This window comes from Lupinus angustifolius, unplaced genomic scaffold (assembly GCF_001865875.1).
Source record: "Lupinus angustifolius cultivar Tanjil unplaced genomic scaffold, LupAngTanjil_v1.0 Scaffold_32_45, whole genome shotgun sequence".
NCBI classification, from domain to species: domain Eukaryota; kingdom Viridiplantae; phylum Streptophyta; class Magnoliopsida; order Fabales; family Fabaceae; genus Lupinus; species Lupinus angustifolius.
This window is the reverse complement of record NW_017720690.1, coordinates 4,357-67,217: the sequence shown is the minus strand read 5'-3', so window position 1 is coordinate 67,217 and position 62,861 is coordinate 4,357. Positions and strand designations below refer to the sequence as shown.

The 62,861-nt window shown below is 32.6% G+C and overlaps 4 protein-coding genes and 1 non-coding gene across 5 annotated transcripts; 4 read left to right on the top strand and 1 right to left on the bottom strand.

Annotated features, from left to right (window-relative positions):
- Positions 1 to 19,968: 19,968 nt before the first annotated feature.
- LOC109338628 (pyruvate kinase 1, cytosolic-like) lies at positions 19,969 to 30,354 on the top strand. Its single transcript, XM_019575901.1, has 16 exons — positions 19,969 to 20,152; positions 20,371 to 20,467; positions 20,715 to 20,812; positions 21,119 to 21,274; positions 21,631 to 21,708; positions 21,980 to 22,111; positions 22,247 to 22,327; positions 22,454 to 22,525; positions 22,636 to 22,725; positions 23,479 to 23,623; positions 25,462 to 25,550; positions 27,783 to 27,878; positions 28,051 to 28,118; positions 28,316 to 28,415; positions 29,151 to 29,210; positions 29,905 to 30,354. The coding sequence occupies exons 1-16, from the start codon at positions 20,084 to 20,086 to the stop codon at positions 30,055 to 30,057; spliced, it is 1,584 nt and encodes a 527-aa protein (XP_019431446.1). The 5' UTR covers positions 19,969 to 20,083; the 3' UTR covers positions 30,058 to 30,354.
- Positions 30,355 to 55,348: 24,994 nt separating this feature from the next.
- Positions 55,349 to 55,903, top strand: LOC109338626 (uncharacterized mitochondrial protein AtMg00820-like). Its single transcript, XM_019575900.1, has one exon. It carries the CDS (start codon positions 55,349 to 55,351, stop codon positions 55,901 to 55,903), a length of 555 nt encoding a protein of 184 aa, XP_019431445.1.
- Positions 55,904 to 56,236: 333 nt separating this feature from the next.
- LOC109338625 (uncharacterized mitochondrial protein AtMg00810-like) lies at positions 56,237 to 56,728 on the top strand. The gene has a single exon (XM_019575899.1). It carries the CDS (start codon positions 56,237 to 56,239, stop codon positions 56,726 to 56,728), a length of 492 nt encoding a protein of 163 aa, XP_019431444.1.
- Positions 56,729 to 59,764: 3,036 nt separating this feature from the next.
- Positions 59,765 to 59,837, top strand: TRNAR-UCU. Its single transcript has one exon. It is a non-coding gene; the product is annotated as a tRNA-Arg (tRNA).
- A 709-nt stretch (positions 59,838 to 60,546) lies between these two features.
- On the bottom strand, positions 60,547 to 62,324 carry LOC109338624. The gene has a single exon (XM_019575898.1). It carries the CDS (start codon positions 62,086 to 62,088, stop codon positions 60,598 to 60,600), a length of 1,491 nt encoding a protein of 496 aa, XP_019431443.1. The 5' UTR covers positions 62,089 to 62,324; the 3' UTR covers positions 60,547 to 60,597.
- Between the last annotated feature and the right edge of the window lie 537 nt (positions 62,325 to 62,861).

Sequence of the window (62,861 nt, the reverse complement as noted above, 5' to 3'; positions counted from 1 at the left end):
ATATATGTATTTTAATTAGTAATATAACAAATCAATTATTAGACTCTTTTTATTATTTTGATTAAATTTATCAGAAAAAATATATGTCATATCCTAACTTAGTGTGTTTTTAATTTATGAGTTATTTTCATACAATTATTATTAGCTAAAACATAATCAAATAAATAACATTTAATTATACAATATTTTTGAATACTAAAAATATATTCAAATATTTATACACAATGAACATTAATCTAAAATAAAACATAAGCATTTAAGAGATATGCTAAAAAATCCTTATGACTTTATATGATACTTATAAACGTAATCACAAAAAATATGATGCAAAAATAACTCATTATATTTATTATTTTATATAGATAATATAGAGGTGAGATATTATCCAATAAAATTTGAATTTTATTTATTGAGTTATTTAAGAATCAAATATTTTCTATAATCACACTTTCAACAAATAAATGCTTATACAAACGCATTTATAATTGTTAATATTCTACATATACACTCAAAAATCATTATTAATATTGCACCTATATGAATGAGAAATATAATGTTTCAATACATGATTTATTGATATTATAAAATATATGTATATTATATTTGCATTATACATAAACAAAGAAGCGACCCGTGCAAGTACATGGGTACACGGCTAGTTTTTAAGAAATAATTGCCTTGGTCATTTTCATGCATTACATTTACCAAGATAATTAGAGACACAAATAAATTCAACAGTACTAACAAAGTACAAGCTTACATAATCTGATAATTGTATAACTCAATTCCCTTCATGTTCACCTTTCATGCCTATCTTCATATCAAACAATTTCGTCCAATACTACTCACACCACAGTTACACACAACATTACACAAACTTGTACGTTTAATCAAAGACAATCTAGAAGTGTACAATTTAAAATCTTATTCTCTTTCATGTCAAGTTATGCTAATTAATAAAACATGAATAAAGCTAACATCTTGCTTAACTTAAAAGATTTCAAGGCAAAATATTGAAAAGCTAACATAATTTATTCATGCTTTTGATTTTACATGAGCATGAAAACATAAAATACATCATAAATAAAAACAAAAAAATACAAGAATAATAATAGAAAAAAGAAAATACAAAAATGTAAATAATTCGCAATGGTTTGGAGCAGGTAGCCCGTTGTCAAGATCTTCTCCTAAAATCTCATTCAGATCGATCATTAGCATCCTCTTGGTCAACACTCATTTTTGTCCAGCTTATAAAAGTCCAAAACCTTTTTTTCTCAAAAATAATAAACAAATGATTTTATAAAAAAATATAATAAAATTAGGTTCTGTAAACCTACATCATTTTAAGAAAAGAAAAACAAAATAATAAAATGACTTTATTTTATTTATATTAATTTTTTTCGAAATTATAATATTAAATAAATAAAAATAATTAAAACTATTTTTGTGAATTTTTTATAATTATTTTATAGTTCATTAAGATAATTAAATTAAAGATGCTTGGAATATCTTCTGGAACCTTCAATTTTAATTGCAGAAAATAAAATAAATAAAAAACTAACACAGAGGAGAGTCAATTCAGTTTCGTCAAAATCCCTAAAAATAAGTTATCAGATTTGCAAAAAGAAAAGAACGTGAGAGAGGAAAAGTGTTGAGGAAGACGATCCAACGCAGGATGGAGTATCTTTATTCTCGTGCATAAAATTTTTGCTGCCTCAGAGCCGTTGATTCTACATACCAATTTTGCCTTCACATTGACTCACAAATCATCCAATCACACTTCGAAACGCATCTTAGTCTTGGTGCATCCCGCTGCACCGGATTGCCACACCAATGTGAACGGGGATCACATACGGACAAGGGAACGATTGAATCCATGCCGCCTTCCACTTAGCCAACCAAAACGTGCCACGTGTCCAGGTTGTCCACACACTAACCGCCATTCCCCACTCTCCAGAATCCTATTTCATTGCAATTAGGTATATTTTTTCTTTAGTCTAACCTATTCTTTTGTTTACCAATTCCATATTACAATCATATTATTCAACATGTAAAAATAATTTTTGTTACAAACAGTTTATTAATCATACTGGACAAAAGTTTAAATAACAGTGATGTATATTTACATAATAATTTTTTGAGAATAAGTGATAAATACAAAAATTTAGGAACTCCTTATATGTATCTAATAACCGATAAACTTTTTTATGACTACTTAGCAATTAAATGACAAATATTTTAATATTTGAATAAAAATTGTAAAAATAATAAAAATATCCCGATTGCTTTTTCTATAGTTGATATTACCATTTAAAAATTAATATTATTAAAATATTTATTATAATGTTATAAGTTTTGGTGATTAATCAAAAAATAGAGGGAGGTTGAAGAAAGGCTTCTAGCTCTCATATCATCTTCAAATGGTCATGACATGCTACTTCTTTTCACTCGATTAATCTCTAAACTCAACAAAAAATAATATTATTTTCAATTAAATTATCAATAATAATTAATAATCATTTTTCATAAATAAATACCTAAAAAAATATTTTCACTAAAATAAAATTTTCCAATCACATAGAAAAATGTAGGAAATATCGTCTCTAAAGGTTTCTTTTTTCTCAACTTATCTTTTGGGCGGTCACGCTACGCCACTTTTTTCCTTAATTAAAACAGTCAACCAACAATCACATTGTTAGACACAATAATAAAAATAAATAAAATTTGTCATTTTTAGTAATTAATTAAATAACCAAATAATTCTAAAGTATAAATTAAGCCATATACTTTTCCTACTCTGTAACCGACTCCTGAACCTACATATAAAAAATCCAAAGCCCAATGTAATTGAGCTAAAAGGTTTTTCTATATTGTTTACCATAAAATGTAGTGGTGACTCTAATAAAGTCCTATAGTCGAAAATTGGGGCTCGACACTCCTCAATCCCATGATGTGCCTGACCAGTGAAGTCGATCCCCGTTGGGTATATTGGCATGTCCCTAGGCCAAGCCACATGCTCAACAAATGCAGCGGGATTCTCCAAAGTAAATTCTCTAGTAGAGGATGATCCTTGCAGGCTTAGTGCGATGGTGAATTGATCCATTAGTCCATACATCATTTTTTGTCCACGATGTTGGGTTGCATATTCCTGCATGTCAATCTGGGTGGCGATGGAAGGGAAATGTCGGAGTCTCGAGGCTGGACCTCTGGTGCCCTCCTCCATGTTGATGCAATACTTTTGAATGTAAGAGGTATCCATGGGTGATTTGAGGGTCTTTAGTGGTGGCACTGAAACATTGACCCCTATCCATTAGCATAAAGTAGTGATTAGCCCCCAGGAAGACGGTAACCACATCCTCCTACATCTTATTCATGATGCAATAGGTCAAGTTGGGCTTCATCATTGCGAGGTCGGATGTGTGGGTGACCAGATATATGTTGTTGAGGATGAAGGCGATCCAAATTCAAGTGAGGGTGGGCATATCCTTCCTCATTATCCACCTAGGCACTCCATTTGGATTAGTCTCATAGGATTGGCCAAGCATGCATATGAGCCTGGCCATAGTGTCGTGCGTAGGAGTGCCACCATTATAGTCGGTGGCCTTAATTTGCTAAAAGTTGTCATTCTCATCCTCCATGATGGTGAATGGATTGCCTAGTAGACATTGATGGTGTCTCTATCAAAAGACATATGTCGACCTCTGACCCAGGACATCTTGGTGCTATTGCCCGAAGTTGGGGGGAGTGCATTAGCATAGAACTCCTAGATGATATCCTCTTTGATAAGTTTTAGAGGCGAGGTCAAAATGTGACATTGCCTCATTACGATCTCCCCATGAAGGTATCATATTATTTTGGTTTTAGCTTCACATTCCTTTCACCTAGGATAACCTGTAATGCTCAATCAAGAACTATTGGTAAGTGTCCTGGCTAGGAAATTTGGTCATGTCTATCGCTTGTAAATTGGCTTGATGCACTTCAGCCTTGGCTCTTGAGGTGTTGGCCCTGGACCTCCTTCAGCTTCATTTAGCTTCATTCGCCTTCTAACATATTTCTCTTTGGTATGATATCTTGAATTCAAACAAATGTATTACATATTTAAATTAGCTTAATTTAGAGAAATTCACAATAATAGCAAAGATCAGTAACAATCAGTGTATACTGATGTCACATTCTAAGAAAACAAGATGAGGATATATATATCACTATTCAGTGAATGAGAAAATGCATAATATTAACATTTAATCACATAGAACATGTATTTAAGTCGAACATTACATTCTTGTGAATATGATTTCGAATGAGTTTGAGAATTGTTCATTGTGCACAAAAATCAAAGATTCTAACATATCGGAATGGACAAGTACTAGTTATGGTAGTTCTTAGGTTCAACAACTAAATACTAATTGCTAGAGAAGAAAATTGAAATGGGAAAAGAATGTACCTGAGCAGTGATGCCAGGAGTAGATTAAAATTGCTTAGAATGCTAATAGTGTGTCAAAAATGCTTAAAGATGTGCATTTGCTTCAACGGATCACGAGGATTGCGTTCCCAATTTATAATTTGAATCATGATGATCCCGCTCAAAGCAAACTTTGTGTAATTTATTGGCTACGCCCTGCACAATTGTTGCTGTCAGCTCAAGGCCTTGTTGTTTTCATTGAAGGTTAGGCTTAGTTGTTGCACTGAACGTGAGTGGTCTCATGGCTAGGATTGGGCCTAGTGTGGCACTTCCGTTGAGCGGATATGACTAGGTTGTTTCCCCATCTATGAATTAAGCCCAACCTAGTCCTTGCACCGGGTGTAATAGTGTTCCATCGCCCAACGCCAAGGTGGCGCTTAGCTCAATTTGGATAGAGAGCAAAAGGGTATTAGACCCTAGATTCACCCAACTCAGCAGTTACGTTGGGTGTAATGGTCTTGGCATTAGGCTCAGGATTTTCTCCCAGTGCATGGGATTGTGTAGCCCAACGAAGCCTAGACGCTGGGCATAGATGCGCAGTATTATTTTTGTGATTTCTTACCTCATTTGCTTCTGAAATGGTTCCATAGCATATGTAACTCATCAAAGAACCAGAATACAAATATAAGGGGGAAATAAAATGAAAATAAAAAATAAAATAATAAAATGAATGCGAAAGTAAACGAATGAGTTGTTTTTTATTTAGCGCTTCTTTAGTATTGTTAGCTTGACATTATTATGTGACCTTAATGATAATGAAGTTGGGTCAACCAAAGCAACACAATATTTTACTGCCTATGCCACTTTATTATGGTATTCAACCTTTGCCAACATGAGTTAATAGGGGTACTCTTCTCAATATGGTATTTCTTTTTTTTCTGTTTTTCATTTTTTTATTTTTTATATGCACCACTATTTCATTATTTTTGTTGTGATTGATTTGCATTGCCCTTCATAATTGGGTTCAATGTTGGTATTAAGTATCTTTTGTTGATCATCAGCTAGTTTTTCTCTTGACTAATTTACTTGAAGCTTAATCATTTGCTTGACCAACTGCCCCATTTGAGTGTCCAAATTCTTCGTGGAGGTGTCAATGTTCTTCTAGTTTTCCATAGTCATGTGCATGAACTGGTTTAGGATGTCCTCCAATTTGGAGGTTGTATCTTGATGGTGATATATTATATATTGCAACTCTTCTGTTTGAAGATATAGATAATAGTAAATAGGGTGATCCCCATAGCACACATCACACTGCATCGTATATCGGTGAGGGAGGGGAATCTGGGAGTATTTGTTGAGGAAAACTAACAATTTGTTTGGTGAGTAACTCTAGCAGTTGAGAAAGGATCATGCCTTGGATCAGAAGTACATCATGGATATCCAAGTTCAAAACTCCCTCCATAGAGTAATTATTATTCTCCGAACCCCCCAACATAGTATGATTTAGCATCATATAACTCAGGGTGTACCTTGGACCTTTCCTTGCATAAAAAAAGCACACACAAAAATTTATGTGCAGATCAATTCATATAGAGAGATATAAAAAACAAGAAAAGTAAAACAAAAATTTAAAGATTTAAAATAAGAAAATTTTCTGCAATGCTAAGTATCTACACGCAAGTCCCCGACAATGGCACCATTTTGCTAACCAACAAAATGGTCAATTAAATTACCAAATTAGGTTGTTGCCAACAAGTATAAAGAGTTGTCGAATCCACAATGACTTGCTCAATACTAGAGTTTCAACTAAAATTTGTTATTCTAAGTTGGTTTCAAATTAGGTTGGTTGGTTGGTTTGATTATAGTATTGAAATAAAATTTTATTAAACTAGTGGAATAAAGATGTTGTGATTGACCTTTACGACTCACTATCCATACACACTTGATTGAATAATACTTATTCACTTAGCTGTGATTCTTTCACTACATCGAGACCTCAATGGTACTAAAAGCTAATGTCTTAGTCAATTTAGTTGCTCATGAAATAAAACTATTTGTCTAGAACCTCTACTCATTAGAAGAACTATGATCCATAAAATACACCTCTATGTCTAGTAATTATGCTTGTGAAATTGAGTTTTAATGCAACACCTCAAATGTTTAATCACCAATATAAGTTTTTTAAACTTACTCTTCATCATAGCCATCAATTCTAGGGAAATCCAGTGATTTGAATTAGTGAGTAGAACTAAACTATTAAATGTCCCTAGAATTGATGGTTAGGATGTAGAGTAAGTCTATTGAAGTAAGTTGATCTCCACTCTTGAAATTATCTCCAAAAGTTTGGCACATTAATGTTTTGAAATGATCTTTTCTTGAGAAATGTTTTTTTATATTCCAATCTTTAACTATAATCTCATTTTCGTATCAAAGTTGATTGTTGTAGTTGATTGCAAATTGACTTTTCTAAACAAATGCATTATATAAGGGTAGCAACCAATATTGAAAATGATTGATGTACCTGTTAAGATTAAAGGAGGATTATATGCAATGAACTCTCCAAGTTTATCCACTAAAATTTCACATTGGACAAATCATTTCACTACCTATGACAATGACCAATGGCATAAGAGATTAGCTCACCCTTAGTATGATAAACTTGATGAAATGAGTAGGAATTTTCCCTTTATCCATTCTAATTTTTTCATGAACCTCGTGAAATTTATCACTTAGCTAAGCATAGAAATTGTCATTTGCTACAAGTGTTACTCAATATGCTAATATTTTTATATGATACACGATAACATTTAGGGATTTATATCTATTCCTTCTACCTTAGGACATAGATATTTCTTAACTATTATTGAGGATAATTCTAAAAATACATGGATTTACTTTATGAAAGTAAAATCATAAAGTGCAATGCTTATTCAAACCTTTGTAGATGTGCAATTTGATTCAAAATTAAAGTATTTAAGATCTCATAATGGTCTAGAGTTCAAGATGGATAATATTTATGACTACAATTTTTATACAATAAGAAATTTCACTATTAAAATCTTGTATATGTGTTTGTATGATGTCGTGCCCTTACTTTCGTCTGCACAACTTTCTTAGAGTAATCACTACATTTTATAATCAGAACTGTAGAATAATTTTTTTAACCCAGTGTTTGGATTTTTTATGTTCAGGTTCGAGAATCGATTACGGAGTAGAGAAAGTATTAGCATCCTATCCACCTGTTTTAAACGGTACCCTATACTAAATTATAGGCCTTATTTTATACTTTAAATTTTTTGGTTATTTAATTAATTATTAAAAAGAGACAAAATTTTACTTAGTTTTTTTGTGTACATGACAAGGTGGAACCTTACTCATGCGTATCCCTATGGTCAATAGGAATCAATGCTACATAGTTCTTAGTCGAAATGTGATTATTGGGTGTGCGTTTTAATTAAGAGAAGAAGTGGCGTAGCTCAACCGTCCAAAGGAGGAGTTGACATAAAGAAGCCATGAGTTGTGACTGTCCCTCCATGCTTGATGTGGTTAGCCATTTTTATTTTTAAGGTGAAATATACATGTTGATGTTTATTTATTAGTGAGAAATATTTTTGTTGTTAATTATTATTAATTTAAATAAAAATAGTATTTTTTTTTGTTGATTTTAGGAATTAATCGAATGAATAGAAGTGTCGTAATGCAACCATTCAAAGATGATTTGAAGACGAGAAATGTTTCTATGACCCTCCTCCATCTTTGATTAATCCCCAAAAGTTATAAATGTTTCATAAGCATTTGTAATAATATTCTCATGTGTAAGTATTTTCTAAAAAATAATTTTTATAATGATACTTTTAATTGCAACAAGAAATCCTAGTTATTTTATTGTTAACAATTTTTTATTCAACTATTAAAAGATTTATTATTTAATTGTTAAAAAATTTCGTTAATTATTGATATTTATTTAATTTTTTTTTTATTTCTCTGTAAACATTGTTGCCCAAAACAATAATTATTACGGTACAAATATATTTTTATTTAACAAAACTGAATCAATCAACTTAAATAAATGGGATACAAATTTACCTGGAAAAAGCTTTAAAATGCGTAGAGTAAAGGGTCCAGGGACCAAGGCAATCTGCAACAAGCAACAGTATTTCTATGCATTGGAACTAGTTGACGTGTTGGAGCGTGAATGGATCATGGGTTAATGAGGTGACAGAGGGCCACGCGTACGCCTGCGATTCGCAGGGTGGGAAGGTGCACGTAGATCACGTGTGCGCTCAACAGTACACGACCTGTCGCTCCTATATAGGGTAGGATTCAGTGCGCTAACACGTACATGCACCACAACGTGATTCACTGACTCCTGCGTCCAACCAAATGAAAACAATGATTGCCACATGGCCGACGTGGATTTGTTGGTGCGTGGGTAGCACAGAATTCAACCGTGAACTCGCCTGCAGTGGATTGCCACACTTAATCTCTTCCTCCTTTTTCTTTTTTCCGCACCTTTTCCTAGAATTTTTCTTGTCTTTTTTTAATGCTTTTCTTTAGGTGTTTTAGGAATGGAGACTAGGTTTTCCAAACTATCAAATTTATAAGAAATAATTAACACTAACCTCCCTAAAACCTAGTTAGTAGACTGCTAATCTGATAAAATTTATCCCGTTTTTGGGGATTGTAATCCACTTTAACAATCTGATTTGATTAATATTTTTATTTTATTTTTTTTGAAAAATAATAAAAAGCATAATTCAAAGAATATTTTACTTGACTCTTACTTTTTTAATTTAATTCTAAAAAAAATAAAAAATAGTATTAATTATCTTTTATTTATTTTACAATATAATTTTGAAAAATATAATTTTTTTTTGGAAAATGACATAAGTTTCTAGAATCTATTATTTATTTATTTAATTTAAAAAAATTCAATTGTTTATTTGTTTTTTAGAAACTATTTATTTTGAAAAACAAAATTTTGGGTTTTTTCTAGACCAGATAAAAATAGGTGTTCACAGTTGTCCATCTTTACTTGTTACTTACCTGGTAACACGCAAACAGAGATTTGAGAGATATCATGGTAAGTAGCCAGTAAACAAATGAATATTATTTTGTCTAGACTTAGAAAAAGCCTTTGAGAAAGTCCTAAATTTTGATAAAGTACTTTGAGGCTCTACTAGTGGACAAGATGTTTAATGAGGTAGTTCTTGCGCTTTCTATGATGAACCATAGATTTATTGAGGCAGTTCTTACACTTGCCATGATGTACCAGAGATTTGTTGAGGCAGTATCTGCGCTTGCCATGATGAATCATGGTTTTGTTGAGGCAGTTCTTGTGCTTGCCATGATGAACCAAAAATTTGTTGAGGCAGTTCCCACGCTTACCAGGATGACCCAGTGATTTGTTGAGGCAGTCTCTGCGCTTGCCATGATGAATCATGGTTTTGTTGAAGCAGTTCTTGTGCTTGTCATGATGAACCAAAAATTTGTTGAGGCAGTTCCCACGCTTACCAGGATGACCCAATGATTTGTTGAGGTAGATCTCGTCTCGCGCTTGCCATGATGAACTAGTGAATTGTTGAGGTAGGTCATGCGCTTGCCATTATGAACCAAAGATTTGTTGAGGCAGTTCTCGCGCTTGCCATGATGAACCAGAGATTTGTTGAGGAAATTCCCACGCTTGAAATGATGAACCAAAGATTTGTTGAGGCATTTCTCGCGCTTGCCATGATGAACTAGGGATTTGTTGAGGCTGTTCCCACACTTGTCATGTTGACCCAGGGATTTGTTGAGTCAGTTCCTGCGCTTGCCATGATGAACCGAGGATTTGTTGAGGCAGTTGTCGTGCTTGCCGTGATGAATCGGGGATTTACTGAAGCAGCTCCCGCACTTGTCGTGATGAACTATGGATTTGTTGAGCCAGTTCATGCGCTTTCCGTGATGAACCAGGGATTTGTTGAGGCAGTTCTCACGCTTGCCATGGTAAACCATGAATTTTTTGAGGCAGTTCTTGCGCTTGCCGTGATGAACTAGGGATTTGTTGAAGTAGTTCCCATGCTTGCCATGATTAACCAGGGATTTATTGAGGCAGTTTTCACGCTTGCCATGATGAACCAGAGCTTTGTTGAGGTAGTTCCCATGCTTGCCATTATGAACCAGGGATTTGTTGAGGCAATTTTCATGCTTGCCATGATGAACCAGAGATTTGTTTAGGCAGTTCCCGCGCTTGCAATGATGAATCAAAGATTTGTTGAGGCAGTTCTCACGCTATCCATGATGAACTAGGGACTTGATGAGGCAGTTCTCGTGCTAGCCATGAAGAACTAGGGATTTGTTGAAGAATTTCTCGCGCTTGCCATGATGAACCGGAGATTTGTTGAGGCATATCTTACGCTTGCCATGATGAACCAAAGATTTGTTGAAGCAATTCTCGTGCTTGCTATGAATGGTAATATGTTAGACACATAAGACAGGAGGTCCTAGAAAGTGGGATTTGAAACACTTCAAGTACGGAGTCCTGGAAAGTAGAATTTGAACACTTCAGACATGGAGTCCTGGAAAGTGGGATTTTGAATACTTCACGCACGAGGTCCTAGAAAGTAGGATTTGAAACACTTTGGGCATGGGTTCTAGAAATTATTACTTTGAAACACATGAGGCACGTGGTTCTGGAAAGTATGATTTTGATGCACATTAGGCACGGGATCCTAGAAAGTACGATTTGAAACACTTGAGGCACGAGGTCGTAGAAAGTATTTTTCTGAAACACTTCAGGCATGACGTCCTGGAATGTATGATTTTGATGCACATCAAGCACGAGGTCATAGAGTATTATTTTGAAACACTTCAGGCAAAGGGTAATAGAAAGTAGGACTTTGAAACACATCAGGCATAGGATCCTTGAAAGTATAACTTTGAAACAAATCAGGCGCGAGGTCCCGAAAAGTATGATTATAAAACACTTCAGGCACAAGTTCATAGAAAGTATATTTAAAACACTTCAAGCACAAGGTCCTTGAAGGTAGTATTTTGATACTCTTCAGACATGGGTTCTTGGAAAGTATGATTTTAAAACACCTCAAGCACAGGGTCATGGAAAGTAAGATTTGTGAATGCTCATCGAGGTACATGACCCGACAAGCTTGAATTGTAAATACTTATCGAGGTACAAGACCCAAAAAACATGATTGTAAAATCAATTGTAATGATATGATTATTTGGAATATACGATGAATGAAGTTCATGTTGATGTTTGAGTTATAATGATTACTATATGAATATGATTATGTGTTGATTGGTATGGTGATGATTCAATGTATATATGTCATATATGATATGAATATTATATGTTGGTTTGAATGTACTGGAATGTAAATGTTTTAATGCATCACTCATGGTTTATATTCTTTTTTTTTTAGTGGAACTCATCAACTTTTATGGACTTGACTGGAGCAACCATTGACACATGTTTTTTTTTATTATAATGATAACTTTTCACCCATCAAATTTTGCCCAAGTTTACCTCGATGAGTATTTACATTCAGGCATGGGGCCCTTGAATGTAGTATTTGATGAATGTTAGGCATGGGGTCCTAGAAAGTATGATTTTAAAACACTTCAGGCACAGGGTCTAGGAAAGTAGGATTTTGAATGCTCGTCGAGGTACAGGACCCGAAAATCTTAAATTGTAAATACTCATCAAGGTAGAAGACCCAAAAAGCTGGATTGTAAATGCAATTATAATGATATGATTGTTTGGGGATATATGATGCATGAAGTTCATGTTGATGTTTGAGTTATAATGATTACTATATGAATATGACTACACGTTGATTGGTATGATGATGCTTCAATGTATACATGTCATGTATGATATGAATATTATTTGCTTGTCTGAATGTACTAGAATAGTATAATGCAAATGTTCTAATGTATTACTCATGATTTATATTCTTTTATTGAGTGGAACTCATCAACTTTTATGGACTTGACTGAAACAACCATAGTCACATGTGTTTTTAATTAGTATGATAAATCTTCACCCATTAAAATTTTCCTCAGTTTACCTGGAGGCACTATCCTTTTAAGGTGATCCATAAAATTGCCCAAGTGTCATCTTGAGGAGACTGACTAAACTCATTCATACTGCCCTAGTGTAGGCTAGCTGATAAATGCTTTCTAAAAGGTTGATGTTTTTGTAACAACAAAAACTGTCACAGTGTGCCTTTATTGATCTCTTGTCTTTATCTAGGTGGTTATTGTTCATAAAGTTGTCCCAGTTTGGGTGATTGAGAATGAGTAACATTAAACCTTCACTTTGAGAGTGTTTATTTCATTTTCCCTAATTTTTGTCCAGAATACCTTATGTAGGTACCTGTTGGAAATTCTCCCATTTTATTATGATCTTAAGGCACCTTTGCAGATTTTCGACTTAGAACCACGCTCCTTTCCTAGGTTGCCTATGTGTGTTTTTGACCTAGCACTCTCTTTTTTTACTTTTGATTTTTTTTGCTCCTTTTTTGTTGACTAATTGTTTTTATGAACAACCTCAAATGTGATGGTCTCATTGATAAGAAGTAGAAGACTTGTATAAGTCATTCTTGAAGATAATAACTTAAGATCCTTCCTTTTTTGTTGAGAAATTTTGATTTCTAAATCCATGAGAAGCAACTTCACTACTGGCCCATAATTTGAGTTTTTTGTATCTTTCTGCTAGAAAATAGAATCAACCCAAATATTACTCTAGTTTAATTTGGGCTTCTTGTGAACTTCTACTAGAAAATAGGCTCAACCTAAAATTGCTCCAGTTTTGGACTTTTTGTAACTTCCTATTAGAAAATGGGATCAACCTAAAGAAATATCCCACTGTGAGATAGTGAGAGTCATCATACTATTCAAATTGCTCTAGTAGGCTTGGACTAGAAGACTTTAGATCATGAAGCATCTCAAAACTTTCCTAGTTTGAGAGGACTACAATTTGTTTTTCAGACTCCTTATCTCATGCATAATTCTTTAAAAAGAAATACTAAAACAATGATCATGAAAACTTTGGCAAGTGTTTGGTGCTATAAGTGTGATGGTAAAATTTATTTTGGGTTTGACTTGTGTAGATCTGATGGTGGTGATGATAAAATTTAGTTTGTGTTTAGGCTATGAGTGGTGGTGAGGTTATAATAATATTGAGAAAAAGAACTTTAACTTATGCATTAAAGATAAAATATTTTATAAAAATGTATTCTATCATCGGAAAGATTTGCCTGAAAATATTCATTATTTTGTGTTTCATGTTTGAATCATCCTCCATTTTATTTTTGACTCAAATATCTCATATGTAATGCATGCAGCAATTAGTCTGAGTTCATTTTTATTATATGTTTTTGGATAAATGTAGTTGGTAGGGTTAATAAGGTTGGTTGGGTGACGTATGAGATGGTGAAATTTGTATAATCAATGCATTAGTAAATACTTGTTAAGAAGATATGCACTAGAAAATCAATCTTTATTCATTAAATAAGGATGAGTGTAGGATTAGCAACCTTGACTAGGGTCCTTAATTGATAAGAAGTTTTCAAACTGGTCTCTAGTTAGGCTGAGGCAGGAGGAGATGCCTCATCTTATGTGGACAATTTAGTTCATGTAGTGTGGATCACAAACTGAGAATTCTCCATATTCATTGGATTTCTTCATCTTCAATCATGATTGTTTTCAGTCGAGTCCAATAATAGTATTCTTAAAATCTACCTTCAATTGATGACTGTTCTTAGTGATGGGATCATGAAATGCATGTAGAAAAATGATTTTTGGTGATGCATAATGTGCATGGAGTAAACACTTTTTTTGAATCTATGTTTTATGTATGAAAATGCAACCTTTAACTAAAAAATGATGCATGAAATGCGAGTATGCTAACTTTGAGCTCATAATACATGTTATGCATATGAATATGATTTATTTTGAGATGTATGAATGATGACAAAATGCAATTTTTTGTTTTTGTATGATACATGGGATGCAACTAAGCAATGCATTTTATAAAAATGTATTCTATCATCGGAAAGATTTGCCTGAAAATATTCATTATTTTGTGTTTCATGTTTGAATCATCCTCCATTTTATTTTTGACTCAAATATCTCATATGTAATGCATGCAGCAATTAGTCTGAGTTCATTTTTATTATATGTTTTTGGATAAATGTAGTTGGTAGGGTTAATAAGGTTGGTTGGGTGACGTATGAGATGGTGAAATTTGTATAATCAATGCATTAGTAAATACTTGTTAAGAAGATATGCACTAGAAAATTAATCTTTATTCATTAAATAAGGATGAGTGTAGGATTAGCAACCTTGACTAGGGTCCTTAATTGATAAGAAGTTTTCAAACTGGTCTCTAGTTAGGCTGAGGCAGGAGGAGATGCCTCATCTTATGTGGACAATTTAGTTCATGTAGTGTGGATCACAAACTGAGAATTCTCCATATTCATTGGATTTCTTCATCTTCAATCATGATTGTTTTCAGTCGAGTCCAATAATAGTATTCTTAAAATCTACCTTCAATTGATGACTGTTCTTAGTGATGGGATCATGAAATGCATGTAGAAAAATGATTTTTGGTGATGCATAATGTGCATGGAGTAAACACTTTTTTTGAATCTATGTTTTATGTATGAAAATGCAACCTTTAACTAAAAAATGATGCATGAAATGCGAGTATGCTAACTTTGAGCTCATAATACATGTTATGCATATGAATATGATTTATTTTGAGATGTATGAATGATGACAAAATGCAATTTTTTGTTTTTGTATGATACATGGGATGCAACTAAGCAATGCATTTGATTTTCTTTGTTTTTTGGTACATGTGACACTTAGAAAAATGCAATTTATTATGCATGAAGATTATGATATATGAGAAGATGCATGAATTCATTTTCTTTATGATAATGAATGAGGATATTAATAATAGTTAATGAAATGATATAGTGGATTAGAATGCATGATATAATAATGCATGAAATGTAATGTTTAAATGACTTATTTTTATTCTCATTTTTTATGAATCCATGAATAAGTGGCATATATATGAATGATGTGTTTATTATCTTTTTAAGGGGATGTATACATGAAGGAATGAATACATAATAATTTTTAATGCATGAATGAGTGCATAATGAATTATTATTTTTCCTTTTTAATGCATGAATAAATGCATAATTGAATGAATGAATTTGTCTTTTTGAATGCGTGAATGAATGAATAACTAAATAATGGGTAATTTTTTCTTTCTGAATGCATGAATTAATGTACGAGTAATATAATTTTCTTTTTTAATGAATGTATGAAGAAAGAAGTCCATGATGTATTTTTATTTTATTTTCATTTTAAATGCATGAATGAGCAATGTGAGAATAAATGTTTACATGATTTATATGCATGAGTGAATAAATGTTTGAATTATATATTTTTCTATTTCTGTGCATGCACGAAGGAGGAATTTTTAATGATATGTTTTTTTAGTTAATATATGCATGGATGAAATGTTTACAAATGCAAAATGCATGACCTTTAGGATAATAGACCATATCTCGGGGGTGATTTAGCCATCATCACCACATATGAAGTGTCACAATGAATTCATACTTGTCATATATTTCACACTAACCTAGGGTAAAGGTAAGTTATCCAGGTTTTTCTATGATGACCCTTTTTGGGGAATAAGAATTCTCCTCAAGAATGACTATACAAATGCATATGTTTCAAGATGAGATCTCACACCATTTGGTCTTTAAGTGATATTTTGTTTTTTATTTATTTGGAGGGACAACAATCTTAACTTCTGCAATACCTAAGGAACAACATCCTTGGTAGAGTTCTAAGGTATAGCGAATACCTTAACAAGCTCTAGACTCCCCATAAGGTGCTCATATTACAATTCTCCAAAAGAAACAAGAGCCAAGCTCGAGCATCTACCTCACAATAGTTGGTAACAATATGAGTGGTTCACATCACCAACACCAAAAATGACTAAGGCCATAACCAACGATGCTAGTATCCCTGCTATCCAAAAATATATCACTAATACACAGGTGTAGAGCATGTGTATGCTTACTGCTAAAGATTTGTGTACTATACTTTATTGCGAAACATATAACATAAAAACAAATATCATATCACAAGTTATAATAATAAATAAACAATTATTTAGTCATAATAATAATAATTACTCTATGCGTTTTTGTACTTTATTTGTTATAAAAATTAGATAACCAAATAATTAAACAGTATAGTTAGTCATGCAATTAGTGATTATGGTCATGACTCTCTTTAAAAAAGTCTTCAGCAGAGTCATCAACTGTTGCGCCCCAATTTTTGGCTGCACGACTTTCCTAGAGTCGACACTACATTTTATGGTCAAAAATGAAGAAAGAACTTTTAGTCCAATTACATTGGACTTTGGATTTTTGATATCTAGGTTCGAGAGTCAGTTATAGAGTAGGAAATGTATTAATCCGTCTGTTTTAAATGGTACCCTCACTAAATTATATGGCTTATTTTATACTTTAAAATTATTTGGTTATTTAATTAATTATTAAAAGGGGACAATTTTTTTTTTTTTTGTGTCTGATAAAGTGAGACCTTGCTTGGCCTTCAAGTAAAGAATATGCAAGTTTCTTGATGAGTTGACCAAGTTTTCTTCATGGCTAGGTTTTTGACCTGCTTGGCCGCCCAGCTCACACCTGGTCCACACCCAACTGCTTGGTTCAAGCTGAAGCAACCTTTGTTCCATGTTTTTTGAGTTGATTTTAGTTGGTTCTTGGCACTTTTGACATGATTTCTTCAAGTCTTAGTAAGCATTTGAGTTTATGTTTTGCTTTGCATACCTAGCTTAGGTTTCTTCATGGTGAAGAAAGGTACATTTCTTCAAGCCTAAGTCATCTTTTTGGTGACAAGCTTAACACACAACATGTCGTACTTAGCTTGTTTCTTTTGAGCATTTCCTTTTGGACTTTTGGCTTGTGATTTGGCACGAATTCTTGGCTTTCTTTTGAAATAATTAATTTCCCAAAAAATTCAAGGGAAACTTGGACAGGAGGTGATAAAAAAATATTTTATTCAAACACACAAAATTTACTTAAAAAGTATTGAATTAAGTTGAATTTCATATTTTTGCGTAGGGATAAGTGCCATGAAAAGTATATGAAAATTAGGTATTCTAGTTTTTTTATGGTTTTATAAAATCAAATAATTATATTTACCTATTTATAAATATTACAATAATTTTTCAACTTTGTAAAATTATTAACTTTTAATCGTGAATAACAATTTTTTTAGATGTTTCATAAACTAATTTTATCTCCTTTGAATATTTGAATTTTCATCAACGATCATAAAATCATTAATTAGTGATAGTTTCTGTTTAATTATTTGAATTTTAAAAAATATTTAATAAGGCATTTTAATTTAGTTTAATAAGCATTGTAGAAATGTTATCAAACCGTTTGAAATTTTTCAAAGCTTTCTATTGTAAATAACACAACAATAACACAAAAGGTCAACCAAAACACACACCAAGAAAAAATTGTTTAGAGTAACAAAGGGAAAAACCAAAAAACGTTATTGGTCGCATGATGCCAATCCTCTTGTCCATTTCTTTCACACCCTTTGGCATCGAGATTCGCTCTCATCATTAGCCGTCAGACATGGAACTACAAGTTTCCATGCGTAGCAAGTCTCGTATTCAATGATGCATCATTTTTTGTGTGCTATAGTTTCCTTGGACAAATCTATGAATGATGTGTGTTGCCTCCCTTTACAACTTGACATTGAAGTTCTTTAGCGAGTCACCGATCGAATAGTGATTCATTGTAAAGACGCTCTGCCTTATGTGTGTGTGAAGGATTTAATGGTCTACTCGCTCCACTCACATAGACCTGCAACCTCACTTTTTGTGTGCGTTATCTCTGAACCATTCCCTTTTCTTTCTACTCAATTATACTGACATTAGCCTTTTGCAGTCTGAGCCACTAACGAAAGACGGATATATGGTAGGATAATCCCATGTATGATTTCCATTCTTCTTTATTTTTTAATTTTATTTTTACATTTCCTTTCTTTCATAAATATGTAAATAAATAGTGGTAATTAATAATTATAAAAAAGTAAAAGTTAGATAAATAATAAATAAATATTTTTTAATAAAAAATAGTTGACTATCATAATCTATTTAGATAAATATTTTAATAATAATTATTTAATAGTTTTTAATGCCTATATCATACTTGAGGATTGATCTATTAAAATATATTAAAAACCTTTTAATAAGTTAAATGGTAATGATATATCACTTCTATTCCTTAAATTTATTTAGTTTTAATATTTAAAAAATAAAATAAGTTGTTGATTGAAATAATAATAAAGTTATTTTTAGCAAATAATAATATAAAAAAATGTAAACACAAATATTATGTTAACAGACGTTTTTAAAGTATACAAAATATGAAAATAATAATTATATTAAGGAGGGAGGAAATTCGTTATATTAATCTCTTTCCATCTGCTTATCATTTGAAGAGCTACAATACATCACTTCTCTTTACTAAAACGATAAAAAATCACTTCAACCAATTATACAGTTTTCTATTTAGAATTTCGTTGTCTTTATTTCACCAATGCACATAAAAATACATAAGAGCAAAATAAAATTTTCCAACCCACAAATATAATAGAAAAATATATCTTTTGTCCTATATAAACAACTAAATAACTAAAAGAAGTAATGAAACAAGTTTGTGATATAAAATAATTCATGTAATTAGTAAGCGTATCATCTTAGTATAAACGAACGAGTTGCTAATACATTCTCCAACTCGTAATCAACTCTCGAAACTAGATCTCTAACTTAAAGACTAGTGCATTCTAAATTGAACATGAACATGTTTTTCAACATTTTAACTATAGAAACACGATGGGAACTCCAAAATTTTGGAAGATGATATAATTACATTCTATCTCTTCCTAAGTCATATAATCAACAATCCATTGTGGAGTGGGTTCTAAAAAGATGTATTTGATTTAACATCTAAAAACAAAATTTTCTTTATATAAATTACGGAACATGTTTTATAAAACTTTTTCTTGTAAATTCTTTTGTCATAAGTTTCCTGTAAATTCTTTTGTCATAAGTTTCTTGTAAATTCTTTTGTCATAAGTTACATTGATATTATGCTTTTTAATTTAATTGTTTATTATCCATTAAAACCTAGGAAAAAGTATGAGATTAACAAGTTGACTTCACAAAAAAATTTGCAGTTGAATATGATGATATTGATGGAAAAATCATATCATACTTTTCGAAAAAGTAAAAAAAAAAAAGTCGATTTAAAACAAAAGAAATCAAAATCAAGGACAAAAATATTAACTAAACGTTGGGTATTTGATATGTGAATGCGCAATAAAATATCTTGAGACCTAATGATGCCCTTAAAATAAAAGTAGAAAAGCTTGCAAAGCAAGATATTATACTATTTAATTATATTAGCATTATACTCTTGAGCGGTTATTTAAATATATTCAAACGCAGCATTCTTCATTCGGTCTCTTCGAACCAGCGCCGTTGTTCCAACTCATTTCTCCTCTCCTTTGATTCTTCGTGGAATTCATTTTCACCGATAACCAAACATGCCTACCGGTCACTTGCTTCTCGAAGAACCCATTCGGATGGCCTCCATCCTTGAGCCATCCAAAGCCGTTAGTCTCTTCCTCTTTATTTTTTTTTTATTTTCAATCCATTGACCCATCTCATGTTTTCTGATACCTTCTCAGCACAATGAATGTTGGTTCCGAGTTTCAAATCCTGGAAACAGTCTATTGCTTGCAGACTTAAGGCTATACTTATCTACCGTCTAGACCCCACTAAGTGGGAGCGCTCGGGTGCCTTTTATTTATCGTTTTTTTATTTTGTGCAGAGCTTTTTTTCTGCAATGACTAAGATCGTTGGTACGTTGGGTCCAAAATCACGATCTGTTGAGGTTATTTCTGGTTGTCTTCAGGCTGGGATGTCTGGTAATTTTCACTTTCCCTTTATTTATTCATTGTTATTATTATTCTATTTTGTCCATAAACATGATTTATGATGGAGCATGATTTGATGTATATAGCCTACGCCACCTAGTGAGAGAAAGACCTAGTTGTTGTTGTATTATTCTTTTATTTGTTTTTGTTTTTAATCTCTGACTTATTGAAGCTTGTACTGTGAGAAACTCAATTCTAATCTGATGTATATGGGGTTCGTGTTTATTGTATTATGTAGTGGCTCGTTTTGATTTTTCATGGTGTGACCCGGATTATCACCAAGAGACTTTGGAGAATTTGAAAACTGCTGTTAAGAATACCAAGAAGCTCTGTGCAGTGAGTATTTATATTTTTTCGATATTTTATTTTTTAGGAAAGGAATTGCTTTGGCTTGATTAATTGTGTTTATCTTGATTTCAGAAAGAATGACTATTGGGATTTAAAATGTTTTTGAGAAGGAAAACTTTCTTTCAACACTTGAATTCAAACACCATCATATTATAAATGTACTGGTTTCGATTTTAGTTGTACGAATAATGGAGCTATATTAAAAATAAGTAAAAGCCACATAACATAAAAATGTTCCATTCTCCGATTTCTGCATTTCAGAGCTGATGTTTGTTAATTGATTGCTTTTGCTAGGTTATGCTGGACACGGTAGGTGCGGAGATGCAGGTTGTAAACAAAAGTGAGACAACGATCACGCTTCAGGAGGATGGTGAGGTTGTTCTAACACCTGACCAGGGACATGAAGCTACTCCAGAGATATTGCCTATCAATTTTGATGGACTGGCCCAGGTACATTGATATTTCCTACCTCCCATTATATATTTACACTGTTTCTGCGGAACATTAACCTGGGTGATTTCTTTTATCAACTTTTTACACTTCTGTCACTTATGGAACACATGCTGAGTGTCAATTGTAGTTTTTTCTCTGGTTGCGAGGCTTGAATTAGCTATAAATTCTACCAATTTGTGCAATTTAACCCATACTAATGGTGTTTGAAACAGAAAACTGGAATGTTTAGTTGATTCTGATGTAAAAAAATTCTCTTTTGTGATTTGAAATATCTTTATATGCCATTTTGCTCGAGTTGTAATTCATTTGTTGATTTGATACTTAATGTTTATGTTTATTCTTATTGTTTACAGTCAGTGAAGAAGGGAGATACTATCTTTATTGGTCAATATCTGTTCACAGGAAGTGAAACTACTTCTGTATGGCTAGAGGTAATACTTGTTTAGCCTGGACTGCAAAATTGATCCCACTAGATCCCTTTTTATCTTATTATTTTGTGTTCTTCAATATCATTACGAGTTTGAAAATTTTCTTACCTGCATCAATCATTTGTTTGTTTTGAGGCCATACCGAGGTTTCCTTCCTGTAAATGGAAGTTAAATTTTATTGAATTGATTTTCCAAAAACTTAGTAAGGCCCCTGGCATAACCTGGAACATTTAAAATTCCACATGCATGATGAGTTCTAACCTGAGGTGTGCAGGTATCTGATGTCAAAGGGAATGATGTTGTTTGTACTATAAAGAATTCAGCAACATTGTCTGGGTCATTGTTCACATTACACGCCTCTCAAGTTCACATTGATTTGCCTACCCTTACTGAGAAAGACAAGGAGGTAGCTTCTGTTTTTGAGTTGAATGTTTTAATGATCTACTTATCACCACACATGTAGTGTTTGGTGGGGCCTAGAAAATAGGTCGTTAAAATTTGGGGTAATTTTCTTTTTTATTTTATTGACCTATTTATACAGGTTATAAGCACCTGGGGTGTTAAAAACAAGATTGATTTTTTGTCATTGTCATACACCCGACATGCTGAAGATGTTCGCGAGGTAATTTGAATTCCAAATCCTTTAGTTGGGTTTGTCGTCTGAAATTCATATTTGGTAATTTAAATTTAAAATTCTATTCACGTTTAAGGTTTTCGATTAACAGGCCTTTATATGTTTATAATGCAGGCACGCAAATTCCTTTCTAAGTTAGGTGATCTCAGCCAGACTCAAATTTTTGCTAAGATTGAAAATGTTGAGGTGAGTTGCATATCTTCATAATGTACTTTGAAAACTTCATTTCAGTAAATTATATGCTTATTAGTTAACATTGACTCAATTATATACAATACAAATATGTTGTTTCTTAGGGATTGACCCATTTTGATGAGATCCTAGAAGAAGCTGATGGTATTATCCTTTCCCGTGGGAATTTGGGAATTGATCTTCCACCAGAGAAGGTAAGCTTCCTTGTTGAAATTCATTTCATAGTTTGAAGTACTAGTACTTGTTTGTGTGTAGCTGTGTGTTTGTGACTTTGCAGGCATATTGAAAATGTATTTGATGCTTGAGTATTAAACACTATGAAGTTTTGCCACTCTTTGAATATATTGAAACAAATAAATGTTTCCACATGTTTAACAGATTCAAATGGTGGAAAAAATGTTTTTTTTTTCAAGTTTCCTTTGATTTTGATATAATATGCACGACTCAAGTTGTTTTTGTCTACAACATTTGTGTGTTGTTGGACTGAACAAATGTGCACAACCCTTTACCTTACAGGAACTTACTATTATTAGTAATTATATGACTGAGACAGGGGTCACCCTCCTAGACCAGAGATATGCCTTGCAGTCTCATAAAAATAAATTATTTTTGAAAAGTAACTATTCTCTATATTTTGAAAAATGATTTGCATTTTGATCTATAAAATATCATCTTCTGCATACTGTGAAAATTATGGAAGACACTAGTTTGTCGTAGTTAACACACTGAATGCTAACGAACGAATGGAAGTTTATGCATACTCCCCATACACACAGATTGTTCTTGACAAATGCTGCATATTTTTTTAGTGGAAACGGATGTTCATTGGTTGAACTGAATCAGCTTAATAGATTGCTATCTATGTCACTGCCCCTATGGCAATCATATGTTTAAGACTGACTCTTGCTTAGATGTTAATACAAATCAACTTTAACTTGCTTTTGTAGGTATTTTTATTTCAAAAATCTGCCCTTCACAAGTGTAATATGGCTGGGAAACCTGCCGTACTCACCCGTGTTGTGGATAGTATGACTGACAACTTGAGGCCAACTCGTGCTGAAGCAACCGATGTTGCCAATGCTGTTTTAGATGGTACGTCACAGGTTATATGATGCTGCTTGTTAGGTTGTTGACTAAGTTGTCTGGTTGATTTGCATTGCATGTTCAGATATTCTCCTGTAACATTTGATAGTTGACCATCATTCATGAAAAGACATTTGAGAATTATTTATCTTCTCTTAGATTTGGGTGCTTTTAACTACAATGATATCTTCTTTCTTTCTTCTGTTAGTGCTTGACGTTGTCTCTTTTAACATTGGTTTGCTTTTATTAGATAATCACCGATAGAAAATTTCCGAACTAGTAATATTGGTTTCCTTGCTAATTGGTTATGAAAGATAGTTGGGAAATGTTATGTTTCACTTTTCTTTTTCATATTTAGGGTTATTTTAGTGATCAACTTTTTTTTAGGTTGTGTTTGGAAACAATTAATAAAAGGACATGATTTGATTTGAATTGGTGTTACGATTTGGAAATTTTGAATTTAGTATGATTGAAGCATCGTCATAGATAGAATTCACTCACTCTCTACGAACTAGTAATATTGGTTTTCCGAACTAGTAATATTGGTTTTCCGAACTAGTAATATTGGTTTCCTTGCTAATTGGTTATGAAAGATAGTTGGGAAATGTTATGTTTCACTTTTCTTTTTCATATTTAGGGTTTTTTAGTGATCTACTTTTCTTTAGGTTGTGTTTGGAAACAATTAATAAAAGGACATGATTTGATTTGAATTGGTGTTACGATTTAGAAATTTTGAATTTAGTATGATTGAAGCATCGTCCTAGATAGAATTCACTCACTCTCTACGAACTGTGACCTGATTCACGCGTACTGTTTCATGGTATATTTGCGAATTGGGTCTCTGCAATTCTCGACTTGGTTCACTGAAATTAGAGAACCCAGCCATGGATGCTTCAGGTGGTCCAAACACCAAAGTTGGTCCTTGTTTATGGTAGATAGGCATCTGTGTTCTATTTGTTGATTTCAGATGGGGAATGAAAAGCTGCCACAATTAAATCTGTTTTAGGGTTTTTTTTAGAGGAGTTGAAGAAGAAAGGACGTGATCATATTTGATTTGAATTGGTGTTTCAAACTTATTAGAAAAATTGGATTTGAATTGATTTGTAAACTACTTTTCTATATTTGGAACTCATCAAAATTTAATTATATTCTTTTCTTAATAATGAAATATTATTTTACATTATCTTTACAAAATGTAGTTAGTTAGGATAAAATAGTCTATCTATGTTAAAACAAATCAAACCCTATCCAATTTGATGGACTTTCTAATTCCAAAAGGATGAAATCCTTTGATTTTAGATATGAAATGACTTCCTATTTTTTTAATATTCCATTTTTTACATTCCAAAGACACTTATGATTGCATATTATTAGAGTAAGTGCTTGGCATGGATGTATACTATGTATAAGTCTATTATAAATTCGATACAATTAGAGCTGAGTGCAGTGTGTTGATGCCTCTGCTGAGTCAGCAGAGGAGATTTGGAATCTGTTACATCATGCCAGCTCATGTTTCTTTATATAACTACCCAGCCCCTCTTGTAAGATTCATTCTGTTAAATCAATAAAATTCAGTTTCTGATTCTAGCTCCAGTTTTCTCCAGTTCTCTCTATATATTCTAGTTTTTCTTACACCTATTCAGCATGCTTGCAACTGTTCTGTTGCTATTTATTAGTGTGCTAATGCTACCTATTACCATTTGGTAGATGATTAATAAGGACTTTCTCTACCCTTAGATTTAGGCCCTTGTCCTTGCTTTTTTAATTCTTTTATACATGCTTATCCAGTGTTATTTAGTTAGAATCATTCAATAGATATGATTGTTGAAATGTTAACAAATGTGCAGGAAGTGATGCAATACTTCTGGGAGCCGAGACTTTACGTGGGTTGTACCCTGTTGAGACCATTTATACAGTTGGCAGAATTTGTTCAGAGGTACATTCTTTTCATAATTCAATATTTTTGTTCAATATGTTGGATTTGTTCTGATTTTTTTATTCAAGTTTGATGGAGCATTCCTGATCAAAATATTCTTTCTATGTTCAAACTATTACTATGAGCGCTCTGTTTCGTAAATGAATCTGGGGTTGATTTCTTCTAGTGTTGAAGTTGGTAGCTGTCTACTCTGGTTTTGTGAACATTTTAATTTTATAATTGTTTTGATAGGGGGAATTTTTGGGTTATATACACCATCTTGCTTTAATAATGGCCAATGTCACATGTATTACTGAATATCTTCCTTTAGTTATCAATGTTATGTGGATTTGCCACTCCATGATTATTTATCCCTAACGTCAGAGGATTTGATTCAGATCTACCACATGAAAAAAACTGGCATCATGCCAGTATTTGGATTTTGGAGATGAACCAGTTGAAAATGATGTGACCTGGGCTTTGGATTCAACTCCTGCTGGGTCTAACATTAAGCGCTTTTATATCCAGTTTTTTCACTATAATACGTACAAGCCAAGTAATTAGATTATGATTTGCAATCTTAATCATGAGATCCAATATGATTTGGCAAGCCACCAATTATATGTTGAATTGCAGAATGCTTTGAATCATGTGAACAACACATGATTCAGCGTGATTCCCAATGAATCTGTGTCACCAATATGAATTGCACAATTCTGCATTTCAGTGGTATTCTCTGTTTTGCTTTGTTTTCCTGCCAATTCTCATCAGAGAATTTGGAAGGACAAACGAACCAAAGAGTTGACTTACCAGTATCGAAACCCAGCTTCCATGCAGAGGCAGTCACTTTTTAGTTTTTCTGGTGCAATGTTCTTGCAGTCACTTTGTTTCGTTCTTCTGTAGAGTGTTCATATAGTCTCTCTGTTAAGGCTAAGAAGAATGGGGAGTTGATAGACCCGCTGAATCTGAGAAGGGTCAGTTGCTTGACCCATGCCCAAAGAAGCTAACTACTTGGAAAGTGTACTCTAGGAGAAGGAATATCCCTGCTGCCAGCATGGTAGTTAGTTAGATAATCATTATTCTGTTAGAGAGGGTCTGGCTATATACGGAGAGAGGAATGAGAGGGCACACAATTTGTGAGACTCTGAGTGAGGTCAGGATTCTCGTTGCTAGGGAATCTCTGTAATAGGAGCTTAGTCTCTGGTGAGATGTACTCAGCATTTTGCTCTGTGTCAATTAGTAATATCCTGTTCCTTTTTGTTTGGTGCTCTGTCAGGAGTCATTTTTTAGGTATTGAATCATTTAAGTTAAGGTTTTGTTCACATGCTTCTGCATTGTGCAATTTCACCATTCTCAACATGATTCTTGATTTGACAACCACGCATGCAAGTTTTATGCCTTAAGATACTAATGTTCCAGAGTCCATGTAACTAGATTATGATACTATTGTCTTAGTGACCTGACAACTATGATGCAAATTTTATGCCTGAAGACTATTAATCGAGTCCATGTAACTAGATTATGATACTATGGTCTGAATGACCTGATTTCAAACAACCAGTGGTTAATTGTCTTTCTTTTACCAAATTCCTTCATTTTTCATGATAAACTTGCAGGGGTAAGAACGCGACAAATGTGCTTCCCAGACCCCACTAGGTGGGACTCTCGTGCACTAGGCCACCCTATTCCTTAGGGTATTTAGCACAATATTCTACTGTAGTTTTGACTGTAGTTAGTGGTTTCTCTTTAGCTTGGTAATTAGTCCTTGATCAGCTCCTATGCTTGGTGCGCTTACAGTAAAAATATGATGGACTCTAGCGTGGTAATTAGTCTTTGATCACCTTCTGTACTTGGTGCGCTCACACTAAAAACATGATGGACTCTTTGTAAACAATACATACAATTTATATCAAACACTCTATTTATAGCATCAGAATCTACTAATTGCATGTTCTTATACGAATTAAATGATCTATTTGTATTTAGTATTTAATCTTAATATGAAACAGGAAACTATGTTATTCCCAGTTTCGCTTTTCTTACATTTCATCTTTATATATATACGTTCCTTTTTCTCATTTTTGCTTGGTTCTATCTTATGGTGGTTTATCTCAATGTGACATGTGTTCTGCAAATCATTTATTGGGAATTCCTTTTAATCATCAAATATTCTCCTATTTAAAATGTCACTAATAGTTGTCTCATAATTGTTGGCTGATATCTCTGCCTTCAATTTCATGTGCTTGTTTGTAGGCTGAGAAAGTTTTCAATCAAGAGCATTATTTTAAGAAGACAGTCAAATTTGTTGGAGAACCCATGTCCCACATGGAATCTATTGCATCCTCTGCGGTAATTGCATTGAGAATGTTCCTCTTTACTTTTTTAGTTAGTAGTTTATTGTGTACATGCCTTTCTATTGAGAAAAAATAGTTATGTTTATTGCTTTTCTTTGTCATTTTGGTGGTTGATGTTATTTAATTTTTGAAAGAAGGCTCTTAAATAAAATTCTTTACTTGTTCAGGTACGAGCAGCTGTTAAGGTGAAAGCCTCTATTATAATTTGTTTCACTTCATCTGGAAGGGCTGCAAGGTACTTAAGAATAATTAGACATGAACAGTCATATGTAGTATCTTGGAAAATGAACTTGCTAGTTACTCATACTCTTAATTGGGTTAGATTTTTTATAACAGCATCATGCTTCAATAAATACCCATTTCTAATTTTTCTATTCTTCATCTTTACTTATTAATGGAAAACTTTCTAAACATTTTATATGTACTTCTTAGATTGATAGCAAAGTATAGGCCAACTATGCCTGTTCTCTCGGTTGTGATCCCCCGACTCAAGACAAATCAACTAAAGTGGAGCTTTACTGGAGCTTTTGAGGTTGAATACTGATTTCTGATAAGCTGCTACTAACTCATTTGTGTGGAAACTAATTTACATCTTGTCATTAATATACTACTCTCTAATAATTGTTTGGTTCATAATATTAATCAGAATAAAATCAATTTTTGCTGTTTAAGATTCTCAGCTTGCTGTAATTATTCTATCCTGTGTAATGTAAACAAACACAGTAATAGGAGCCTCCTATCTGGATGTTATTCTCCAGATAGAGGAATTTAAGGTAGAAATCTGCCACATGGCAGATTTGTATGAATAGTTATTTAGGAGTAGCGGTTGTGCATTTTTCGGGGCAGTTATTTTGTTTTTTCGTTTTTAACGTATTGTGTGATGGTAGATCAGACAGGCATTAGGCATGTATTTGGTAGTTTTCTTGTCAGAGATATTCTCTGTAGGAGTTCTTTGAACTATGCAAGTAATTGCTTTATTGCGTGTGTAATAGAAGACCTTGGTCTCTGGGATAGCAAGTCTGTTGTAGTCTAATGTGTAATTTCAGTGTTTATCACAATAAAAGTTATTCATTCAATCTGGTTTTCTATCACACATCTATTAATTGTGGAGTTTTTAAAGATGCTGCTACTTTGCTTGGATATGGACAGTCATTTTATTTAATGATTAGGAAATTGTATTTACTAGGATGTATTGTTGTATTGCTTATATTGGTTCATCTTGTTAACTAAAGTACCAAACTAAGAAGAAATTCAATTTGTGGTACAGGCAAAGCAATCACTCATCGTAAGAGGTCTCTTTCCCATGCTTGCTGATCCTCGACATCCAGTAAGTTATTTTTATCGAGTACTATTCAGTTATTATTGTTTCTTGAGTTGATAGCCATTTTCTGTTGAGATTGTTCTTTTGGGTGGAGAGGTTAGATGCTGAATATAGATCAAGGTGAGATGTTGGACAAGGGGTTGTTACTTGCTGACAGTTTCAATGCTTATTCTGGCTCTAGTGGTCATTTTACCCCCTCTAGGTAGATCTGGACCAAACCCTAGTCCAACTAGGTGGGTTGGCTACATGGACCGAATGATGCCATAATGCTCTATAATATGTCATGTCCACTGAATATCTAAATCTCAGTTTGGAGACCATGTGAATTTTTTAAAATAAAACTTGTTTATGATCAGCGTCACAATTAGCTCTCATGTAAACTGTGATTACTTTCTTGAAACATAACCTTCATTTGCATGACGGGTATATTGTTGGGAAAGGCTCATCTAAAGTGATTTTGTTTATAAATCGAGCAAGTAAGGATCTATCAATATCAAACATTAAAGGAAAATGCATCATGATTTTAACCCACTAAATAAATGATTTTCGGGTGGTTAAACCCTTGCTCACTTTAGAGGAGCCTAGTACATATTACAGATGCTTTATGTACATATTATAGTTCTCTATTTATTATGATTCATAATGTATTGCATGCTACAATACAAGCTAGACGTTGATCTCATTCTCTTTTTGCCTGCAGGCTGAGTCAACAAGTGCAACACACGATTCTATTCTCAAGGTTGCCCTTGATCATGGAAAAGCATTGGGAATTATCAAGTCTCACGACCGAGTAGTTGTTTGCCAGAAACTTGGTGATTCTGCCGTGGTTAAGATTATTGAGCTTGAAGATTAAAATGTGTTCATCAAACTACAGTTTAGTTAGGTGTTATTTTTTTGGGTTCCCAAAGTGTTTGAAAGCACCCTAATTCTGCTACAAGCTGAGGTTATCTCTGCTTGGTTTTGATAGCTAATTTATATTGTGTATGAGAAAATTATAGTGTTCACTAGTGGATGTCAAAACATAAAATCAAAAGGAGTGCTAATTTTCTTGTTTTAATATTCATACAAGGACAAAATGTTTATTGATACAATTTTCAAATTATTGATGCTGGTATGGCATACTTTACATATGGTCTATATGGTCATGAACTAGCAGTGTATGCTTTTTTTTTGGTTAGAAAATGAGCAGAGTATGTTTGATGACAATGTCGCATGGGTATTAAAATGATTTACTGTGATTTAACTCTTCGATGAAATTCTAGGAATAGGGAATGTTTGAGAGTTATGAGGGAAAGGGAAGAAGAGGTATCAAAGGGGAAGGAAGAGAGGGGGAAAGGAAGATAATCATCAATGATATATAATTATATTATTTTACTAAAAATATTTATGTATTTTTACACTTTGTCTCTAAAAAAGCTGAAATTGGGAAAACTTTAAAAATATATCCAAAAGGTTTTAGAGGGTTTGAGAATAGGGATGACAACGGGTACGGGCGGGCACGGGTAGTAGCTACCCGCTACCTGTACGGGTACCCACTGCGGGTTTTTTGTGGGTATTTCTGTGTACCTATGGGTAAAATGGGTACCCGCAGGCTTTCCATATTTTCATTGAATTTCTAATTTCCTATTTCTATTATGTTTTAGATGAGATAAAATTTATTTGTTTTTGTGTATTTTGAATGAATAGTTGGCAAAAATGCTAAATCTAATGAAATTTTCTGTTTTGGTGGTTTGCAATTCTCATTTACTTAACAAAAAACATATGTTTTTCTTTGTAAGACATGTGTGTTTTTACACATGAAATAATATTTGTAGTGTATTTCAACACCAAATTAAAAAGATGTAAACAATGTAAAAAGATATAAACAAAGTAAAAGGAAAAGATGTAAACAAAGTAAAAGGAAAAGATATAAACAAAGTAAAAGGAAAATATGTACATAGTGTAATGAAGGTTATGATAGTATATTTTTTATTTTAATTAAAAATAATATAGTAATCATATACAAAACGGGTACCCGCAGGTACGGGTACCATAATACCCATACCCACCCGTATGTACTACGGTATTTTTAAAAACCTATTTTTAAAACCCACGGGTACCCGTTTGTGACACGTACCCGTGCCCGTACGGGTTTTACCCGCGGGTACAGGTTTTTTTGCCATCCCTATTTGAGAAACCCTCTAAAACTTTTCCTCTTGCTTCGTCCAACTTCTAAACAACAGGATAATTTTTAAAGTCTTCCATTCCTTTTCCTCCCAAAATCACATTCTCACCTTGTGCTTCGTTCAAAATCACATTCTTTCTCTTCTCCCATCTGCTTCTCGCTACATGATAACTTGATTCCCTTGAGGGTTAATTCAAATGGTCTATATATTTAGCTGTTCTCCCAAATCCAATGCTATAGAATGAATATTGGATTTTAGCCTTCTATACTAGACAGCATTATCATAGATATAAACTCAGAATATATATTTAATCTATTTGAGAGAATTAAGGTTTAAGAAATTTTCCCAAAACCTATGAATAAACAAGTAATTGTTAATAGATGGATATTTAGAAATAGAGTAAATTACACTGATACCCCCTGAGTTTCAGTGAAATTACACAAATCACCCTTCATTTTTTACACATACACAAACCTCCCATAGTTTTTATACTTTCACTCATCACCCTTACATGATAAATAAATGTAATCTTTTAAACAAAAAATGTGATAAATGCAATTAAGTTAAACAAAACATGATATATTGTGACGAAAAATCCAAATAATATACAAATCAATATATATTTGTTATTTTTGGTTACAAAATGCATCAACAATTCTAAAGAAATATTGTTTAAATCGCTCTTATACTATATCGTAACGAACAAAAAATAATAAAGAAGTGTCGACTCATATATTATTTGGACTTGTCTCCACAATATACCATGTTTTGTTTAACTTAATTGCATTTATCACATTTTTTGTTCAAAAAATTACACTTATTTGTCATGCAGGGGTGGTCAGTGTAATGAAAGTATAAAAATTAGAGAATGTCTGTGTATGTATAGAAAAGTGAGAGGTGATTTGTGTAATTTCACTAAAAGTAAGGGGTATCAATATAATTAACTCTTAGAAATATGTTACATGAAATAGAATTCATCAGAAATAAGACTTTATTAGTAGCTCAAGTATATAATCAAGAGGAAGATATAGAATTTGATGAAACTTGGGCTTTCTGATGTTAAACTTGAAGCTATTACATTAATAGCTTATATATTCTCTAAATTTTTAATTATATGAAATTGATGTCAACAGTGCAATTTTAAATAGTTATATAAATGATGAGAAGTATGTTTAACGATCTCCAAGTTTTGAAGATTATGAAAACTCTTCTAATATTTATGACTTGAAACAAGCATTTGTTATGATATATTGAATAAATTCTGATGTAAAAAAGGATTTGAAAAGGGAAAGATTGACCATCTTTATAAATCAATTCAAGTACTACGAAGATCTGTTCAAAAGGTTTGACATGAGTGAGTGCAAAGCAATAGGCGCACCTGTGGGGCACAACTTTTGTGACTCAAACAACAACTACGTGACTATGAATTAGATCTTAGTTGCATATGACAACACTAGTACTATTAATCTAATTAAGAATTTAGTAACGCATTTCAAAACTACATACATCATTTCCTTAAGGGATCATGTGCTCATGAAAGACATACACCTAAAATTTGTTGATAGTCATGTTGAACTTGCTGATATATTCATAAAACTCTAACCAAGAGAATCATTTTATATGATTAGAAGAGAACTAGATATATAGGAAGAAAATAACTTATGAGCATTCATTTTCTATATTTTATTTCTTTTCACTCACAATCTCTAAAAATCTCTAAGATCTTCACGGTTTTGAGTCAAATCTTCTTCCAAATTTCATATGCTTATCGTTATCCTCATTTCTATTTGAATAATTTCCTCATTCCCTTCTCAAATTGAAAATCCCTGTATCCAAAATCCTAAGATTTCAAAAATTGATTCTTCCTATAGAACTAAGAAAGTTCGTACAAAGAACCCAAACATTCGCCAGTATGAGCAACAAGAGGTTGACCTACTTGATTTATCTCGGATGCTTGCAAATGATCAACAGAGGAAGGTTTCATTGAACATTTTCTGGGAAAACAAGTCATTACTCATAAGTATGGTACTACTATTCCATCTTTTGAGCTTGCCCTTTTTAAGTTCCCACAACTACTGGAGTACCAAAATATTACTGATTTTAGTATTGATTGTGGTGATTACAACTCATAATTGGTTATGGTCTTTGAAACTTATTTTGTAAGGCACAATAAGCTTTATTCATTTGTTAAAGGGATAGAAATTGCCTTAGATTTAGCTACATTTGGAAATTGTTGCTTAGAAATAGTTCTATTACTCGAAGTCTAGAATATTAGAGGAATAAATTGTGACTAAGAAACAAAGGGTTGTAGCATAGTCTTCTAAGAGTAGGGATATGCTTTATGTTGGAAACTTGAACATAAATTACCATCTTTCATGCATTACTTACTTAGTTATGTAATAATTCCAAAACTCTCAAGTCATTTTAAGATAAATGACTTGGAATTACAATTAATGTACACTTTGAAGAATCTGAAGTTCGTCGACTGGTCAAATATTATCATGAATCATATGAACCATCTTAGGGAAAAGCATAGCCCTCTATCTTACTTATACATGACTAATCACTAATATTCTACATAACTTTTGTGAGATTAAATTGGAATTACATTCCCATAATTATAAGAGTGAGTTTTATTGGATGTAATGCACAAAAAGAGTTTTGTTCCAGATCCAATGACCGTAATGAGTTGGGTTTGGGCAATGAGGTACCTAGAACTGCAAATAATTGAGACCCAGATTGAGACCCACTATTGGATGGGTCTATATCTCTGCAATGAGATACCCAGATGTGTGGGTACCCAAACCCGTTATTTCTTCCTAAATATGTATATATAATAACATAATTGTTATATCATATTAAGCATAATTGTAATATTATATTGTTAATTCATAATTGTAATGTTATATGGTTTTGGGTAATAGTTGTACTTTTTTATATTTTGCTTTACAAATTTCCTTGTGGAAAATGGTTGTTGTTAACTTATGACTGTCATTTATGTGAAGAATGAAGATTCTACCAGCCCAAAGAGCCCAAAGATTCAACCAATTGAAGAGTAGATCGAAAATGATTGATTTAGGAAACTTTCCTTTTTGGCATTTTTTGAAATTCTGTTATTAGTTTCGTTTCTTTATTTAGTAAGTCTGTTTTTATGTTGATAGTTTTTCTCAACTTGTATCTTGCTTTTCTTTGTTTTTCTCTTGTATAAATATAGTGTAGGCTTAGGTGTGTTGTATCAATAAAAAGCATCATTTAATAAAGTTCAAGTTTCTTTCTCTTCTTAGTTTGCCTTTTGTATCTAGTTTAATTGTTCACTGTTTCTTCTTCTTTCTTCTTCTTCTTTTGCTATACCATTGGGAAACTTTTTTTCACATGGTATCAGAGCAAAAGAAGAAGAAGAAACAGTGAACAATTAAACTAGATACAAAAGGCAAACTAAGAAGAGAAAGAAACTTGAACTTTATTAAATGATCTAATTCTATCAAGACAAATAGTAGGCATCCTATAGATAAAAACCTTAGCTACCACAACCTGTCTCTAAGTCATAAGAAATTCTCTATGCCCATATCCATTGACCAAACACCCACCTCTTTCACTGATGCCATTAAACACCCTGCTTGGAGAGAAGCCATTCACAGTGAACTTGAAACTTTAAATAGAAACAATACTTGGACCTTGTCTCATCTGCCTAATGACAAAAAGGCAATAGGGTGCAAATGAGTTTTCAAAATCAAACATCATGCTGATGGATCTATAGAGAGATTCAAGGCTAGGCTTGTAGCAAAGGGATTCAATCAAACTGAGGGTGTTGACTACAAAGACACCTTTAGTCCAGTAGTCAAAATGACAACAATTAGGGTGCTTCTTTGTTTGGCAGCTATACATAAGTGGCATTTGCATCAGCTTGGCATCAATACAGCTTTCTTACATGGTGACTTAAAAGAGATTGTGTACATGAAGGCTCCACCAGGTCTCATTGTCTCTGATCCAAGCCTGGTATGCAAACTGCAGAAATCCATTTATGGCTTGAAGCAAACTAGCAGACAATGGCATGAGAAGCTCACCACTACTCTCCTAAAACTTGGTTATGTGAAATATTTTTCTGACCACTCTCTCTTTACCAAAGGCATCAAAGATAATTTTACTACAATTTTAGTTTATGTTGATGATTTAATTGTAACAGGAAACAACTTGCAGGAAATAATTGAAACCAAATCCATCTTACACAACACTTTCAGCATTAAGGATCTTGGCAGTTTAAAGTTTTTCCTTGGCATGGAGGTTGTTAGATCTAATCAAGGTATTGCCCTCTATCAAAGAAAGTATACTTTAGACTTATTAGAACAAACTAGTCTCCTGGTTTCCAAACCTGCAAGTATACCTATAGAATACAACTCCAATCTTCATTCTAAATCAGGTACACCACTCAAAGATATAACTAGTTATAGAAGATTATTAGGAAAATTGCTATACTTGACTCACACTAGACCTGATATATCTTTTGTTGTTAGTTCATTAAGTCAATTTCTTGATTCACCTACTAATCTTCATTACAAAGTTGCTACTAGAGTGCTTAGATATCTAAAGAGGACACTAGGACAAGGCATTTTCTTTTCTTCAAATAACACAACAACCATACAAGGTTACTCTAATTCAGATTGGGCCAAATGCATTGACACAAGAAGATCAATTACTGGTTGGTGCTTCTTTTTGGGCAATGCTTTGGTTTCTTGGAAGAGCAAGAAACAGAACACTGTTTCAAGATCTTCCTCAGAAGCTGAATACAGAGCACTTGCCATGGCTGCTTGTGAAGCTCAATGGTTATTATTCCTCTTTAGAGATCTTGGCATAGCTCATTCCAAACCTGTTAGCATCTTTTGTGACAATAACTCAGCCTTACACATAGCTGCAAATCCTATTTTCCATGAAAGAACAAAACACATTGATGTGGATTGTCATGTTGTTAGAGAAAGAGTTCTTAACAACACCATACATCTTCTTCCCATCCATACTTATCTTCAATTGGCTGACATCTTTACTAAATCATTATCTCCATCTCCATTCCTCAAGAATCTTACCAAACTTGGCATCATCGATATTCATGCGCCTAGTTTGAGGGGATCTGTGAAGAATGAAGATTCTACCACCCCAAAGAGCCCAAAGATTCAACCAATTGAAGAGTGGATCGAAAATGATTGATTTAGGAAACTTTCCTTTTTGGCATTTTTTGAAATTCTGTTATTAGTTTCGTTTCTTTATTTAGTAAGTCTGTTTTTCTGTTGATAGTTTTTCTCAACTTGTATCTTGCTTTTCTTTGTTTTTCTCTTGTATAAATATAATGTAGGCTTAAGTGTGTTGTATCAATAAAAAGCATCATTTAATAAAGTTCAAGTTTCTTTCTCTTCTTAGTTTGCCTTTTGTATCTAGTTTAATTGTTCACTGTTTCTTCTTCTTCTTCTTCTTCTTCTTTTGCTATACCATTGGGAAACTTTTTTTCATAATTTAAGTTGTATGTTTTCCCATATTATGTATGCCTTGAGTATTATTGTTTTTTCTTCTTTTTGGTAATGTCAAAAGGAGGAGAAAGATGTATTCTTGTATTCACTTTTTATTTCATAGCATTGGAGAGTTAAAATGTTAAAGAAATGAAGATATATACAAGATAGGGGGTAAACCAGAGTAAACCCATATGAAACTCATTGTTAAAGATGTGTTTTGCCATCATCAAAAGGGAAGAAATTGCGAAAAATATGCTCTCATTGACTTTGGCTAGGTTATGATGAAGATACCAAAGTCAATAAAGAAGAAAACAATTGAAGGTGTGGTAGATTGAAAATGACAAGATATAAATAAGATTTTATTGCTTTCTAGTTTAAGGAGTTACTTTGATAGTTCATTATACTTTTGATATCACATAAGGCTCATCAAATTGTTTTATGAAGTTTAAAGAGGTAGAAAACGTTAACAAGGATTCTGAAAATGAGTTTTTAGAAAATCAAGTAATAGATTACTAGAAACAGAATAACATGTTACTTAGAACACTGTAATATGTTACTTGGAATTGACTAATGAGTTATCTGACTAGACAACAAGGTCCAATAACCGATTACTAAAGTGAGTAATCAATTACTTCATGGATAGTAAAGTCCACTAACCGATTACCACATTTGAGTAATTAATTACTTATTGTTGGGAATGCATTTTCAAATTTGAAACTCGACTCATACGTACCCAAACGTACCAGTATGATTCCTAATGTTTCATACCTAATGGAATTGATATTGGAACCCTTATAAACTCTACATATACACTCCTATGTTTATGAAACGTTTTGCAAATCTATCACTAGTTTTTCATGAAAATCTCAAGGGAAATTATGCACTTTTCATATTTTCTGAAAAACAACGGCCTATTTTGATATTAACTTTAAAGCGTTTTTGAAAAGGATTCCAACATTATTAGATTGGGTGTACAACCCTTAGTCATTCATAAAATCTTCTTCTACTCTATCAAATTAAACAATAACTATATGTTTTGTGAGTGATTATGTATGTGCCTTCTCTTTGGAATTGAGTGTTCTAAAATAGAGGTTGGTGTAAGGCTTACAAGAACACCAATTATATAGTGAAAAATCCATTGAACTAGAAAAAGGGAACTCGATATAGCTTTCAGTTAAATCAATATATATCTTGGTGTAAATCTCTATATCCTTATCTCTTTTAACTTTCTATAACTATTGTGCTACAAGATTATGCTTCCGTTGAAAATTCTGATTTGTCATTTAAAAGGGACATTATTATTGCAAACTTAATTACTATCTTTTATGTTGTTATCTAGTGTTTACATAGGCTTATTTGAAAAAGATGCTAACCACATGCATTCTTATTTGTTATGATTATCTTTATATTTTTATTTTTTCAAAGAAATACATAAAAATGATTTGATTTTGTAGTACAACCTCATTTTTTTTTGTTCATTTTTAATTTTTAATTAATTGTTTAATTAATGTAACAGACGGATAATCTCTTCATATTTAAACAAGAGTATCCTATATGGTTTTATTATTTTTTTGAAGAGATTAATATTAATAAACCTCCCCTTTTCAGACGGTCCGTTACAATTTTATTTTATTATTATTTTATATTCATTTTCATTTAATTTATTTTAAGAAAATGAACAATTATTTTTGGTTGGACAAGATAAGATATTAAGAAACTTTAATCTAACGTTCTAGACTTCCCCATTCATATTCGTATAGTTTTGGTATTATAGAATTTAAATTTTATGCCTACATATATCCCTTCAATTATTGGTAAACAAAGTCCATGTAGTTGTTTGGAAGACATATCTCCTATAAAAATTCACAAAAGATAGGTTAATAGTAACAGTAAATAACACCTTCAAATGAATAAGTTTAAAAAGAATAAAATATCTTCTTATATTATGAGATAATTTATCTCCTTAAAATTACTTATTGTTTGATGTGCGTTTTATTTTTCTTTTCTTTTTATATAATATATTTATAATGAAAACTTCTAGAGGGAACGGAAATAAAACACATATTAAACAATAAATGGATATAAGGAAATACTTTATTGTCAAAGTTTAGAACATGAAAGTTTAAATTAAATGAAATACTCATTTTACTATATAACTCCTACAAAAATATCCAGAAATTCCTTCTTCTATTCTATGTTTAGAAAATGTGGATTTTATTGGAAGAAACATAAACTTATGGTAGATTGGAATCTCTTATTATAATTATCGTGTCTTATTCAATGCCAAAAGTAAAGACTATTTCCCTAACTTCATAATATAAGATGATAAAAAGAAAAATGATCCTCATCATTACAAAATCTGTGCACATAAATATAATCATTAAAATATATGCTCTCATTTCTATGCCTTAAAAGAAATTTATGACTATTTTATGGCTCTCTTTAATGGGATTTTATGTCACTTTTATGGCTTTGTTTCCAAGCATCCAATGCTTCATATCCAAGATACCAAGACTTTGCTTGCCTATAAAAGGACACATATAGAGAGCTTCAAAATCATCTTCACAACACACAACATCTCTTTCATTTACACATATATTGTGAGTGCATTCTTGGTGAGAATTCTTGTTCCATTTGAGAGAGTATTTGTGAGAAAAAATATTGTCATTTGTCCTCATCATTATAAGAGGATTTCTTGTACTCTTCTTTTTTACATAGTGGAATTTTGCTCTTGATCGCCCGTGGTTTTTTTCCTCTCACACTGAGGATTTTTTCCACATTAAATCTTGTGTGTTATTTTCTTTATCCTTTACTTGCTTCTCTTTTGTTCTCAATTGATTCAATCCTGTGCTTCCGCATTGTGCTCTAACCTTAACAAGTGGAATCAGAGCTCTTACTAAATTGAGAATTTCAAAATGTCTGCAAAATTTGACATTGAGAAGTTTGATGGCAAAATTAGCTTTTCTATTTGGCGAGTCCAAATGAGGGCCGTTCTTATCCAGAGCGGATTAAAGAAAGCTTTAGATGGGAAGTCAAAGAAACCAGTTTCCATGACCGATGATCAATGGGACGAGTTGGATGAAAAGGCGCTTTCAACAATTCAACTTTGTTTGTCGAAGGAGGTTCTTCGTGAGGTTGCCAATGAAGAAACCGCTGCGGCTTTGTGGCTGAAGTTAGAAACTTTATACATGACCAAGAGCCTCGCAAACAAGCTTCGTCTCAAAGAACGGTTATACACCATTCGTATGGTTGAAGGTACTCCTATTCAAACTCATCTTGATGAGTTTAATTCTATTATTATGGATATGCAAAATATTGATATTAATATTGAAGATGAAGACAAAGCTGTTTTGTTGGTTGTCTCTTTACCTTCTACCTATAAGCACTTCAAAGAAATCATGTTGTATGGAAATAATGATACCTTATCCTTTGAAGATGTTAAATCTAATTTATTGTCCAAAGAAAAATTTGATCTTGAAGTTAATTCTGTGGACAAGGGTGAGGGCTTAAGTGTTCGAGGTAGAACTCAAGAAAAAGGGAGTACCAATTATAAAAAGTTCAGATCCAAATCCAGAGGTCGCAAATCCAACAAAACTTGTCGCTATTGCAAGAAACCGGGGCATGACATTCCTGATTGTTTTATCTTAAAGAAAAAACAAGAAAAACAAGATAAGGGAAAATTTCAACAATCCTCTGAAGCTGCTAATATTGAAGCCAATTCTGACGGTGATATTCTTTTATCTGTTGTCTCTTATAATAATAGGAGTAAAACAGAATGGATTCTTGATTCTGGATGTACTTTTCATATGTGTCCTTATAAGGACTTATTCACCACTTTTGAACATGTTGACAGTGGTGTTGTTTTGATGGGCAATGATACCCAATGCAAAGTTGCAGGAATAGGTACTATTCAGATCAAGGCTCATGACGGTGTTGTCAGAACCTTGGCTAATGTCCGCTATATTCCAGATTTGAAGCGGAACTTAATTTCTCTTGGCACCCTAGAGTCTCTCGGGTGTAGGTATTCAGCTGAAGGTGGAGTTCTAAAGGTATTGAAAGGTGCTATGGTATTATTGAAAGCTAACCGGATTGGTAGTTTATATGTCTTGCAAGGTTCTGTTGTGACAGGTTCAACAGCTGTATCTTCTTCAATGCATGATAATGACATTACCAAATTATGGCACATGCGCCTGGGCCATATGAGTGAAAAAGGTATGCACCTTCTAAGCAAACAAGGTCATCTTGGTAAACATGGCATTGGTAAATTGGATTTTTGTAAACATTGTGTTTTTGGGAAACAGAAAAAGGTTAGTTTCTCCACTGCAACTCACCGTACCAAAGGTATTCTTGATTATATTCATTCTGACCTTTGGGGGCCTTCTAAATTTCCTTCTCATGGAGGATGTCGCTATATGATGACCATCATTGATGATTTTTCTCGCAAAGTTTGGGTTTATTTTCTGCAGCATAAAAATGAGACTTTCTCCACTTTCAAGAAGTGGAAAACTCTTGTTGAAACCCAGACAGGGAAGAAAGTGAAGAAGCTTAGAACAGACAATGGATTAGAGTTCTGCAATGGTGATTTTAATGAGTTCTGCACAAAAAATGGTATTGCTAGACACAAAACTATTCCAAGAAATCCTCAACAAAATGGTGTTGCAGAACGGATGAACAGGACTCTACTTGAGAGAGTTCGTTGTATGCTCTCAAATGCTGGGTTATGGCATCGGCGTGAATTTTGGGCTGAAGCAGCATCTACTGCTTGTTACCTGGTTAATCGTTCTCCACATTCAGCACTTGATTTCAAAATCCCAGAAGAAATTTGGTCAGGTAATCCTGTTGATTATTCTAACTTAAGAATCTTTGGATGTCCTGCTTATGCACATGTTAATGATGGTAAATTAGCTCCAAGAGCTGTTGAGTGCATATTTCTTGGTTATGCATCTGAGTCTAAAGGATATCGCTTATGGTATTCTGATGCAAAGTCACGGAAATTAATTCTTAGCAGAGATGTGACTTTTAATGAGGATGCATTTTTATCTTCTGGAAAACAATCTATTGTGTCTTCTTCTACTAGTACAGGTAATCTACAGGGTACTAGCGAGAAGGTGGAGTTGATAGTGAAACCTACAGTTCCTAATGTTGATGTTCCATCTTCCTCTACAAATCAATCTAGCATTGATGATCATTATGTTGATTGTGATGACAGTACAACTTCTCCTATTCATCAGCAAGAAGATGATTATTGTATTGCTCGAGACAGAACCAGAAGACTAATTAAAAGGCCAGCTAGATACACTGATGGTGATAATTTAATTGCTTATGCATTGTCAGTTGCACAAGAGGTAAATGATGATGTTAAACCTGTTTCTACTCCACTTGCTGCCCATTTCAAGTTATCTTTAGATCTTTGTCCACATACAGAGGAAGAGATGAAGCGTATGTCACATATTCCTTATGCTAGTGCAGTTGGTAGTCTTATGTATGCTATGGTGTGCACTAGACCTGATTTAGCATATGCTGTTAGCATGGTAAGTCGATATATGCATAATCCTGGAAAGGATCATTGGAGTGCTGTAAAATGGATTTTTCGGTATCTAAAAGGTACTTCTGGTATTGGCTTGGTATTTGACAGAAACAAGGCTACAACTGATGACGTTGTAGGTTATGTTGATTCGGATTATGGTGGTGATATTGACAGAAGGAGGTCTCTTTCTGGTTACATCTTTACTCTCTGTAATAGTGCTATTAGCTGGAAAGCTACTCTTCAGTCCATTGCTGCATTGTCTACGACTGAAGCAGAATATATTTCAGCAACGGAGGGTGTGAAGGAGGCTATTTGGCTCCGAGGTTTGGTAAATGAACTTGGTCTAATACAGGGTGTTCTTACAGTGTTTTGTGATAGTCAAAGTGCTATTCATTTGACCAGGAATAATCGTTATCATGACAAGACCAAACACATTGATATAAAACGTCACTTTATCCGAGATATTGTTGCTATTGGTGAAATTATGGTGGAAAAGATTCACACATCAGAGAATCCAGCAGATATACTTACCAAGCCACTTCCGAATACCAAGTTCCAACTTTGCTTGGACTTGGTTGGTCTCTACAGCACTTGAGTGCCCTTCGGGGCATTATTTGGCGATGAGCAACTTATCAAATTCGAGCCAATATTGTTAGATGCCTCTCATTTCTATGCCTTAAAAGAATTTATGACTATTTTATGGCTCTCTTTAATGGCTTTTATGTCACTTTTATGGCTTTGTTTTCAAGCATCCAATGCTTCATATCCAAGATACCAAGACTTTGCTTGCCTATAAAAGGACACATATAGAGAGCTTCAAAATCATCTTCACAACACACAACATCTCTTTCATTTACACATATATTGTGAGTGCATTCTTGGTGAGAATTCTTGTTCCATTTGAGAGAGTATTTGTGAGAAAAAATATTGTCATTTGTCCTCATCATTATAAGAGGATTTCTTGTACTCTTCTTTTTTACATAGTGGAATTTTGCTCTTGATCGCCCGTGGTTTTTTTCCTCTCACACTGAGGGGTTTTTCCACGTTAAATCTTGTGTGTTATTTTCTTTATCCTTTACTTGCTTCTCTTTTGTTCTCAATTGATTCAATCCTGTGCTTCCGCATTGTGCTCTAACCTTCTTTATCGTCAAAGTTTAGAACATGAAAGTTTAAATTAAATTAAATACTCATTTTACTATATAACTCCTACAAAAATATCCAGAAATTCCTTCTTCTATTCTATGTTTAGAAAATGTGGATTTTATTGGAAGAAACATAAACTTATGGTAGATTGGAATCTCTTATTATAATTATCGTGTCTTATTCAATGCCAAAAGTAAAGACTATTTCCCTAACTTTATAATATAAGATGATAAAAAGAAAAATGATCCTCATCATTTAAAAAATCTGTGCACATAAATATAATCATTAAAATATATGAAAATATTTTATAATATCTGAAATTATATTATAGAAAATATCAGTACAGTACATAAATATAAAAATAATATTTCATATTATCATTACTTTATTTTTGATTAGTTTAGAGTATCCAAGAATATCATTTAGATTAAGATGACTTTAAATTTACATTATTTTTTATGATTTGTCTCCTTAAATAATTTAAAGTTTAATATTAATACAATTTTCAACAAAACATAATGGTTAAATCAAGATAAATTTTTAAACATAAAAGGTAGGTTGAGTTCTTCTGTTTGTACATCTGATAACAAAAAAGAATCTTCTTCTACCGAAGATTTAAGATATTACTTTTTCATCTATATTTAAAGGTAAAAGTATTATCTCATTATATCTAAATAATAAAAATGTTAGATTATATTATTTTTTCATATTATTTTAGATGTAAATGTCTCCCCCCGTATGAATCCTAAGTCCTCCATACCATGGTTCTTATCCCAAGAAGACTTAAGTGAATTAAAAAATATCTAAGGATATGAATAATGCAAAACAATGTTATTAATATAATACTAGTCGTTAAATTGGTTAAGGTATTGATATAACGATATAGTAGTTCAATTAGTAGTTCATTAATTAAATCACATATTAGTGAAATTATATATACATGTATTTTATTCTAACATTAATGTTGAAAATTAATAAAGAAAACAATAAATATTTTTATTTATACCATTTATTATAATAAAAATATATCACTTTTCATTGGATGGTAAACCATGTTTTAAAAGTATAAAAAATATAAGTTGTGTGTTTGGCCCTCCATAGTTCATATTAACATTTCAGTAAAAATAAGTCATTTTCATTAAAAAAATAAATAAAATTGGTTAGTATGATCGAGATAGTTCAACTGAAAATTGGCTAATTTTGACTAATATGATTACATAGCCGGTAGAATTGTTATACTGTATTAATATCAGGACCAATTCATCAATTTACCAGTTGAATCGACTAGTACGAACAAGTTTTAGTAACAATGAAACAAAGACTCGAGAATCCTAGCCTGACCAAACCTCTACTTGAGAAATCAATATCATGCAGCTCAATTAAGCGTGCCACACTTATCTTAAGCCTGGTACGCTTAATTAAAAATAGTAATAGAGAATTGGATGCTAAAGGGAATTATTATGAGTGGTGCGCTACAAACTCCTCAACGCTTGAATTATGGACTTGTGATAAGAGATGACTCAATTTGATGAACATGGGGCCAAAGATATTAAACACAGTGACTCTTTCATATTTCATAATTGAATGTGTATATACCAACAAATGAAAACATTATGAGACTGAAATGTTAAATTGGAATATGGTGAAGCAGTAATTATATATGAGTATTAAATCTATGCACCGACAATGTAAAAATATATACAGTCAATGCATCATCTACTATTCATTTGGATTACTTTTTTTAAGTCAATGATAATTGAAAATGAATGATAAATAATATAATAACAACATAAAAAAACTCTTAAACTGTCAGTATATTCATATTTTCCTCATTATATAGAAGTGTTTTAAATTATTGCATTCCACAATCACAACTCTCCGATAAATATTGAAACTACATTGACTACATTTAGAGTGATTTAAGAAGACTTATTGAGAGAAAACAGTAACGACTAAAATATCAACTTCGTTTTTACAGCTCTGCTCTCATCATAGTGGTGACTAATAGTGACCATGAGGCGAGTAAAGCTTGAACATTGTCAGACTTTAACCATTTTTAAATAAAGTCTTCACAATATTATTAATATATAACTTTTTAAATAAAATCTTCCCAATATTAAATATAATGCATATCCTTTTTAAATAAAGTCTTCCCAATATTACTAATGCATACCCTTTGAACTCGAACCCAGATCCGATTAAATTTAATGCATACCCTTTCTAAATAAAGTCTTCCCAATATTATTAATTATCATTATTGATATGTAATTTGACATATGAAGTGATATATGTATATATATTGTTAATCATGTATATATGATAATGAAATAGAGAAATAATAATACTTTTGACCAAAAATATGTCATTATTTTGTACACAATTGAATAGAGACACATACAAACATGATGAGTGAGTGATCATGAGATGGGTAAGGCCAAGTCATGTTTGTCCCCTATTCAACTCTAATATTATCCGGATCTAATTTTTGAATCCAAACCCGACCTAGACCCGACCCTATTCGAGTCTAATCATGATCAGGCAAAACTTGGTGAGCGGGTAAGATTGAGATTCAGTCTTATGTTCACTATTGGGAAATGGTAATTTGGATTGTTTAGCCATATGACGGTATTCACAAATCATGCTTTAGTTAAAATGAACCCAAGGGAATAGTTTGCATACATTTTGTAAAACCAAATTAGAATGGTGGCCTAGCCTAAAATGCCACAAATAAAAAAAGATATGCTAGGTTCTTTAGTAGCCTAAAAATTAACATTGTGAGAGTTAGAATTCTTAAATTGAGGCATCGTTTTGAGAGTATAAAGTTCATTGGAAACATCTGCATGTCCAATCATCTACAAGGTAGTCATATCATGAATAAGATAATTGAAATTATATAAATTAATCTTAATTAAGAGATGTAATAAGCATGTGACAAGAAATAAGGTTATACTTAAAAGTTTGGCACAAGTAGAGCATTATGAAGGATAATTTGTTATATAAGATCATTGTCCCCGAATGTCTAGCAATACTAGTTGATCCATTTGGAAGCCTTATAGTAATAGGCTTAATGGATCGAAAATGATCAAAAGTAGAAAGTATGGGACTTGATGCGAAATCTCTAGTGGTGGTTTGCTTTTCCTGAGCGACTGTTCTTGCTTGAACCTGATTTGGCTCGCGAAATGCGACTTGTATGTCAAATCCACGTTTTGGTTATAGATTATGTGTTTGGCCACATGTTGGTTTGGGTTTGGAATATATGGAACGACTATGTGGTTAAGTGTAGGGATAGGTCACGATTTATGTATGGCTTGAGATTATGGAATATGTTTTGGGTTAAGTGTATGGGCAAAATGTATGGTATGGCTAATGGCTTAGGGTGCTAGGCTAGTGTTTGGCTACAGTTTGGGTCAAGTGTTTAGGCTTGGCCACAGTTTGGGGCAAGTGTTTAGGCTTGACCATGGATTGTGTGAGTTAAGCTTGTATGGTCACGGTTTAGTGTTTAGGTTAAGTGTTTTAGGTGAATTTGGTTAAGAGTGAGATGAATGAGGCGCCACAAACATAAGAGCTTGATAAGCCTAGGAGGTTCACCACAAGGAAGGATCCTTGATAATAACTAGGATAGACGCCACCAGGGACAGTGCCACATTGAATTAAGGGTGTGCAAATGCACACCCTGGTTTTTTATAAAAAAAAGTTATAAATTACCTATATTTTTTATGTATGTTTGCTGCTTTATTATTTTTAATTTAATATTTCTATTATATATTTAACATTGTTTCCATTAATTATTAACTAAACATGTATCTATTAATTATTCAATATATATAATAAATCACAAATTTATATATCAATAGTTTTTACAAGACATGTAAAAGATACATGATTTTTGTTCAACTGATTTAGTGATGTTTGATAATCAACTTAAGATTTATATCATTGATATAATATTTGAAAGAAATAATCTTTCAGAGAAGTTTGTTGAAAGTGAAAGACACATTATTTACATATTAGTTTATATTCTTTTGAAGTTAGCAATAAACTTTGCTTGTTGTCATTCCAACCATAAAAAGAGCGTTTTCAGCTATGAAGATTGTAAAAAAATAGGTTGCATAGTTGAATTGTAGATGCATAAATAAATGATTGTCTAGTGACTTATATTGAATGAGATATGTTCAACAACATCAACAATGAATTGATCATTCAACGATTTCGAAATATGAAGTCGCCTAGATATCAATTATGAAGTATGTAATTTATTTATTTTTTGGTTTCCCACAGGTATCCTCGCACTGGAGGCAATCCTGTCCGAGCTGGGAACATCCACATGTACGTGAGGCTAACTCTCCCAGCGGACATTTTTTTCATCCACAAGACTCGAACCCGAGACCTTGCTTAAGGGGAATCAAACATGTATCACTTGAACCAACACGCGTTGGTACTATGTAATATATTTGATTAGCTATATTTAAATTTTGTGATTTTGACATCAATATTTTTATCTTTTAATATATGATAATATTTATTATTTAAATTTTAAACATATGTTGTACACTCTGCTCTCAGGTCTTGGATTCGCCAATGGACGCCACACCAAGGATGGTGATTGTGAACATTCATTTTTGTCTGGCCCAGAAAAAGTCCAAAACTTTTGTAAATAAAAAATAATAAAATTCCAAAAATGCTTTTCTAAAAAAATTAAAACTAAACCAGCTGTTAAGGTTCTTAAATCTAAATGATTAGGTTAACCATAATAACAAAGCCAAAATAGAAAAAAATCAAACCAATTATGTTAAGGTTCCTAAATCTAAGTGATTAGGTTAACCAAAATTCAAATTTAAAGTAACTTAATTCTCAAAAACTGATTTTTTTAGAACATAAGAAAAATATATAATAAACAAATAATAGGTTCTAGAAACTTGCATCATTTTAAGCAAAAAAAAATCAAATAATAAAGTGACTTTATTTTATTTATTTTAATTTTTTCAAAATTATGATATTAAATGAATAAAAATAATTCAAAAGGTTTTTATGGATTTTTTATAATTGTTTTCGGATTTACTAAGGTAGTTAATAGAAATGCTAAGTATATTAATTTAAGAAAACTCACTTGAATTTAAAAAGTAAACAAATAATTGAATGTGTTAAATATGTGTTAGTTAATATCCTAAAATTAAGTAATTTAGTTTAACAAAGTTGAAAGATTAACTAACTCAATTTTAGGAATTTGTTTGAAGAATTTCAACTATAAATAGAGGTGTTGGAGTTAATAAAAAAAAGGACACTGATACACACTATAAATACTGCAAGTACATTAGAAACGCGGCCAAAAAATGCATGAATAGTGAGGAAGGAGGAAAAAGCCAACAGAGAGTGATCGAGTGCATGCATGCTCACAGACTACCTCATGCTCTCCCTTTTTGGAAAATCCGCACCTTAGATTTTGCATAATGATATCCTTCTAAGCGTTGCACCATAAACTGCTGCACTTGATCCCCAACCCGTGGTAACACGGGATCAAGTGTAGATGAGCACACAGATCGATCCGTGCACCCTCACCCTCCAACCAACCGGAGACAACCACATGGACTCTCCCATGGTGCATCTAGCATCAACCATTGTGAGCATGACACGTCAACAACCTTATTTGGTCTCTTCCGTACATGATTATAGCTCTCAGAGGTTTGTCTTTTTCCTTTTTTTTTGGCATAATGTTTCTGTTTGTATATTATAAAATCAACATCATTTAGTAAATAAAAATGTAATTTTTTTTGTAATATCAAACAGAGATTGAAACACAAAAATAAAAATAAAAATAATTTTTTGGAATAAATAACTAATAACAAAATGATTTTTTAGCAACTAATTAACAAACTTTTTTTCTTTAAATAACAAAGTGGTAACAAAATTCTTTTTATGTGAAAATAAACTAACAAACTCTTTTTAAATTAAATAAATATTATCATTAATCATAATTAATTAATAATTAAAATGTTAGGTAACAAAATCTTATTTGCATTGAAACTTTTCATAAATACACATAAAAATGAATATTTTCACTAATAAAAATTGTCAACCATATAAAGGATTGAGGGACGGTCGACTTGGGGGCTTCTTTTATCTCAATTCATCCTTCGACGGTCGCGCTACGCCGCTTCTGTCGATAATTAAAATACCCAATTTTTTTTTACTAAAGAACTACGTAGCCTTGATTTCCTATCTAAAAGAGAGATACATAGGACCAAAGTCCATTTTGTCAGACACAATAATAAAAATAAATAAATTTGTTCCTTTTAATAATGAATTAAATAACTAAATTAAATTTAAAAATATTAAAGTCATATAATTTAATGAAGGGTATGGCCTAAGGCGGACGCGTAGGATGCTAATACCTTACCTACCCTGTAACCGACTCCCAAACCTGGATATCAAAAATCTAAAGCCCAATGTGATTGGGCTTAAAAAATTCTACATTTTAACTATAAAATGTAGTGACGACTCTAGCAAAGTCGTGCAACCCATAATTTTGAGAGTCGATGACTCTGTTTGGGACTTTTTTGAGAGAGTCCGACCCATAATTTTTAAAATATATGACTAATTAATTTTTTTTACTTTTTATTTTCTAAACTAATCGAAACTATTCATTGTTATTAACTTTATGTTTGTATATAATGCATATTATGTTGTGATTGAGGTATATTTCCTGTACACAAAATGTTGTCACGCACATATACTCTACATTCGGGTATTAGTGAAACATTTTTGGATAAAATGGATACTAGCATCACTAGTCATGTGGCCTTTGCCGTTTTTAAGTGTTGGTGATGTGAACCACTTATATTGTTACCAAATATTATGAGTTAGCCACTCGAGCTGTGTTCTTGTTTCTAACCCCATAATATTTGGGTTTCTCTTGTGAGGGAGATGGAATATGAGTAGCTTATAGGGAGTCTAGAGCTTGCTAAGACATCCAGTGTACCTCAGAACTCTACCCTAGGATGTTGTTTTGTAGATAATAAAAAAACCCTAGTAGGTATACATATTGGGAAACTTGAGAAATGTATCATATTTCATGTGGGACTTTTGACACAAAATAAAAAAAACATTTAAAAAAAAAAAAACCTGGGTAACTCACCTTTACCCCAGGTTAGCCTGGACTATATGAAAACTCATTATGACACTTCATATGTGGTGATGATGGCTAAATCATTCCCAAGATAGGGTCCATTATCCTAAATGACATTTTGTATTTTAGACATTTCATTTATCATGCATTAATAAAAAACACATCATTCAAATATTTATCCATGAATGCATAAACATAAAAATTACATATTCAAACGTTCATTCAATTATCCATTCATGTATGCATTCAAAAATAAAAATCTTCATTGATTGACTTATGCATTCAAAAATAAAAATCTCTATTGATTGACTTATGCATTCATTCATGCATTAGAAAAGAAATTTATTATTGATTGACTTATATATACATATATACATAGATATATGAAAAATATATGAAAAATTCATCATCCACTAGTTATGCATGCATTCATTCATTCATCACAAATACTACATAAAAACATATCGTTCAAAAAATTCATTCCACCCATGCATATGCTAACTAAAAAAAACTATCAATCAAAATAATTCATTCATGCATGCATATAAGTAGAATACATTGCTCATACATTATTTTAATTAGATATCCATATATGCATTTTAAAAAAAGAAAAAAGAAAAAAGTACATCATTCATACATTCTCTTATTTATTTATATATTCATTCCTTCACTCATGCATCAAAAAATATAAAATCCATTCATCCATTCATGTAAAAACACATATAACTCAAACATTCATTTATTTATTGATTAAGAAAATACATCATTTAAACACTCATTGACTTATGTCTTCATAAATTCACTAAAAAAGAAAAGTACATTCCTCAAACACTCATTCATTTATGCATTCAAAAATGAAAATTCAAAATTCAATTATGCATTCAGAAAGAAAAAAAAATCATTGACTTAGACATTCATTCATGCATTAAAAAATTATTATGCGTTCATCCACTCATGTATACATTAACACATCATTTATACATACACTCGCTTATTCATACATTCATCAAAAAATAAAAATTAATTATTCAAAAAAATTCATTCATGAAAAATACATTATTTATACACATATTTATAGATTCATTCATGCATTTAAAAATTTCATTCATTAAATTATGCGTTTATTCATGCATTCAGAAAAAATAATCATTCATTGACTTAGACAGTCATTCATGCATTAAATAAATTATTACACATTCATCTACCCATGTATACATGCACTTTGATGCTGCTAGAACTAAAGATACAGTCTTGATCTAAAAATCTTTACTCTAAAGATTGTCACCAACCACCCATGAGCTAATGGAATATGCTCCTTAGTTCCCAAATGTGGGGGTCATGCATATTAAATGTGCAGAAAGGATCTCTCTTAGAAATTTGTTATTACTTACAAATCACTTTAAAACATTGCACTCATTCATTCATTAAAATAAAATAAAAAATATCATACATCTTCCCATATATCATAACCTTCATGCATTCATAATCATATACATAATAAATTACATTTTCTAGCATATCATGCATCTTAAAAAGAAAATTACTTGCATTCCTGCACCTCATGCATCATAAAAAGATTTTTATCCTCACACCATCCATACATCCCCAACTTATGCATAGTCATACACATTTCTTGCATTTTATGCAACATTTTGAGTTATAAGTTGCATCTCAATTCATGTAACATGATAAAAAAATCAACTTTATACACATCATGCATCATTAAGAAATCATTTTTATGCATGCATTTCATAATCTCATTGTTAAGGGCACTCATCAATTGAAGACTGATTATTAAGAATAATATTATTAGACTCGACTGAAAGCAAACAATATTGAAACTGGAGACATTCAAGAAGACAAAGAACTCTCAGTTTATGGTTGAGTCCATACTCGATAGTGCATTGTCTTCAACCCTAGATAAATGGGAGACCAATTTGAAATATTTTCTCATTTGAGGACCTCAATCAAATTAGAGAAAATTATGATCCTAATAATTATACATTTATCTCAGTATTAATGTCATTATGTCAATCCTGCAATTCAGTATCATGACTTTAATAGTCATAAATTGGTTCCTACATATATGTAGCTATCAGGACCAATTCTTTCCATATATGTTTATTATGTCATTAATCACAATTGTACTAATGTGTATATAAACACAATTTGTCATATGAATAATATAATAACCTTTGCACATTTTCTTTCTTGGTATCATAACACTTAAGCTTGAAGGCTCTCGATCCAACCATGACATCCACAACTAACACAAATCATAGAAATGACTTGCCTACAACTGTCTCTGTCAAGCTAGATAGAGATAACTATCTCCTATGGAAGTCACTAGTTCTTCCATTAACTAGAGGCTACAAACTTGATAGCTACATACTAGGAACAAAAGAATGCCCTCAACATTTTGTCATCATAAATGACACAACTAAGAAAGACAATCATGAATATGAAGAGTGGATTGCACATGATCAAGCCCTACTAGGATGGCTAAGAAATTTGATGGTCATTGACATTGCAACACAATTGTTGCATTGTGAGACCTCTAAGGAACTTTGGGATGAAGCATAAAGTCTAGCAGGTGCACACACAAAATCTAGAACAATCTACCTTAAATCAGAATTTTACAACACACTCGAAAAGGAGAAATGAAGATGGATTAATACCTTCTCAAAATGAAGAACCTTACTGACAAACTAAAGCTGGTAGGATCAGCAATCTCCAACTCAGATCTAATAATTCAAACACTGAATGATTTGGATGGTGATTACAACCCTGTGGTGGTCAAATTATCTGATCAAATCAACCTTAGTTGGGTTGATTTGCAAGCACAACTATTTGCATTTGAAAACAGAATAGAACAACTGAACAATTTAAGTAATCTCTCAATGAATGCTTCAGCAAACCTTGCAAGCAAAACTTATTTCCGAAGCAACAAACCTGGGACACAAGGAAACTGGAGAGACTCTAACTTCAGAGGAGATAGAGGAAGAGGTAGATCTAAACCAACATGTCAGGTGTGTAATAAGATTGGTCACACTACTACAATGTTTTTATCGTTATGACAAGTCATACACAAGCTCAAATCACTATGCTAAGAATAACAAGCAAGAAAATCACAATGCTTACATAGCTTTCATAGTGGAGCTAGCAATCATGTGAATCAACAAAATTAGAAACTCCAAGATCTCAGTGAAGGCAATAGTAAGAATTCTCTGTTAGTTGGCAATGGTAAAAGATTGAGAATATTGGCCTCAAGCTCAACTAAATTAAATAAAATCAACTTGCACAATGTCTTGTATGTTCCATAAATAACCAAAAACCTGCTGAGTATATCTAAACTAACTGCAGAGAATAATACCCTTGTTGAATTTGATGCAAACTGTTGTTATGTGAAGGACAAACTGACAGGGAAGGCACTACTAAAGGGGAAACTTAGAAATGGATTGTACCAACTTTCCAGTGCCAACTTCCAAGTCAATGAAGATCCATGAACTTACATATAAGACAAGGAGAATTGGCATAGAAAGCTTGGAATCCTAACAATAATGTCCTAGAAAAGGTGTTAAAGAACTGCAATGAGAAGACTTCATCAAATGATCAATTTTCATTCTGTGAAGCTTGTTAATTTGGAAAACTTCACTAGTTACCATTTAAATCCTCTTCCTCTCATGCTAAGCAACCTTTAGATTTGATTCATAGTGATGTATGGGGGACCAACCCCAGTTCTATCTCCATCTAATTTCAAGTATTATGTTCATTTTATTGATGATTTTAGTAGATTCACTTGGATTTTCCCCTAAAACAAGAATTATAAACAATACAAGTTTTCACTCAATTTAAAAACATGGCTGGAAACTAGTTTAACAGAAAAATAAAGGTTCTTCAATGTGATGGTGGAGGTGAGTATAAACTTGTCCAGAAAATAGCCATAGAGTCAGGAATTGAATTTAGAATGTCATGTCCATATACCTCTCAACAGAATGGTAGAGTAGAAAGAAAACATAGACATGTAACAGAACTAGGGTTCACACTGCTTGCACAGGCCAAAATGCCTTTACAGTATTGGTGGGAAGCTTTCTCTACCTCAATTTATCTCATCAATAGATTACCCTCAACAATTAACCCAAATGAAAGTCCATATACCTTATTGTTTGGAAAAGAACTTGACTATGATGTTTTAAAACCTTTTGGTTGTGCCCACTATCCTTGCCTCAAACCATACGACCAACATAAACTTCAATTCCACACCACAAGGTGTGTGTTCTTGGGATATAGCAACTCTCACAAGGGATACAAGTGCCTCAACTCTCATGGAAGAATTTTTATCTCAACACATTTGGTCTTCAATAAAAATCATTTTCCATTTCATGATGGCTTTCTTGACACAAGGAATCCATCAAAAACTCTAACTGAAATTGTACCTATTGGTCTTCCTTCTTGTCCTACAGGTACCACTACAAGCCACACAAATGAACCAACTAATGGTGATGTGAACCATCAGGAAGGTGATTAGCTGTCAATGAAGATCAACCAGCCTCAGTGAGATCCCTGTCACCACAGATGAGGCGACATCTTCTAAAAATGATGCACTAGTAGTAACAGACGCATCATAGGACACACCACTAGACACACTAGAGGACAACCAGCAAGCCCAACAGAGCATCACACACGGGATGCGTACCAGAAGCAAGGCAGGGATCTACAAGCTCAAACTGCCTTATATAAGGCTGATAGAGACATACAAAGAGGACAATAAACCAGAAAATGCCAGTGAAGCACAAGCCAGGCCAGGGTGGAAAGAAGCCATGCATGCAAAATTTAAAGCTCTAACAACAAATCACACTTGGATACTAGTACCATTTCAAGGGCAAAATAATATCATAGACTCAAAGTGGATTTTTAAAAATAAGTACAAGGCAGGTGGCTCAATTGAAAGAAGGAAAGCAAGATTGGTTGCCAAAGGCTTTCAACAAACTGCAAGTCTGGACTATGATGAGACCTTCAGTCCAGTGATCAAATCCAGCACTATAAGAATTATCCTATCCATTGCAGTACACTTAAATTGGGAAGTTAGGCAATTAGACATAAACAATGCATTCTTGAATGGCAACCTCAAAGAAACTATATTTATGCATCAACCAGAAGGATATATAGATTCAACGAAGCCTTATCACATATGCAAACTAACCAAGGCAATCTACAGCCTGAAGCAAGCCCCAAGGGCTTAGTTTGACAGGTTGAAGGACACTCTACTACAATGGGGGTTTCAAAATACCAAAAATGATTTATCACTGTTTTTCCTTAGAGGAACCGATCATATCACACTCCTCCTCATATATGTTGATGACATAATAGTAACAAGGAACAACAAGAAGTTTCAAGAGATCTTCATCACTCAACTAAACATGGCCTTCTCTCTTAAAGACTTAAGTCTCCTACACTACTTGTTAGGAATAGAAGTCCACAAAGATACTGGTGGAATGTACTTGAAATAGGCAAAGTACATTAAAGACTTGCTCAAGAAGTTTAATATGGAAAAAGCTTCATCCTGCCCCACACTAATGGTAACAGGGAGACAATTCATTGTTGAAGGAGAACCTATTTCAAACCCTACACTATACATACAAGCTATAGGTGCATTACAATATCTAAGCAACACTAGGCCAGACATAGCATTCTCAGTCAACAAACTCAGTCAATATATGAGTTCCCCAACCACAGATCATTGGCAAGGAATAAAAAGAATAATGAGATATCTCCATGGCACAACAAATTTATGCCTTCATATCAAGCCTTCAATTGATCTTGATATTGCTGGATTCTCTGACGCAGATTGGGCTACTAGCATAGATGACAAGAAATCCATGGCAGGAGAATGTGTGTTTCTTGGTGAGACATTAATCTCATGGGCCTCAAGAAAACAAAGGGTGGTGTCATGGTCAAGTACTAGGTCAGAATATAGAGCTTTGGCTGACCTAGCAGTGAAAGTAGCCTGGATTAGATCACTTCTAGGTGAGCTGAAATTCCCCATGCCCATGAAACCAATTTTGTAGTGTGATAACTTGAGTGTCGAGGTACTAGCATCCAATTCAATGATGCATGCTTGGTCCAAATATATTGAGATATATGTTCACTACATACGTGATCAAGTACTTCAAAACCAAGTCTCAATAGCATACGTCCCCACAACAGACCAATTTGAAGATTGCCTAACCAAACCTCTCACATACACAAGGTTCAATATTATGAGAGACAAACTTGGGGTGACTATGTCACTATCAATTTGAGAGAGGAATTAGAGAAATTTATGATCCTTATAATTATACATTCATCTCAATATTAATTACATTATGTCAATCCTGCAATTCAATATCATGACTTGAATAGTCAAGATTTGGTTCCTGCATATATGTAGCTATCAGGACCAATTCCTTCCATATATGTTTATTATGTAATTAATCACAATTGTACTACAATGTGTATATAAACATAATCTGTCATATGAATAATATAACAACCTTTGCATCTTTTCTTTCTAGGGAAGGTTAAACCACTCATACATTCAGTCATGTTTCATGAATAAAGATTTATTTTCTAATGTGCATCTTGTTAACAAGTATATACTAGTGCATTGATCGTGCAAATTTCACCATCTCGTACTTCACCCTACCATCCCATAGTACATTCTACCAATCATATTTACCCAAAAATAACACAACCAAATAAACACAAATAAAATTAATCTATGCATTAATATGAGATATTTGATTAAAAAAATGATTCAAAAGTAAAATGGAAGAAGATGAAAATGTAAGAACCAAAAAATGATGTACATCTTTAAGCACATTTTTTTAATGACACAAGACATTTTTTGTAATTCCTAAACATCTTGGAAATATTCCCTAATCACCCCATTTGAGCCTAGACATCATGAAAGGAGATAATTTTTTAATAACCCTCAATATTTCAATAGCCCGGAGAGAGTAGATTTTCAATTAAATTATTTCAGAGTCACTATTTGACATGTTGGATAATTTTGAAAGAAAAAGATACATGATTTTTTAGATGATTCAAGCAAGGAAAGAACAAGGTCGATTGAGATTCTCAATCAAATAAAGAAATGTTTAAGAGCTTGGAGCCTTTACCAATGGCTTTTATAGTGTGCGTGAATTTAAAGAAGAAAGAGTTTGCACAACAGAGCTCTCAGTTTAAGAGCTCTGATATCATAAAGTAAATTTGAAAAATATACCTTATATTCATTGATTGAAAATAAAGTTATTGATGACTTAGTTAAAAAAGATAGTTTGGAATCCAAGGAATAAATGAAAAGTTACAAAACTAACTAACTAATTATAACTCCTACATAACTATCTATGATAAGCATGTGATTAATAACACAAAGTCAAAAGTGAACTTCAAAATATGGGCTAGGATGGCATATGCACTAACTTATAAAAATCAACTTTTTTTCTATTCAAAGGTCATATCATTGATTAACGTTGGGTTATGATTAATTATCTAAATTATTTAAGTCATAATCAATTAACCAACTTCCAAATCAATTATTTGGATTAAAATTGACTTTCTCAAGAATAGTTACCAAGATAATTAATGTTTAACCGAATACATAATCAACGGACCATCAATATTTAATGAAAAAAAAATACATATATATTTCATTTCAAGACATGTTTACAGAAAAATTTATTTGCAAAATGTGATTCTCTATACTTACATAGAGTCATCTATTCTATACTATTAATAAAGGGAAAACACAAAATAATCACCCATCATGGTCTAATTTATGTTTTCCTATTTTGCCCTCAATATTTTTTTATTTCTACCAAAAAATCATATAATATTATTTTCTTATTTTATCATTATTATCTTCTTATTTTAAAAGTGTATTTAAAAAATTGAATATTAGACCAATTGATAAATTCAACCGTAAATTTAGCACAAAAAATTATATTTGAATTTATAAAATACAAACTATACATTACAAACGATAGGAAAGCGGGTTGACAGACACGACAGTGCATGTCAACACGCTAGTAATAATAAAAGCTTACTTATAGACAAAATTAGTATAAACTTGGGTATTCCTTTTGTATCCTCTCCTTCATAGAGATGGCAATAAAAACCGAACCCGTGGGTACCTGCCCGAACCGAACCCGAATTTAACGGGGAAAACCCGATGTGATTGGGTTCGTGTTTTACCCCAGTTTAAATTTTGGGTTCGGGTTTGGTATAGCAAAGACCCTAACCCGAACTCGCCCCGAAGTAAAGTAATTCAATTTAAAATTGAAGTTTCTATCATTTGCCAATTGTTTTTAATTTCTAATGTTACTTTATATACTATTGGATCTTCAAACATAAAAGAAATGAAATAATACAAGAGAAAATAAAAATGTTAGAGTAAAATTACACAAAATAATATCATATTTTCCTTAACACTTTATCATTTTTCGGGTTTTTTTCGGGTTCGAGTTACCCGAAACCCGACGGGTTCGGGGATGATATTTTTATTTTCAACCCCGTTGAGTTTGGGTTCGGGTTCGGGTTTTAAATTTCGGGTTCAGGTTTGGGTATGTGCAAACCCGGTCTCGACCCGCCCCGTTGCCATTCTTGCTCCTTCGTACTGTTGTTTGTTTTTTACTTGAATTCGTCACTTGTAGATTGTCTTCACCGATTCACATACTCCAACTTTTGCTTTGGGAGCAAAATAAATTATTAAAAGAATATGTGATTAAGATAAAAAATTCAAATATTAACCAACTCTCTTTCTTAAAACCAAACATATGCTTAACTAAATAGATTAGTGTATAACTTGGCCTCATAAAATAAAAAAACAATATATGTTAAGGTCCATATGAGAAAGATCAAAGATGAATTTTTTTGTATAACCAATAGTATCCCTTCACTATTTTGGGTTTTTTTAGAGTATGTGATTATATATCCCAGTAAATGTCATGAATTAAAATTTTGACTTTTTAATCTACATGAAGATAGTGGGGTCTTATATTATTAAAAGAGTATGTGATTATACGACCATTTATATACATTCTAAACCAAAATTTCAGCAGTAAGCGCCCATGGCCTAATGGATAAGGCGCTTGACTTCTAATCAAGCGATTGTGGGTTCGAGTCCCACTGGGCGTGTTTAATATTTTGCTGTCCAGGTGGTGCAGCATGTTTTATTGTTATACTGTTGTGGTTTGTACAATTTTTTCTTCATTTGGAAATTTATTTAATTTGGTTTGAATGCTGCAAAATAAGCATAATGAATACGCTTTTTTTTGTTATAAAGTTGTGGTTTCTACACTTTTGTCAAATCTATTGACTGAATTCAATGCTGCAATATAATGAATAATAAATGTCATCATTATTTTTATAAATATTAATAAGTTTAATATAAGATGTAAGATTGTAATTTTTTTTTTGATATTATCAAATTTATTTTTTTTACCATTTTTGAGTAAAGAACTAATATCTTTAAGAGTGCATGATTGTCCCTCCAATAAATGTCACTTTCAAGAATTAAACTTTTAACATTTTGATCATCAATGATCTAATGTTATCTTATATCACTAAACCAACGCATTGTTAATATTAAGGTTATAAGTTCCAACATCATAAGTCCATAACTCTTTACAATATTAACATATGACTTACCATTTATTTGTTATATAAAAAATATTTTGTTCTCCGTTAATAAATAAAAATGCATAGACTGTAGATGGAAGTAGATACACTTATACAAACATTTTAAAATTTTCATTTGCTAAAGTTTTCATTCAGAAACAACTTGGAATAATCCAAAAAGAGAACAAAGAAACACTAGCATCTATTTGGCCTAATCTACATTCTGTCTGATAATTTTTCACCTATCAAACAAAACATCTCAGTAAAATCATCTTTCCTAGGATAAAGAATGTTGCTGCTGCCTAAGAAGCTTCACCAATTCAAGCTCCTTTTGCTTTATGAGCAAAACCATTCTCTCATTTTCCAACTTTCTCCTTTCGTTTTCAAGTTTGGCTCTTTCCATGTCCCTCTCTTTCTTGCTGCTAAACCTTGCCCATTTCAACCTCTGCTTCTCAAGCTCAAATGCTTCACTGTGATACTTTATTTGCTGCTCCTCTAACTGCAATATCCTAAGCCTCATCCAATGTTTTTTCTCCCAAGGACCTCTACCCCCATCTTGGAACACATTAGTGACCTCATTGTTTAGTTGCTGCATTAACTGTGATTGCGAAGAAAATCCCAATCCTAATCCTGATCCTAATCTTAGTCCGAGTCCTAGTCCTGAGGCTATCCTTGGCTTCTTCCTCAACGGTCTTTTATCATTCTCATCCTCATCTTCTTGTCCATGATGACCCCTTGAACCACCATCCCCTGATTCATTTCCATCCTCATCAGAAACATCCTTTGACCCATCATCAGAATCATCATCGTTATCATCATCATGATCATGATCATCTTCATAATTCTCTTTGCCATTTCCAACTTTCAACATTCTCATACCCTCTTGTCCTGTCCCACCAAAAGGAACCCCTACATTCTCTGATGAATGAGGACACCCCCTTTTCTGTTGAGCAGACTGAGATGGCTCTATACCAACCTCAACTTGCTGTTGTGGAAGATTATCACCACAACCACCCCCATTTCCACAACTATTATGGTAAGCACACATTTCCCTGAAGAAAAGGTGCTTTGAATTGAGCAATTTTCTAACTTCTTCTTTCAACTTTGGTGCCAACTCCATTGTATCCAACAAGTTCTGATTTTCCACAACCCTGCAAGCTGTTCCTTTCCCAAGAATATCATTCACCCTCTTGTATCTTTTATTCAAGTCATTGAACTTATCCTCACACTGCTGTGGAGACACATAAAACCCTTTCTCCAACATAGCCCTTGACACTGATTTCCACTTCCCTTTCTTCTGCAACAAACCCCCATTGGACTTTTTCTTTCCATTAGGATCAGTACTTTCAGAACCGCCACATTCATCACCAATGTAATAAACAGCCATTACCAATAGCCTAACCATTGTATCAGTCCACTTCATTCTCTGCCATGGTGATGATGAAGCCTTCCTCTTTGGACTATTATTGTTGTTATCATCTGCTGCTACTCCTACTCCTGGTTCATCTTCATCACTCATTGTAGTTGTGCTTTGTTGTTTCTTAGCTGCAAATGGAGGGTACCCATTTTTCATTGATTGATTCTGGTGCTGTTGTTCATTCCCTTGATGGGAATTAGCATAAGAAACCATTTGTGGATGCACCAAAAGGTGAGAATTTTGAGGATTTGTGAGGTTTTGTTGTTGTTGTTGCAAAGGGTTTTCAACTCCAAGCAATCCAGCAGTAGTCATGCTTGAAAACATTCCACCATTTACTCCATTGGGTTCCATTAACTAAAACCAACAAACCCTTTAATCAAATAGTTAAAAAATTTCTAAGTGGCCTTTTATCAAATAGGTGAAGGGTGCAAAAGGGGTGAACAAAAAAGAGCAACAATGTATGAAATTGTTGAGATCAAAGGTGTGAAGAAAATGAAAGGAAGTTGATGATGTAAGATTTGTGGTGGGAAAATGTGAATGGTGGTTTATAAGGGGAAAGAGAAGCAAGTGGTTTTGTTTTAGTGGTAACAGAAAACTGCCAACGGTTTTGGTGGTTTTAGTGTAAATTAAAGCCCACAGGTTTTTGTAGAGCCACGGTGTGTCTCAAAGTTAAAATCAAACTTATTAAAAAAGCTGTTTACTAACGCCAACATGGACACTGGATATTTTTATATGCGGCGGAAACCAAAACTTACTGTGTGCTCATTCTCACTTTTCCGACGAATATAATGATAATAGTATAAGATTTAATTGAATTTTTAAGTTGATTAAAAAGTTAAATATTTAATTTTTAGAAGTAATATTCGTTATAAATGATGAGACATTCATATATCTCAAAATGAATTAGTTTATTATCTATATAGTGGGAGAAAATTGTTGTTTATACCAAAAAGTTGTTGTTTATACCAAAAAATTGTTTTTATAATATAAGAATATCTATTTATTATCATATTTTGTTAAGACATTATTATAAACTTGAGAAACGTTATATTAAATTTTAGTCAAATTAAATATGACGCATTTATTGTTGAAAATTTTGCATTTAGTTTTAACATTTTTAAGTA

Excerpts from the sequence above, each read along its gene's own strand:
- LOC109338628 (XM_019575901.1), top strand. The coding sequence starts at position 20,084 with ATGCCTACCGGTCACTTGCTTCTCGAAGAACCCATTCGGATGGCCTCC. Across the intron at positions 23,624-25,461 it reads TGCCAATGCTGTTTTAGATG|GAAGTGATGCAATACTTCTG; the intron begins GTACGTCACAGG and ends ACAAATGTGCAG. Across the intron at positions 27,879-28,050 it reads AATCTATTGCATCCTCTGCG|GTACGAGCAGCTGTTAAGGT; the intron begins GTAATTGCATTG and ends TTACTTGTTCAG.
- LOC109338626 (XM_019575900.1), top strand. The coding sequence starts at position 55,349 with ATGCGTACCAGAAGCAAGGCAGGGATCTACAAGCTCAAACTGCCTTAT.
- LOC109338625 (XM_019575899.1), top strand. The coding sequence starts at position 56,237 with ATGGTAACAGGGAGACAATTCATTGTTGAAGGAGAACCTATTTCAAAC.
- LOC109338624 (XM_019575898.1), bottom strand. The coding sequence starts at position 62,088 with ATGGAACCCAATGGAGTAAATGGTGGAATGTTTTCAAGCATGACTACT.